The sequence below is a fragment of the Xenopus laevis genome, chromosome 7S (genome assembly GCF_017654675.1).
Source record: "Xenopus laevis strain J_2021 chromosome 7S, Xenopus_laevis_v10.1, whole genome shotgun sequence".
Taxonomy (NCBI): Eukaryota; Metazoa; Chordata; class Amphibia; order Anura; family Pipidae; genus Xenopus; species Xenopus laevis.
Window position 1 is genome coordinate 24,176,890 of NC_054384.1, and position 63,711 is coordinate 24,240,600.

The 63,711-nt window shown below is 38.4% G+C and overlaps 1 protein-coding gene across 1 annotated transcript; it reads left to right on the forward strand.

Moving 5' to 3' along the window:
- Window positions 1-15,118: 15,118 nt before the first annotated feature.
- drd1c.S (D(1C) dopamine receptor S homeolog) lies at window positions 15,119-17,446 on the forward strand. The gene has a single exon (XM_018228402.2). The coding sequence runs from the start codon at window positions 15,654-15,656 to the stop codon at window positions 17,049-17,051; it is 1,398 nt and encodes a 465-aa protein (XP_018083891.1). The 5' UTR covers window positions 15,119-15,653; the 3' UTR covers window positions 17,052-17,446.
- Window positions 17,447-63,711: the final 46,265 nt, after the last annotated feature.

The following is a 63,711-nucleotide window of genomic DNA, read 5'->3' on the forward strand; positions in this document are numbered from 1 at the left end:
TGCCCTTGATTTCTACACAACTATGAGAACTATAGAACTATATACAAAACTAACAGGGTATTGGGGTCCATAGACATGATGTGCAGGAAGACAAACAGGCTGTGATCTTAGACTCTGTTTGCCTTCTGTTACACCCTTATCCTTTCATATCTCACGTTCACTCACACATTCACACACATATAGATACCCACCTAATACTTACCAGATGAGCCACTGCCACTCAGGATTCCAAAACCTGATTTTACCAAGGAATCTCATGCTCTGAAGGATCTTATCTCAGGGTGAAGGTGGAGTTGTTGTTGCCCAGGAAATGCAGATGATGATGGTACAGCCTTTGTGCAGCAGGTGGAGCTGATATTGAAGCCTACAGATATACCCACTGTCCTCTGATCTTATGTACTTATGCTTGATGAAACAGCATGTTATTATGACTGGCTGGATTACTCACTTTCATACATACTTACTCCAGCCAGGAGGAATTTAGGAATGAAAGGCCAGAGACGATATTATTTTCCCTTGTGGCTTCATTCTCCTGGGACCCGAGGAATGACAGATTCCCATCATATGGCCTGAAGAGCTTTGCTGATGGCTGTGTAAAAGGTAAAAATTATTTTTGTTAAGATGATAAAAATATCTATTAGGAGCAAGAGAATAGTCACTGTATTTATGTTGTGTTTAGTGTGGTTAGATTGGTTGTAAAAAGAACAGGCTGTGTTTCAGTTTGCCATGTATTTCATATCATTATACAATAAAGATTACAATAAAAATATCCAGCCTTTAGACATGGACGTGCAATAATGATGCTTTCTGAGAGACATCTCCATATGTGTATAGATATTCATGTGTGTGTAAATATGGTGACTTATGTGTTAAATGTTTAAATAAATAATTTCCTCAAATGAACCCGCTGCTTTCACATTCATCTGTCACAAATCTTGTACTTACTTTGCGTGGCTGGAAAGGGGGATCTGCTCCTTCTTCTTCCAGCACCACCCAGTCGATGGGCTCAAAGAACGGGTGGCACCTGATGTCTCCTCTGGCCCCGAGCCGTCGCCTTGGCTTCTTTTTGAGGAGCTAAAGGTTCAAAGGGCAATTATTTTAATACCACAGATTTTATACTCACTAAAATACCCATCAATATAATCACTGCAAATGATTCATAGGTTTGCAAGTTAAAGAGATACAGATACCAGAAATTAAGCTCTTTCTTACATCTGTCATAATATTGCCTTTGCAAGCTACTTATAACTTTGCCATTAAATATTTGCACAATGCTTTTCCATTACCTGTCTGGCAAAACTTCAACTAACAATTACTTACACAAACAAACCTCTCAGCAAAAAAATGATCAACATGACCTATAGGTAATTTTAATGTACATTCATATTTTTAAAAGTATTTTTTTAGTCAGTATCACTTTAATTATTCAGATTGCTAATAGGTTAGTTGGAATTAAAATGACAACAGTCATTCAGTCCAGGTCAGGTTTTTATAAAACATTATAGAACATGTGGTTTCAGAATGTAACATAAAACTCTTGCAGCTCATTCATGTTATTGTATAAACCTATAAGAATGCAAAGGTGATAAAAGGTTTTTACTAAGACAATGCAGTAAAATAAAAAATATTACGATACCGTATCTTTATCCTTCTGTTGCTACCCACCTTTTTCAGCAGATGTATTAAATCATCATCCAGCCAGTTTGGTATTTCAGGCTCATCGTTGATGATCGAATCAATGAGCTCCTGTTTGGTAAACCTGTAAAAAGGGTTCTCTCCGGAGGCTATTTTGCAGATGGTGATGCCACAGGACCACCAGTCGACTGCTGCATTGTAAGGTTTTTCTTGCAGAATCTTGAAAAGAAAGGAAAGTTATAGTTTAGGAGCAGCATGGCATCCTCTGTGTATCTTTACTGGGATTATGTTAACAACAGAATTCAATAGATTTAGCTGGCCATTGTGTGCAATGAGAAATGCATGTGACCCAATCAGAGGGGTATGAGTAGAAACACCTGTATTGTCACATGCAGTATGGGAGATGCCTGGCACAACATGGGTTGTGTTAAACTAAATTAGTAATATCATTTATCATGTAAAGTTAAATGACGTAAAAAAAGTGTGTTGCTAGTCTAGTTACCAGTAGCAACCAATCAGCAGAAAAGCACTAAAAACAAACATCTTTTACTACATATGAGGGTTGATATTTTGATATTGATAAAACCAAATGTGCCCGTTTGTTTAACATGTTGGTATATATGTCATCATCAGCTAAATACAGCTCTGTTGTCTTTGTCATATTCTCCTTTACTTGGTTTCTTCTGTAAATGTATTGTAATTGCATGTCTTACCTCTGGGGCCATGTATGATGTAGTTCCGGCTCGGCCTGTGATGGTATCACCTTTGTAGATGTTTTGTACAGCCAGGCCGAAGTCTGAGATTCTGATGTGGCCTTGGTGATCCAATAAGATGTTACGGGGTTTGATGTCTCTGCAATATAGAGAATAAAGGAGTTACACAGAAGAAGACAAGGGCTGATGATCTGCAGAGAAACCTGTGTGTGGCTTCTGCTGTAGAAAGTTACAGAGATGAAGAAATCGATACTGACCGATGGATGATCCCCTTGCTGTGCAGGAATTGCAGGCCACATACCATCTCTGCAGAATGGAACCTTTTAAACAAAGAAATAATGGTTAACTCCATAAAGATGAGTCTATAATATGTGCCTATTCATTTCAGATAATGTAAAATAATTGACTATTAAATTTGAATATGATGCTTCCTAAATGTACATATGTTATTATTCCATCCTTCTTACAACGTGAGTTTTCTGATCACTCTATAAGGAGAGCGTTAGTAATGATATGGTTAAAAAAAACACAACTACTGTATATGTGCCTTCTTTACAAGATAGCGCACACAAACACAGGAGGGCCCATTTACTTAGCTCGAGTGAAGGAATAGAGGATAAAAACGTCAAATATCGAATGTTTTTTTGGCTACTTCGACCATCGAATGGGCTACTTCGACCTTCAACTTCGATTCGAACGTTTCGAACTAAAAATCGTTCGACTATTCAACCATTCAATAGTCGAAATACTGTTACTTTAAAAAAATACTTCGACCCCCTAGTTCGCCACCTAAAACCTACCGAGGACAATGTTAGCCTATGGGGAAGGTCCCCATATGCTTCCTAACAATTTTCTGATCGAAGCATAATCCTTCGATCGATGGATTAAATTCCTTCGATCGTAGGAATAGCGCTAAATCCTTCGAAGACGAAGGATTTAAATTCGGCAGTTGAATATCGAGGGTTAATTAACCCTCGATATTCGACCATAAGTAAATTTGCCCCAGGGTGTATTTATCTACAAATTTGCACCTGCAAGTAACCCATGGAAACCAATCAAATTTTTGCTTTTATTGTTCAACCCTCACTGTTTGGTTGCAATAGGCAACTGTCCAGGTGCACATTTGCCCAGTGTTGCTAAATGTGCTGTAATAAAAATGTGCTAACTTTAGGCCATTTATTACTTTACTCCCGTAGATCTAATTGGTATAAAAGTATTTCTTAGTGATATTATACTAGTACCATTTACAACATGTGCTACTTACAGGACTCTGTCCATGTCTAGGCTGCCGTGTTTTTTCAGCTCGTCTGCCAGGCTTCCCCCGCTCAGGAACTCCATTACGAAAAAGGCATGCCGCTGGTGACACAGACAAATAACACATATAAGTTGGTACATAGATATATAAAACCAAATAGGATTGGACAAGGGGTCTGCTGGGTTTTATCAGTAAAAAAACATTGCTGTACATGTTACACAAAGTGAATTAAATATCCAATATAAATATCCAGCATCAGTTTATTAATATTGTCGGTAGTTGATGGGTAACTTGGCTGGGACCGACCGGGAGATCCTCTGCTAGTCTGGTAGACCAATCCAACCCTGCATCTATGGGACTAAATGGCTATACTGAGTCAATGTTGTACCTGAGTTTGAAAAGCGGCATAGCCTCGGCAAAGAAATTCACAGTCCCTTGAGATGTTTAGGACTTGTGCCTCGGTGACAATGCTCTCGTAGTCTGTCTCTGATTTTCTGACGGACTTGAGAGCCACATATGGCCGCCTGTCTTTCAACTTGGCCAGCATTACCTGAGAAAGGCAAGAAAAGAGTCAATACATACTGAATTTAGAGCACTAACATGGGGAACACATTGTTATATAGTTGGAAATATTATTTCGTTTTGCATTTTGTTTCTTGTGTACATTGGGCCAGATTTAATTCAGCAAGAAAAAGGTTCATCGTGTGAAAAACTTATGGGCAAAAATTTAATTTGAGATGACTGTAATTCAATTCAGATAAACTTATCTCACTATTTATAACATGAATGCTATGGTACAAAACTGTAGCTGAACTCTAATTCTCCTCTAATTGAATCTCATCTATAAGTTTTGACGTGATAAACCACAAAATAACTTTTTCTTCACTGAACTGAATTTGTCCCATTATTGGAAATAGTCCACAGCATACTCATTCCTATTCCTTCCTACCACATTTAAGTGCAAATTCACTAAAGGACGAAGCGCCTAACGCTAGCGTTAATTCGCTAGCGTAGCGCATTTTTGTTAATTCGCCGATTCACTAACGAACGCTGGTGTAAATTCGCTAGTGTTACTTCGCCTGGCGAATTTGCGCAACGGATGTAACTACGCAAATTCACTGACGTGCAAATTTTTCTGAACGCTACCTTTTACGCCAGAATTCCTTCGCCACCTCAGACCAGGCGAAGTGCAATAGAGTAGTTAGAGATTGCTTCAAAAAAAGTTAAAAAAATGTCTAAGTCCCAAAAAACGCTGGCGTTTCTTCTTTTTTATGGGTGATAGGCTGAAAAAGATCGAAATTTTTTTTGGGGCTCCCCTCCTTCCCCCCTACATTTCCTAACTCATGGCAACTTAACTATACAGTGGGCACACGTGTAGGGCAAAATAAAAATTTTATTTGTTGTTTTGAATGTTTCCCAGGCATTTGTAGTGATGCTACATATACCTCAATTGTAACTTCAATTTGGCACCGTATGCAAATTAAGCATCGCTAGCGTAACTTCGATTTGTTTGGCGAGCGCAACTTCACAACCTTACGCTTCCCCTGATCGCAACTTCAGATTTTAGTGAATTTGCGTAGCGCTGGCGAAAATACGCCTGGCGAAGTGCAGCGAAGAGGACGCTGGCGCAAATACGAGTCTTAGTGAATTTGCCCCTTAGGATTTAGAACCTACAAAAAAAAGCTGTGCCTAATGGAAACCAGTCACTCACTTTGCCAAATCCTCCTGTTCCCAGCACAGAGAAGAAGTCGTAGCTGGAGGCACTGAGCGGGTCAAGCCTTGAAGACTGAGCTGGTCTCACGGTGTTGGCTCCTCCTGGTGAAGAAAAGAGATATTATTTACAGCACATTTAACAATACAGGTAACGGACCTATTATCCAGAATGCTTGGGAACTGGGGTTTTCTGGATAAAGGATAATTCGGTTATTTGGATCTTGATACCTTAAGTCTACTAGAAAATCATTTAAACATTAAATAAACCCAATAGGCTCTTTTTGCCTCCAATAATGATCAATTATATCTTAGTTGTGATTAGGTACAAGGTACTATTTTACTATTACAGAGAAAAAGGAAATAACTTTTAAAAAGTTGGATTATTTGGATAAAATAGAGTCTATGGGAGACGGCCTTTCCATAATTTGGAGCATTTTGGATAATGGGTTTCCGGATAACAGATCCCATACCTGTATATAGTCCTACTATGATTCTTTAGAAGCAGTTGGTTGCATTATGTATATATTTTATATTTGCTTCTATTGTACACTTAAAACATCTAAAAAAATGTGTTCCTTTCACTAAAAAACTAGAAAAACCTTAGCTTTATGGAAGGCATTTCAGTGGCAGTGCAGAACAGTCTGTTTTACTTAACCCTTTGAGTGCCAGCTGATTTCCCAAAAGCATGCACATTTTAATTTTTGAGCATTTTCAATATAGGCCCATTTGCTTGGAAGAAACATTTACTTTACCTAGGAAAACCTATATATTATATTTAAATATGCCTGACAGCATTATATAATGTGACTGCATCTAGTGTTCCTAGTGCCTAATGATACAATGTGTATAGATTTCTGAATTATAAAAACCAAACCCCAAAGGAGCCCAAATAGATGATTTTCAAAGCACCACAAGGTCAAAATACATGGTAAACAATGGCCCGTGGCTCATATATGGTAACAGCACCCCACTGATATATAACTATACATAAACAATAATGTAACTGAGGAAAGAGAGTAGAAAAAATACTATAATGGTAAAATGATAATGATGTAGGGGTGCTATTCATTAGTGGCCATTATACTATTACATGTCATGGGCCAAACTTGCATTACCTTAATCTGAGGGTCTCAAATTAGGGTGTATTTGTACAAGCTGATACAGTTACTATAACATATACGGTTACAAATAACAGATAATATATGATGGGGTTCTGCAATAAAAGGGGCAGGTTTAGCCACCAATAACAACAATTAACTTGTCACCTTGTCAGCAAAAAACTTTATGAGTTGTTTTCACCTGGGCAAACATTACAATTCGGGGGGATAAGTTAAAGTACACTGTTCCCAGATGCTTTCTGATTGATTACTATAGGCAACTGGCCTTGTGCAATGTTGCATCTATATTAGTAAAAAAGCCCTACACAGCAATTGTACTGGTAAATTATTGACCGTTGGAAATCGTTGGAAATTATGTGGGCTGCACCTTTTTGCAATTTAGTGAATTATGTATTCAATTTAAATAATGCACAGGCAGATTCTCTAAATATAACAGGAAGGAGACCCCTTATGGTTTGGGGGTTGATATATAAACATATGGGATTATAAATTTAAATGGGCACAGGTCTAATAACCTATAGCAAGTAATCAGCAGGTAGCATTTACTGGTCAACTGCTTGGCTCATATGGGTTAGTGCCCTTGGGCAAATTTGGTGTCTTTAATTACATATGGGGATAAGTGTTAATAGCATCAGTGCAATTACCCCTAAAAGCCAATCAGGTTACTCTAGTCATTTCAAGCTGAAATACACTGTTTCAAGCTGCTTGATGAATGGTTGCCATTGCCATCTGCACTTGAGCATTTTAGCACCTATGTTAGTAGCTAAGCTCTAAACAGTGATTGCCCCCAATAAATCATGGGCAGCTCACAATCACATGGGCCATTCCTTCATCCAAAAGCAATTTTTTCCTTTACCTTCAACAATCTCCTCCCTTCTCCTTTTCTCCTCCCTGCAGCTCTCATCTGGTAACCTCTGCTCCTCCAAACTCCTCGCTCTCTTCTTCTTTACATCTTCATTCTCCTCGCTTCCTGTTCTTCTTCTTTTCTTCTGTGAAGGTCCGGGGTCCGAAATGCCAAAATTTGGATAAATCCGCCTCATTTTCTCTCTAAAATCACACAAATCTCTCTCCTCTCCTCTCTCTCTCTCAAAGTCACCTCAGCAACAGTCACTTTCCAACGGTTGAGGTCTCATGCCCTGTGCCACTGCATGACATCATCACCTGGGCACAGGCTGGAAGAAACCATTGCAGCACAGGGCCAGGTACATAGTTCTATATTCACGTACAGATTTCAATGGTCTGTATTCTATACATTCCCTAGGCCAGGTATGTCCAAAGTCAGGCCCGGGGGCCAATTGTGGCCCATTTTCAAATTTACACCGGCCCGTAGCCTCCATCATGAAATTAATAATAATGTGGCCTGCCTGCACAGTGCGATCAGGAATCGCTTTGTCGTAGCAGTAATATTGGGCACATTAGTGAAATAGTCTGCCACTCTCACACTCTGACGTGCCACTCTCACATACTTCATTAGGGCTGAAGGTTTCAATAGACATACTGATGTGCCAGTACTGAAAACTAAAGAAGTATGCGAGAGTGTCGCGTCACTATGCGCCAGTAAGTGTCTTTTGCTAACACCTTCACAGGCAGCAGTATAGACCAAGTGGTAGATCATTTCACTAATGTGCCCAAATATTACTGCTATGGCTACGTGATTCCTTATTTAAATGAGTTAAATGATGTTAATGGGTCAAAGAATGTCAGGCTGAATGGTCGGTCCCCACACATTTTCACATCGCCAAATCTGGCCCTCATTGTAAAAAGTTTGGACACCCCTGCCCTATGCTGTTAGTTAGTATCAGCTTTGTTATACTTAGGGGCACATTTACTTAGGGTCGAATATAGAGGGTTAATTAACCCTCGATATTCGACTGTCGAAGTTAAATCCTTCGACTTCGAATATCGATTGAAGGAAGGAAGGAACGATTTTCCTTCGATCAGAAATTTGTTAGAAAGCCAATGGGGACCTTCCCCATAGGCTAATATTGATGTTCGGTAGGTTTTAGTTGGCGAAGTAGGGGGTCAAAGTTTTTTTTTAAAGAGACAGTACTTCGACTATCGACTGGTCAAATAGTCAAACGATTTTTACTTCGAATCGTTTGATTCAAAGTCGAAGGTCGAAGTAGCCAATTCGATGGTCGAAGTAGCCAAAAAAATACTTCGAAATTCGAAGTATTTTTTATTCTATTCCTTCACTCGAGCTAAGTAAATGTGCCCCTTAATGTATTTATGTTTGATTCCTTTAAAATTCCATATAGAATGAATAATGGATACCCACATTTAAACTCTAGTTCCACATTTTCCAAATGCATCTTCCCCAGATAGTTTGCTTTGTTTATATGTATTTTTACATATATATATCTCTCACACACAACCTTAGGGGCAGTAAGGAGATTAATAGCATTCATTACAGAACTTATTTTAGAATGAAAGCTCTATTGGGTTCCACTTTCTGGGGTACACTGTAGAGCAATTGTTTTGGGGTTTTACACAAATGGGTTGGACTTGCCATTTGGCTCTGTTCTTTCACAGTTTGCGCCTTGTCCCTTTCATCATTATTTCATCTGTTTGTATATAAAGCAATGCTGTGCCAAGTTACTTATGTCTATTTATGCTTCTCTCTATACATATATATATATATGACCCATGGCTGGGCCATCCAGCCTATGTCAATCACCCTTCTCTGCATGAATGAACGCTGCCAAGGGGACTGAGTTAAATGAAGGAGGAACAAGGTCCCAGGCTATGGGCTAGGCGATATATAGAAGAGGTATGTGTTTTTGCTCCATCCACCATTGAACTGGCCTCTTCTGCCAACCCTTCCCAGCTCCTGTGTCTAGAAATTTCCCCATGCCCTGCTGCCCACAGTAAAACTTATCACGGCTCCAGCCACCCCAGTAGTTATGCAACTGAGTGATCATGGGGTTAATGTAAATGGCATTCAAACCTTTATACCCTCTCTTTAATTTAAAGGTGAAGGAAAGCTTGAAAAAACTCCACACACGTTTGCCATTACCCCACCTCCAGAAACACCACAATGTAAACTGTAATATTGGTCCAGTTTTCGAGAATTATTATTTTAAAAATCATTGGTATTCCACAGTTTGCATCACCATATTCGTCCCACTGCGTCACTTGCCCTTCACCGACTCAACACTACGCATGCGCCTCTATTTGACCCTGGCACGTCATTAATTACTAGTGATTTCAACCAGCATAGTAAACAAAGTTTCTGTCTTGTCTCAACACTGCTAGTATAGCTGCCAGGCCATCGATGACTTTGGGTTGGCCACGTGACCCAGTCGTCATCGCTTGACGGAGAAGGAAGAAGATCGTTGTACTCTTGCTCAGGGCTCCTGCGCATGCTTGTGCCCTGAATGGACAGATTTTTCAACTGCAGCAGGCATATGTTTTTCAGCTTGGCTCTTATTTTAAAATCTATTACAGCTCCTGAATTACTGAAAAAATGCATGAATAAATGACTGCTGGTAAGTATATATGCATGTAATGGGCAATACTTATACATTTGTTTAATTTTAGCCTTTCCTTCTCCTTTAAACATTTTATAGGTTTGGTCCGTCATTGGTTTGTGTCGGAGATACCTTCAGAAAGGATACACAGCTTTTTGTGAGGCGGGGACTATTATTGTTGCTACCTCCTCTGGTTTGAGAACGAAGCAGCGAGTGTTCCTTTAATTCTACTGCAGATAAGGTTTGAACAGATCCAGTCAAGCTTCATAATTTGGGGGTATATATTGGCGTTGGAAAGGTTTATATATACACAATTTAGGGGTAATGCTATTTTTGGGCCTTTCCCCTTAATGTTATGGCACATAGAGCATATATCTGAGTATTGTCCACAGCATAGCACAAAACCACAGCTGACACATCCATATTACATATGACTTCACTGATACTTGTGCTTTTCAAACTGAAAACTCTCACTAGAGCTTTATTAGCCTTAAATGTGCCATTACATATAGGTCGTACAGATGTCTTTATTAGAGATGTCGGTGTGCTTAAAGTGACCACTTATTATTACACATGTCCAAGGAAACAAAATAAAGACTAAAGAGATCCTCTAATGTCTAGACATGAGCCCACCCTAAAACAAATGTGGCATGCTCCTCAAATTGGTTAAAAAAAATTAACAAAATCTTTTATAGTTAGGGATTTTGATGGCAATCCCGCTTTAAAAAATTAAAAAATATCATTGTTTTTTACAACTTTTATTAGTATCCGGCATACAGGATATGATGTCACTGACGTAAGATAGAGGAAGATGTAGCTTCATCTTATCATTTCGTCTGATCTAAGGTGGCGAAGGAAACTCTGATAAAAGAGGTAACGTTCTGTAAAATTTGCACTTTAGTGAATTTGCAGACTCAAGACCGTTCTGAGCAAATATTTGCTTGGCGATAGGGCACAAAACTGCACTAGCGATGGTCTCTTTCACTACTGAATTGTCATCTATGCCTGTTAGTAAATTGGCAATGTCCCTGTGAAGGAGATTTCTGCAGATTTTCGCTACTTCTCCCTTTAGTAAATCTGCCCCAGTGACTGTGTAATGGTGTATACATTAAAGGGATTAAAGGTTGCTTAGAATTGGCAATTCTATAAAATACTCATTCAACATAGTCAACACAAAGATGAACCACCCCTTTAATGTGTGCATAAAGGTCCACCAGTCAGGTCCCTGTATTACATTTCCCTGGAAAGCTCATATTGGGTGCAAAAAGGGTGCCTTCTGAGCTCCTACTCAGACTACACAGCTGAGATGGGAAACTGTAGCCCTTGTTATGGAACAGCAGGGAGTGAATATGAATAAATCTTTAATACTAAAAACAGCAAAAAGACAGACACAATCAAATATTTTATTGTAACTCAGCATTTATATGTATAAAGGCTATTGATTTGTGAAATGCATTGAGGTCAAAATAAAAACCTATAATACTGATCTTTCTTTGGATTCTATTTGCAGTGGCTATGGACCAACTGCCAAACTTTTTAGCTTCGCCAAACAAGACCAATGACAAACCAATGCCACATCATCAGTGTTCCATTCATCTGAACAGTGAGGACATGCAGCTGCTCAATGAGGCTTTAAGCTGAGGTACATCAAATTTAAAGGAGAAAAAAATAACAAACACTGAGGGTTGCTAATTTATTATGAACCCCAAGTGAATAGAGTGTTCAGATTTTACCCCAGGCCAGAGCACCTGTGACTGTGTAGTGGTGTAGAAATGGATTTTATATTACAAAAGTTAAAGTCTATCCATTTTACTGTATATGTGTTAATGATGCAACTGCTAAAATCAGACAAAATAAAATCTCAATATCAACTCCAAAAAATTTTTCGAGTCATAAATTTAAAGATTGATTGAAAAGTCAATATTGTGCCACAAAATCAATGCTTTTTAATTGGTTTGATGTATTCCCTTACAAAATGTGATATTTACAGCCAACCATACATCTGTTCTCACCTCTTTTACACACTGTCGGACTGGGGGGATCCAGGCCCACTTGGGCTGAAGCATCAGTGCCCCCCTCTACCCCCTGGGCCCCACTAGTATGGGCCCCGACCCAGCCACAACACTGTTCCTACCCCCTTCCCCCACCAGCATGTATATTCTGTTCTCAGCGATTGGGGCAGGCTCATGGGGTCTGGGCTGTTGACCCTGCTTCTACACCTTATTTTATGTTTTTGACCTTTAAGAGTCACTCTGCTGACTGCAAGCTGTATGGCTCCATTTCTGTTTGCAAGGTCTACTTGTTAGGGGTAACACAGTTGCTATTTTGCTGTGAAGTTTTGGCTTGCTGATTTTACATTTAATCAGACTTCAGGAGGACAGCTATAGTAATGTTTAGCTTAAAGGAGAAGGAAACTGTAAATTATTAAGGGTTGCCAAATGTTAGAAAAGAAGTTGCAGAAAGACAGTCATTCCATGATGGGGACTGAAAAAAACCCCAGGCTGGTGCAGTTTTCTGCTAAAAGAAACAGGACCCAGGTTATTAGGTAAGTGATTACAATCACAAGGAGGTGCCTAACATTTGACACCCTCAGTGATTTACACTTTTCTTCTCTTTTAATATGGCAAAAGAATGGGGAGCTACGGATACACAGAAAAGGCATGCTTCTTAATGAAATGGGCCATTGACCCTGGAGAGCTGGGGATAAGTTTCATAAGCCTGATGTGGCAGTACCAAAGTTCAGAACATCCCTTTACAATTGATAGTATATTGGGATTTCTACTCAACATTTAGGTTGATCAACATGCAGGATCACTTTTAGGTACCACTGTGCCCAGGGCAAAGATCTCATTGTTGGGCCTCCAGACCTACCTATAATATAATAAGGAAGGCAACAAAGAAAGCAAATGAAAAACTATTTTGCTTATTGCTTAAAATTAAAAGCAGAACTGTCACAACCCATATTACAAGGGACTCCACAAATGAAAAAAGCCTTACTCTAGAAACATCTATCCCAATAAAAAGTTAAAGAAATAGAAATTACTTTTGTGGTAAAGTTATTCTAGTTAATTAAAAGGATGCTCTTGAATAATCATGGGTCCTGCTTGTCCTGGTGGAACTTGGGTAACTTTTCATATACAAATGGACCTAATGCCATGGTTCAGGAACACTGTTGATGGTTTCTTTAAAACATGGGTAGTGTAGTGCTGCTCTATTATAAGTAATGGTTGTTTGTAGCACAGGGTGCAATAGTCATAGTTTAATATGATGCAATATATTTCATGTCATGTAACTTTTTCATATGCTTCACACAGAGTTCAGGGCTGTTTATGGAGTAGGCCCACACTGTATCTATACTCAGGACCGCCATCAGAAATCGCATGGCCTCATACGACAAAATTTCCTGGGTCCCCTTGTCTGCGCCCACCGCAAGCCCCACCTACAGGTCCGCCCTCCCCACCACACAGTAAAAAAACAAAAAAAAAAATATTGGTGGCTAGGGTTCCCACATGTTAATAAAAAATAAAAAGATATTGGTGGTCAGGGCCCCCCATAAAAAAACATTTGTTGCCAGGGCCCTCCCATTAAAAAATATTGGTGGCTAGGAGCCCACATGAGAAAAAAAAATTGGTGCCCAAAATTGGTGGCCAGGCCCCCCCCCACATTATAAGAAAATTGGTGGCCAGGGCCCCATAAACGTCCATGCCTTCCCGAAGTCAGCAGCTCTCACAAAGATGGGGGGCCCAGATAATCAAGTAAGTGTGGCGTGGCCGAGCCCCCTACAACTCTCCACCCTGTTCCCCCCGATGGCTGCCCTGTCTATACTATAAGGATTATATTTGCTGTTAATAAACACATTACAACCCTTCTACTTATAGAACTTTTATTGGGTTTTTTTGGGTATGAAATGTGCTGTGTGGGTGTCTGCCATTTTGGGGAGAAAACATTCCATTTAAATGTATGTATATAAATGTAAATGTATCCATTCATGAGCATGTTTCTTACTTTGCTCAGGACTGTTTATGTGCTTTGATTTTTATTTCAGAATGTCTGTATGCCTGGCAAAAAGATTCTGTTTAATAATAGCATCGCACCTGATATTGTATATATTAATTGTACACACTCCTGGGTTTGTGGAATATTAGATTATTTTTTTTTGGCAGGTCTCCTCTCATTTCCCCTGAGGACTGAGGCACATCCCCAAGAATCGCCAGTGTTCTGGAATGTGGACAAGAGTGATCAGCTTTCATCACAAGTTGTTATATTTTTGCCACACATGGCCAAACATTTCTAGCCATATTCTTTTTTTAGGCATTAGTTTCCCTTTAATGCAATAGATTCTGTCAGCAAAATATGTTATAATTAAGATAATGGGCTATTGAAGGAGACAGATAATCAGGGAGCTGTGATGAAATATGACCAGTAAAGCATGCAGAATATATACTAACTAATATCTGATCTGATTACATGTATAATTATCTTTAAAGTAGCTATTATATATTGTTTGGCAAACATATTGGCTTCTGCAAACCATAACATCATATTTGTGTTTCTGGTCCCTACTGCTTCATTGTCAGAACAGCCAGTAAACCATGATCAAACTGAGCAAAATACAGATAATAGAATAGAATAATAATGTGTTGTAGGTGTGGCACAAGTAAAATGTAGATAACTATATAGAGAATGTGACCAACTTTTATATTTATGTATTTTTACTATGGGAAGAAGGTTTGGAAAATAGTATCATGAAAGTTAGTTTGTGTTCAATTTAGTAGAAAAGAATTAAGTGGGTGAGAATGGTTACAGAAGAAAAGCACAATGATGTGTGCTATATTTATCCAGACAGAAGTTCTTCTGCATTTTTGTATGTAAATGATTCATTCAAGCAAAAGAAAAAGTATGTATTTCAGGACCCCGGACAGCAGCTATCGTTCCTTCTATGAATTAGGACCCTGCAGTTTTGCCTTCCCACACACAGCACAAAGCCATGCCCATAAGGCTGTCCTGATATATCAGCATATACACACCTTGCTCTGACATGTGTTTTCTTTCAGATGCTCGTAGCTCTATTATAATTCCAAACTACTGGTGAGGAGTGAGGCAGAGGTGTTGTCCAGTGCTTTTGGAACCTTAAGGAGTACAGTTTAAAGGACATGCATGGAGCTTTGTAGACACATCATTTCTTCTGCTTATTCTAACAAATGGAATATATCTGCAGAGCAGTCAGCTGTTTGGAAGAATGGCACACACAAAACATCAGAGAATATGTCTTTTCACACTTTCGGGCAGTGAAACGGCAAGTAAAAAGAATTAAATATTTTCTTTCTTTCCTGATGAAATTATGAAGTCATTAAATGGCAGTGAACTTGTGCCGGAAAGTGGAAAATGTGATAAAATGTGCATGTATCATAATGAAATGGAGTGAACGTCTGACTGTAATTTGAAATCATGCTGGGGCAGAGCAAATCAAAAACTGCAAATGAATTTTCTTCTTCACCTATATGAGTATTTTTTTCTCATATACAAATAATAATATTGAGCACTAGGAGCTTGATTTGAATTAACTCCATTCTCCAATCAAATTTGTTGCTGCTTAAAGCCGGCTGAAGATTGCCACTGCTCCTGTGATTTTCTTTTCGTTGTTGCTGAGCTTGTAAGGATGGCTTGATCTTCAATGGACTTGTGAGTGTACTTGTTTTCCTTCTGCAAACAAAAGGAGATATAAAAAATAAATTTTCCATTCCCCCTCATGGAAAATTTCTCTATATTCAATGTAACAGTCAACGTGTGGCATGCAGATCTAGATGTGGGAAACTCAGATTTAAGCCTCCGTGCCCTGACTGGATTGCTTCTATCTCTGCTCATCCTGTCTACCCTTCTGGGCAACACTCTTGTGTGCCTAGCAGTCATCAAGTTTAGGCATCTACGATCAAAGGTAACCAACTTCTTTGTGATTTCTTTGGCAGTTTCAGACCTCTTTGTGGCGTTGTTGGTGATGCCCTGGAAAGCAGTCACCGAGGTTGCTGGGTTTTGGGTTTTTGGTGACTTTTGTGACACTTGGGTTGCCTTTGACATCATGTGCTCTACTGCATCCATCCTCAATCTCTGTATTATCAGTCTCGACAGATACTGGGCCATTGCAAGCCCATTCAGGTATGAAAGAAAAATGACACAAAGGGTGGCTTTTATTATGATTGGTGTAGCCTGGACTTTATCTATCCTGATATCATTCATACCCGTTCAGCTTAGCTGGCATAAATCCCATGAGGCTGATGAGGAACTTAATGGCGTAAATCACACAGAGAATTGTGATTCCAGCCTGAATAGGACATATGCCATATCCTCTTCACTTATTAGCTTCTATATACCCGTTGTTATCATGATTGGTACATACACCAGGATCTACAGAATTGCTCAAACCCAAATAAGGAGAATTTCTTCTTTAGAAAGAGCTGTGGAGCATGCACAGAGTGCTCATCCCGACTGTTCTAATGAAAACTCATTAAAAACTTCCTTTAGGAAGGAGACCAAAGTACTAAAGACCTTATCCATCATCATGGGGGTCTTTGTTTTCTGCTGGCTTCCATTTTTTGTCCTCAACTGTATGATTCCTTTTTGCCATATGAATCTTCCAGGTCAAAATGAACCAGAGCCCCCATGTGTTAGTGAGACTACATTTAATATATTTGTGTGGTTTGGATGGGCCAACTCATCACTGAACCCTGTTATTTATGCTTTCAATGCTGACTTCAGAAAAGCCTTTACTACAATCCTAGGATGCAATAGATTCTGCTCAAGCAACAACGTAGAGGCTGTAAATTTCAGCAATGAACTAGTGTCCTACCACCATGACACAACTTTTCAGAAGGATATCCCTGTCACTTTCAATAACTCTCACCTCCCCAATGTCGTGGACCAAGACCAGGAAGTCTTAGAAGGGACATGTTTCGACAAAGTATCAGTTCTATCTACTTCACATGGGACCAGAAGTCAAAAGAATTTGCATTTGCCTGCTGGTGTTCAGTTTGAATGCGAGGCAGAAATTACTTTGGAGACTATTACCCCATTTACATCTACTGGACCCCTCGAATGCCTCCCACAGTTAGTTGCTGATGAGGATAGACACTATACTACAAAACTCTACTAGACCAAGCAATTGAAGCTGCCTATAACGCATTTGTTACAAATACTGTCATAGTGTCTGTTAGCAACATAGAATCTATAATAAAATATGTTTATATGGATACAAGCTCACTGGTAAGATAAGAAAATAGAATTGAATGAATGCATTATTTCTCATAACAATTACTTTACAAATGGTTGGATAGATTGGACATCATTGGACTCATAAGCAGTATCTAGTTGTGCCTATTTAAATCTAATGTGTGCATGACTGCAATAATAACACTCAACAGTATATAGGTTGACTGATGAATGATTACACTCAGGGATCCAACTCAATCTGTTGTGCTGGTGTATTTTGTGAGTGTATATAGCTAAGGTACATCTGTACATCTTACATTAGGGGGCACATTTACTAAGCTCGAGTGAAGAATTCGAATGATAAAAAATTCGAATTTCGAAGTATTTTTTTGGGTACATCGACCATCGAATGGGTCAAATTCGATCGAATTTGATAGAATCGAATGATTCGAACGTTTCGAAGTAAAAATCATTCGACCATTCGATAGTCGAAGTACAGTCTCTTTAAAAAATACTTCGACTTCATACTTCGCCACTTTAAACCTACCGAGGTTCAATGTTAGGCTATAGGGACCTTCCCCAGCACTTTTCTAACATTTTTTGATCAAAGAAAAATCCTTCGATCGATCACTTAAAATCATTCGAATCGTTCAATTCGAAGGATTTTATCGTTCGATCGAACGATTTTTACTTTGATCGAGCAAAGCATTTGCGCTAAATCCTTCGAATTCGATATTCGAATTCTAAGGATTTAAATTAAATTCGAGGGTTTATTTACCCTCGAAATTCGACCCTTGATACATGTGCCCCTAAGCTTTATATTCACCAATAATGCTAAACCTTCCAGTGGCAAGATATTATTCAGCACATTACATTTTTAAATTGAAGCCATATAGTCTATGAAATAATTCAGAATCCATATGAAATGTGATGGGCTTTCTATTATATCATTATTCAAGCATTCTTGTCACAGCTTCTGATCTTTATTCATAAGTGAGCTTTAGTAGTGCCTGTACTGATCAATCATTCATAAAAACTCTTTTGCTTGGAAATAAAAAAAAGCTACCCTATTCTAACCTCCAATGTAAAAATTGTACAGTAGATGCAGTTGTATAATATAACCGATGATACTGCCATTACACAACTTTCATCATACAAAAGTTTCCTCTTCATTTTCATTTTAACAATGTGTTTATTATTTTCATAAACAAGTCAATAATAGAGCAGTGCATATACAAAATTCCAAAATACTGAATGTAGAAGTATACAAATATAATAACAAGTAATGATCTTCATGAACAAACTAAGAGCAATAAAAATTGCCAAATTTACATAAGAGCAAAGAAAAATACATGAAATAAAAGCATCAAAGCACTTAGAACATAAAATGGGAAATAATTAGACAATTTCCAGGAAATTATTTGACCCTCAATCTCCTTGCTCAGATGATCTTAGAAATCCCAATTTAGTCAACAATTCCTTTTGGCTTTATCAAATAAATCTAGATATCTGGAGAATAAAAAGAATAGGAGGATTTTTCTTTCTCAAAACTAAATCTAAAAGCTTCTTGGAAGCATAACTGACCTAGAGAAACAAGAACTTCCTTTAAGGTAGGGACTTCCTTCTGAATCCAATAAAGAGATATAAGTTTCCACGTAGCAATTATGAAAAGGTGTAATAAATTCAAAATCTCTTTCTCTAATTTCAAGGGTGAGCTGTCAAAAAAAGCTATCTCCTTCAATTAAATCTAACAAAGCAAACATTGGATATACAGGTCTGGGACCTGTTATCCAGAATGTTTGGGAACTGGGGTTTTCTGGATAATGGATCTTTCCATAATTTGGGTCTTCATGCCTTAAGTCTACTAGAAATTCATTTAAGCATTAAATAAACCCAATAGGCTGGTTTTGCTTCCAATAAGGATTAATTATATCTTAGTTGGGATCAAGTACAAGCTACTGTTTTATTATTACAGAGAAAAAGGAAATTATTTTTAAAAATTTGGATAAAATGGAGTCTATGGGAGACAGCCATTCCGTAATTCGGAGCTTTCTGGATATCGTGTTTCCGGATAAGGGATCCTATACCTGTAGTTTGATTTTCCTCTCTAAGCTAAGGGAGAGAAACCTTTTCAATTTCTCCCATAACTGAGAGATTAAAGGGCATGACCAGAAGTAATGAAACATATCAACATTCTCAGCCTCACATTTAAGGCAATAAGAGCTGTTATTAAGATGATCAACTTTTTTTGTAACAGGAACCATAACCCTTATGTTTTAACTTAAAATGTTGCAGTCTCCAATTCTCAGCTCCCAATCTAATATTGTAACTGTTGAGAGACTTAAGACATAAATTGAACTGATGTAATAGTATAATCCAGTAACTTTGACCAGCAACTAAAAGTTTCCTCTTTATGCATGTGCATACACATCTGCTGTGTAAGTTTTACTTTCCTCTCTGGTTTTTATAGACAATAATGCTCACGATATCAGAGACAATGAGTCACCCCCTCGCTTTGCTTTATCTGTTTAGCCAATCTGTATGTCATTTAGAAAACACTTAAAATGTCTTTTGCATTTCCAGGCCTGTAGCGGTAGCCTAATGATATAAACTTATGACTTGCAGAAAAAATCTTGTTTTACATTTTATTAAATCGTAAAATGACAACTTCATATGATAATATATATCATCTCTTAAACTCTGCTTAAGATAAGCAGCTGCGTGATTAGGTAGTTATTCAGTCTAAGATCTTATTAACAATGTTGACATGTTCTTAGAAATAGTCTGGAAGCATTTTTATTAAAGGGGAAATTATTCTTGACTTGATGCTTATCAAGTCAAATACTGGTGTAGGATACGAGGCAAAATGATATCCTGATGGTGATGGGCAATAGAAGCTGTACAAACCCACCTGATGCAGAACCTCTAGGGTATCTAAGTTCCTTTTGCACAGTTGCACCCTATGTATCAATATGAATGCAATTGTGTGTTTTTTCAACCCAGGTGCAAGTTGCAGCTGACATTTTCAGAGTGGAAATTAGATCAAATTCACTTGGTGGGATTTTTTGCCATGTTGCTCCTATTGACACAACCCGCTGTGGGAACCTGGCATTACTGAAAGGATGGCAGTAACTCTAGGGTTCCTGAGCGTCAGTAGGTGCATTCATCCATGGGAGCAGACTGGGCACATTTAATGCAACTACAAGTGCAAAGAGGGTGTTTAAAAGCAAGTACCGTTTATAAAAGGCATCAGTACATATGGAATTTGTGTCCATTTTAGCGCTACCACACTTGAGGCTGCATCTTCCAATATGTTCTATGGCAATTAGGGAATTGCTTGTTCTAACCCTGGTGTGAACATGACCATTACCCTGTTATTAATAAATATAAAGCAGTAATATAACAATCTATATCCCAATGTATACAGATATCAGGGAAATGATGGTGAAAATTATGGGAAATTATGAGGTGTATTGTAAAAAGATACACGTTGGCAGAAAATGGACACGCCTATGACTAAGCGCCGGAGGTTGCGAAACGAGTAAGGTGGGATATGTGGGGTAGTATGTACTGAATACTTTTTTTAAATGTGAATATCAATAAATTGTCTTTGTTTTTACTCTGAGAGGCCTTGGGACATATATCTTTTTTGATATAAACCTTTTTGCAGTTTGATCGCCTTTGGAACTGGGGCGGGTCCCTTCGGCCAGGTTGAATAGTTACATGGACTCCCGATTCCTCAATTGATATAGAAAATGGATATGCACTAACCCTTTTAATTTGATGTGTTGGGTGAAGAGTTATATCTGGTTAATTGGCTTACAAATGTTTTTTTGTTCAATTTGCCTACCTCTAATAATATAAAATAAACACATTTCCAATATCTTTCTTTTTTTCGTAAACAGGTTGCCTTCTTGATCTGTAATATTGCTCTCTACCTCCACGTCATAGCTACCTGTTCAAAATGAAATGTGGTACCAGTCAAAACAAATGAATTAATGGTATTCTATGTTCCTCAGATGCAATTAAACCAACCAGTGTTTCAATGAAAGTGCGAAAATAGATTTGGGTCAATGCCAGAGATTCTATTTATTTAGCAGTCTCTTGCACCGAGATACTAAAGAGAATGTCGACTTTGTAATATTAGCACAATTACACTGTAGCTTGGCTTTAAACTGACACTTGAAGACAATGCAAATTGTATATGAATATTAGTCATAGGCCACAGACTGTGGTGAGGGAAGGTGTGGTATATCATATACATCATGTTGATAACCCTCTGTTACCTGTGCCTTAAAATGGCTTCATAGGATCCCTAAAACATTTGGTTTCAGATACCAATGACAAAGAAATGAAGGGCGCAACTTGCTATGCACTTAACAGGCACTTAACAGGTATATGTGACTTCAGTTTTTCCTTGTGTGTTTATCATCATTGGGTGCCTGTCAGGGAGCCGGGAGCTCCCTCCAGGGAGGTATTCAGCAAAGTCCAAAGTCCAGGCAAAGGGTCAGGAAATCAATCAGGAACAAGATTTTAGCAAATAAAGCTTCACAGGAAACCCAGGATACTATAAGGAAAGTAGTCCTATACTTGGGCGACATTCTGGCGTCTAGTTGGCGTTTTTATTTTGAATTTGGCGCCATTGTGACGTCATTGACGCCCTTGCGCCGACGTCGGCGCGCTGACGTCATCGCGCCGGCGCCGCTACCCACGTGGCGGCCATGGGCGCCGCCATTTTGGGAGCGACGCCGGCAAGGAGGGACGCGCAGCCCAGAGCTCTTGGACCTGCTCCGGGCGGCGATCGTGACAGTGCCATACCTCCATACCTGCCAACTACTCTAACCATACAATACTGTGGATAGTGCAGATCTGATTTTTAGCTTGAAAATGCGTGTAGGTGCAGTATAATGGAGAAGCATAAATGTAACCTGGGTTTCGAGCGATAATTTGAACTTTTCGGCCGTTTCTGACAATTCCTGCGGTTTTTTAATGCTAAATAAGGGTAAATCGTGGATTGTAGTTTGGTCGGAATTTTTTTATTTAAAACATCAGAAGAATTCAGATTTTTGATAAATAACCCAAATTCTACATAAAATGAATTTAGTAAGGATTAATTAAGCATGTTGCAGCTGTATCCTGATTTACAAGAATACGAGATATATTTGGCAGCATGTGGAGCAATAGGGGAGAATTAAATGTTATGATATGTTATATTTATCTCCTTTACACAAGTTTCTAGGAGCCTCTCTAGACTCTACAGAGCTGGGGAAGAAGAAATGATACAGTATTTTGACTTTTTCACAGAGAAAGGTGTAATTCAACCAAGCTACATGATAAAAAAAACTTTGCTATGTTTTTATACATACCATAGATTATGACTGTTGATTGGGAAGATTTTACTTATTTATTTGTGGTTATTACCATCCATGTCAATAGAAACCACGAGCATCTGATACCTATAGTGCTGCAAGAGAACAACTCTCTGCCAGGGAAGATCCCAAGGAAATCTGCAGTAACATTACAGAGGCTGCATTGTCAGGGAAGATTGAAATGGAGATGGAAAGTAACAGTATGGTCTCAGGTCCTCGCAGAGGATATCATTTGCATAGATTTATGCACATGCAGCATGGCACACGCGGCGCTTCGTATTCCGAAGTTGCCTCACAAGGAAAATTCGGGCAACTTCGGAATACGAAGCGCCGCATGTGCCATGCCACAGCCATTTTTTCATTATAGCCGGCGGAAGACACGGGGAAGCTGTTAGGGGAGATTAATCGCCACAAAGAAGAGGCGATTAGTCACCAAGCGACTAAATCTCCCCGATTCGCCAGGTGTGCCCTTCCCTTAAAGGGGACCTGTCACCCAAAAATAATTAAAAAATATTAATTATAAAAAAAAATAAAAATATTAAAAATCCTATTTTATCAGATTAGTCAAGGAAAATTAACTTTAATTACACTATATAAATTATTTGAATCTGGTTTCCTTCAATCTGGGATTTCAAAATTATAGCAAGCAGGCAGCAGCCATTTTGTGGACACTGTTATTAGGACAAGACTTGCATCATCTCAGAATCTTGTTTGTGTACCAGAATGGGGGACCCGATGTCCATCCCCATGCCCTGGTTACACAATTAAATGGTTAAGAGAACTGGGGGAATGTGGGGAGAGCAGTGACATCTAGGAAGTGCTGAATTGAAAGTGAAAGTAATTGTCTGCCCCACCTCTATGCCACGGGCATAGAGGAGGGGCAGAGAATATTTGATTGACAGCTGAGATTTTTAAATGAGCTTACAACAGCTACGAATGCTTAAATAAAAAATAGAAATTGGATTTCATGCTTAATTTGAAAAGGATTTTTATTATGCAGATTTTGTGTCTGGGTGACGGGTCCACTTTAAAAATTAGACATTACAGCAACAGAAACTTGCTCATCTTTACAAGGCTATAATGTGCTATCTGCAACTAAAGAAACAAAAATGACACCCTAATGCTAGACAGATAAGTCACTATTATCTCTTGTGGGTCTTTGACTATGGATTTTAATAAATAATACTAAACTTCTTTTGTGAACAACTCATTTTAAATGTACATTGTGACTACAGAGATTACTCTAAGATGTGACTGCTGCATATTTACTGTCATCAAAGTCTTCTAGTAACAACAGCGCCCATGTCTACTTTTCCTTATGTTCCCAATTATATCAAATGATGCATGGCTCATGCAAGGGGAAATTCAAAAGAGATTAGAACATGTAAAGTTAAACAAATGTCAGGGACCAGATGGTATTCATCCCATGGTACTTAGAGAGCTTAGCTCTGCCATTTCAGGCTTCATTGAGGTGCTGAGAGATTGGCGTATTGCTTATGTGGTGCTGCCATTCAAAAAGGGATCTTGTTCTCAGCCTCATAACTATAGGCTGGTCAGTCTGACATCAGTGGTAGGAAAGCTTTTCGAAGGGGTACTAAGAAATAAAATACTCAACTTCATTGCAAATCATAACACTATGAATTTGTGCCAGCGTGGTTTTATCTTGCCAACCAAATTTAATTACGTTTTATGAGGAGGTGTACAGGAACCTTGACTCAATCAATGGTAGTTGATGTGATATACTTAAGACATTTCCAAAGCTTTTGATACAGTACCACACAGAAGGTTAATGGTTACATTAGTGAATATTGACCTGGAAAATAGTATTTGTACTTGGACGGAGAACTGACTGAAGAATAGTTTACAAACAGTGGCGGTAAATGGAACATTTTCTAATTGGACCAGTGTTGTTAGTGAAGTACCGCAGGGCTCTGTACTAGGTCCCTTGCTTTCCAACTTGTTTATTAATGACCTGGAGGTGGGCATTGAAAGTACTTTTTCTATTTTGCAGATGATACTAAATTGTGCAGAACTTTAGGTTCCATGCAGGATGCTGCCACTTTGCAGAGTGATTTGTCCCTGGTCCCTGGTAAGGCCTCATCTGGAGTATCCAGTGCAGTTTTCGGCTCCAGTCCTTAAGTGGGATATAAATGAGCTGGAGAGAGTGCAGACAGTGCAATGAAACTTGTTGGAGGGATGGAATATTTAAATTATGAGGGTAGATTGTCAAGGTTGGGTTGTTTTCTTTAGAGAAAAGACAAAATTACTATTCATAAGTACATTAGAGGGCATTATAGACCAGTAGTGGAAGTTTTATTTTTCTATAAAATGGATCATCGGACCAGAGGCCATCCCTTTAGACTAAAAGGAAAATCATTTTTATTTGCAACAACATAGCTGCTTCTTTCCAGCGAGGACAGTGAGCTTGTGGAATGCACTGCTGGATGATGTGGCGAGGGCTGATTCAATGCATTTGTGGCTTGGATGATTTCTTGGACAAACATAATATCCAAGGCTATAGTGATATTAAAATCTACAATTAATATAGATATTGGTATATATAGTTTCAGTGTGTGTATGTACAATATGTGTGCTGGGTTTTATTTGGAGGGATTGAACTTGATGGACTTTGGTCTTTTTTCAACCCAACTGAACTATGTAACTATGTAATGTTACTGGGTAGTATTATTTTGCTATAATATATACTGTCAATGTAGTCTGCAGTGCTTTACAGAGATTGCTCAACGTTTAAATGAGTCCCTGTCCCAGTGGAGCTTAAGCTGGCCATAGATGTTGAGATTTTTAAAAGATCAGATCCTGATTGTGAGAACACGATCTTCTCAGAACGATCGTACGATCGTACGAATTTACCATCAACTAAAAAGACCAATTTGCCAGGAAAACAAAGGGGAGCTGCCTGCTTGTTCCTGCAAACATTGATAGATTGCACTGGGACCGACAAAGATTTTTTGACCTGGCCGATCAATTTCCTGACAGATGTCGGGCGAAAAATCGTAAGATGCACGATCGTTCGAATCCCACTAACCGCACGATAATTTAGAAGGATTGGTCGGTCTTCCCTAAAATCGGTCGTTCGGCAACAAGAATCGTCGCGTCTATGGGGAGCTTTACAGTCTAACACAGACATGCACAACCTCTGGGGTCAATTTCATCAGAAACCAATTAACCGGTCTGTTTGTTTTTGGCATGTGGGAGGAGACTGGAGTACCAGGAACAAACCCCCACATTACAGCCAGCATTGTAAAGGTTTATTTTAGGACTGGAAAGGTTTATTTCAGGTTTATTTTTAGAACTGGAAATGTGAAGTGAGATAACTATCTAATAAGTTCCACAGGGAAACAGACAGTTATAATGAAATGATGAAACAAATTAATTAGCACGCTATTTCAGTTTTAAAATTCATCCACCTATTTAATCAACTGGTTTAAATGAAGTGCTTTAAAAAAAGATACCTATATGTACTGAACAAATACTGCCTACTCTTTTGATAAGAAATCTATATATTCTTTTTTCTTATTTCACCGCCTCCCTATTTGACATGTGGCAGCCACACTGCATTATTACATCAGGTTCTCCAATTTAACCAGATTATTACACATTAGGGGGTAATATAATAAATAATCTCAAGTTTGCTACTTGTCTAGCAATTCATGGAAACCAATTGGCATGTAAAATTTACCACTCAGCTGTTACTAGATGTGGGCAAATTGAAGACTTTTATCACATTGCCCATGGGGTCTATAAACCCAATAAACTCCTCTTTGGGGGTCTCAGCTGACTCGCTAGCCTGAATGAACATCACTTTCCACTAAACTGTCACCTTGGAGTGGTACTTAGGCCAAATAAACTCTACCTCTGTGCCATGCCCCTTTTATTGACTCTATGGGGTATATTTATGAAAAAGGTAAGTTAGAGATCACCACAGTCCGCTAGAGTTAAATGCCGCCTCTCTCCATTCATTTCTTTGGGATTTTTAAAGGCGTATTTATCAAAGGATGAACTTTCACTTTCACCCATGATAAATACACCTTTAAAAATCCCATAGAACTGAATGAGGAGTGGCAGAATTTTACTGTTGCATACTGTGGTGATCTTTAACTTCACTCTTTGATAAATATACCCCTAAGTCGTAACAAGCAAAATGTTTTGCAAAGTTTCATCGCAAAAATTACGCCCATAGACTCCAATGGGTGAAACAAATTGTTCCCTACAAAAAAAATTTGACGCACCGCATAACGCATTAAATGTTATGCCCATAGACTTCAATGCATTTTGGCAAATTTTTGCCGTTTCACAAATTTTTTCAGAAGCAAAACTGGTCAGATTCACACATCACTAACTCATACCTTTGGCCCTTCTCCATTTAGATGTTTCATCAAAACATAACGAGGACAAAATTTAGGAGTAACTGCTGCCTACTGTCCTAAAGTCCAACTACCAATAACTATACCAAAGAAATTGTATTTACCACCTTACATACTTACACTTACCCTTTTTTAGGGTTGAGATACACGGGAAGATTTGTTGCCCGCATTTTTAAAAAGCTCGTCTAGGCGACCAGTCGCTCGGTAAAATACAGGCGAAGATTCCCATCGATTTTTCTTCTGAGCGGTTTCTATCCCAATATGCATTGTAAGACTATCTACGCCTATGGGGCGTACCACACTTCTATGGGTAGAAGGGGCGTACCGCAATGCATTATAGGTAGAAACGCTGCTTTATCAAAGGCTTTTTTTTTTTTTTTAAGTGTTGTCGCCGGAGTCTTTTTGTGTGGCGTTCTCTCCGAAACTTAGCTGGCGAATGATGACACATCGCGTAGTTGCTCGACCAAACAATTGAAATTCGCGCCCTTGAAATTATGTACATCCGACTTGACGCCGTAGAATCTACGTCTTGGCGTTCTTCCGTACGCGTTTCCACTGACGTCATGCCGTGTGCATACTATTGTGGCTTCTTATCTCCTCGTCTGTTTGCTACTGTCGATATTCTATACTTTTCAATTACTATGCTATTTCTCATCTATCGCTCCAAAAAGGGTCTCTGTGCGTTTTCAGGATACTGGCGCTTTCAAATAGCATTGTGTGCATAGTACCTAGCATTTTGCCCTTTTTCTTATGCTACAACAAAAAAAAACGACTTGTAACTCGATTTTTAAAAAACGCAGGCGCGTGTGTCTCAACCCTTACTGTCGTCTCTATTGTTGCCACCCAGTTACATGTCTAAAGACACATGACATGCAGATATGCCACAGTTTTCAGAGAGATCTAACCTCTGTCCATTCCTACTGCCCATTATTTAACTTGCAGGTGCCTAACAGCTTCTAGAGGTTGCTTTCCTGTCTGCACATCTGTAAGGGCTCTTACTGACGAGCGGTTGTAGCTGCGCTCCCCTGCATTCCGTTTTTCTGTGTTCAGCCGTAGGGGAGCTCAGGAATAGACGCATTAAGTTTTTTCCAATGGGGCTGTACTCACACAGGCGCGTGTAGGAGCTGAACGCAGGTTGAGACGCAACATGCTGCATTTTTCCTGCATTCGCCGCCTACACACGCCTGTGTGAGTAAAGCCCCATTGGAAAAAACGTAATGCATCTATTCCTGCGCTCCCCTGCGGCTGAACGCAGAAAAACGGAACGCAGGGGAGCGCAGCTACAACCGCTCGTCAGTAAGAGCCCTAAGGCGCACTGCACAAGTGTTCATGGTCCTCTGAAGGACTTTGGCAATTGCAAACCCCATTATGCCATTATTCATATATTTTTGCTTAAAATATTGGTCCTTCGCTTTTATAGACACAAAAATACTCTATGTAAACTGCTATGAACTCATCCTAAGAATCCTGAAAAAAATACTCTTAGCAGAAAGTCAGGCAGAGCTGTGAGTACTGGGTAATCAACAAGGGAATATGTGGATACATCCTATTATCATTACATTTTGTGAAGTAATAAATGCTTGCAACTGTTGCTCCAGGCTAACAACCTGCTCTGGCTGATACTGCCAAACCTTTCAATCCAAGGTGAATAAGACTGCTGTGTGCTTAAGAAGACAAATAATCCATTTTGTAAGAACAAACGCTAGTTCACAAAGGTACTAGAAAGGACAACAACGGCACATATCTTGTGTACATGTATTAGTGTACTATAGTCTCATTGTGCAAATTGTACTTTAAAAAGCAATAAAGCATGTTAAGTAGATGGCAGCATATTATCCTATTCACCACAATGCTCCCTGTAATTACCAGTGTATACAAGTGGGCAGCACATAAACGATGAATGATCTGCAACAACTGGATTAGATTGTTGGATGCATTGTACTTACTGTCCAGCGGTCTCTCGGCTATTATGGATATAAATTATGTTTAATCATGTACAATGCCAATGAAATTAAATTGTAAATAATTCTTTAAACTGTACAACAATTTATATAAATGTTTTTTTTACTTCTTTAGATGCTCTTAGCACTGAAAGCTCACATACTGCTTTACTAGGAAATTATAAGCACAGGAAGATAAATACAGTGCGGCAGATATTGTATTAAACTTATTCAGGTATAGGATTTCTTATCCAGACTGCTTATAGCCTGGGCATCTCCACATAAGGGATCCTTCTGTTATTTGGTTCACCATACCAAATGTCTGCTAAACAAAACTTTTAAACATTGAATAAACCCAACAGGATAGTTTTGCCTCCAATATAGATTCATGCAGCTTAAGGGCAGGACTACACGGCCGATTTCGCAGAGATCCGGACTGTTCCACTGAAAAACAGACAGTTTGTTATGTATAGGTATGTGTTGCTTAGTGTACTTGCATACCTTACAACATTTTGGAATGTTTTGACCATACCCAATTTTGTGGCCAAACACCCCTAAGTACCTTTTTCATTCAGTTTGAACATATTTCTGTGTTTTTTTCAGTTATTACAGTTGTGCTAATGAAGGTAAATTGCCCTTTAAGCTGTGAGTCTAACTTTTCCCAAGGGACCTGTTATCTTATATTGTTACAATTGCTTATTTGCTTATCTCGAAATTGTCACAAAAGTATCTCATCTGCTGCTGTGGCTGTTCTGGGCTCTCTGCCAAAAGCCAATTGAGTTAGAAACTTTCTTTCTTTTTCTGGCTGTTCAGTGCAGAGAAAAACTGGACTTTCCAGTACAAACGAGGGACTGCGGGTTGAGCTGTCAAAAGAGGGACTGTCCCTCCGAAAAAGGGACAGTTGGGAGGTATGTTAACTTGGCACTGCACAAGTACTTTTTGCACCCAGAAACCCAAGCTCTTCCACTTAAAAGAGGACTCCAATGTTAGGTAATAGTAATAGGATAACTAATGATATGGATGGTATCTGTAATGAAGTTTGTGCAGCCACCTTGTAGAGCTAGGGGTGTAATGGCAGAGTTTAATAGGATTTATCTCTCCGCATGATGTTGTTATGCTCAGGTTTGTGGCTCAACACAATTTCCCAGGCTGATATAACATATCTGTGTGGCTTAGTAACACATCTACAGCCATATTATTCTGTTAAAGAGCTTTGTGGAAGATTTGTAGCTTTGCACAGATGGTCGAAGTGACTCTTGTTTGACCTCTTGATCAGTTTAAAGGAATCATTTAGGATTATTTTCAGGTTTGTGCAGTCGGTGGCTGCCATTTACCAATACAGTTCAAGGTTGATTAAAATAAAAATCTGATGCTCTCTGATCTTTTCCTATGTCTTTGGAGTTAAAGGAATAAAAGCCTTTTAATTAAAAGAAAGTAAAGTTTTCTGTATTCTCTAGCATAAAATTCTTTCACAAATTCTTGGGAAAATGATAGGAATCATACAGTAGCACAATATCACTTCCCAATATATAACTTTTCCTTGTCCTGTAATAGTGATGGGCAGGAACAAATTTGCGGTGAATTTTCGCTGACACCAAAGTTTTTTCGACACCGACGACAACTTCGACACCGGCAACAATTAAACTAACGCCCATTGACTTTAATAAGCATCAAATTGGTGCTGGGGTTTTCGCTGTTTTGCGTTTTTTGCAGGAAATTCGCAAATTTTTCAGCAAAGCGAAACTGGACAAATTCGCCCATCACTATCCTTTAATAATCAGCCCCATTACAGTTGCTATAAGATTTTCTGCTTGATGATTCCAACAATCCCGATGCTTAGCAGAGCACTCAAAAGATGGCAACAAAGCCTCTTTGATGGTACTGTAAATTTAGTGTATAAAATACAACATTTCTAGACAGGTTTATTTTAAGGCTGCATTTCTTCTTTAAAATTAACTCTTTAATCCCCCCATAGTTCTCAGTTCTAAGGCATAACAAGTAGGGATTATTGAACTTTCCTTCTCGGTACAGTTTCACAGAGAAATCCATGGTTTCATCAGCAACAAAGATTTTGAGAATTATAATTATTTGCTGTCATCTTCTGACTCTTTCCAGCTTACAAATGGGGGTCACGGACCCCATCTAAAAAACAAATGCTCTGTAAGGCTTCTCATTTATTGTTTTTACAACTTTTTATTACTCATCTTTCTTCTCAGGCACTCTCCTATTGATTTCCCAGTCTCGTATCTAAATCGGTGCATGGTTGCTAAGGAAACTTGGACCATAGCACCCACATTTCAGAAAGTGCAAACTGGAGAGCTGCTGAATAAATAACTCAAAAACCACAAATGATAAAAAATGAAAACCAATTGCAAATTGTCTCAGAATACCCCTCTCTGCATCATGTTAAAAGTTAATTTGAAGGTGAACAAACCCTTTAGGGGCACAGGTTTGAAAGAAATTGGCAATATGAGATATTTTTTATATGAAGAGCAGGTGTGGAGTAGAGGAAGGTAAAGCAATATATATGCTTTGCAGAGCATATACATTGACATATACTGTACTCATATTAAAATATATATATAAATATTATAGGTATGGGATCCGTTATCCGGAAAACCCGTCATCCAGAAAGTTCCAAGTTACGTAAAGGCCGTCTCCCATAGGCTCATTATAATAAATGAATCCAATTTTTTAAAATTATCACCTTTTTCTCTGTAATAATAAAACAGTACCTTGTACTTGATCTAAACTAAGATATAATTAATCCTTATTGGGTGTATTTAATGTTTACATGAATTTCTAGTAGATATGAAGATCCGAATTACAGAAAGATCCATTATCCAGAAAGCCCCAGGTCCCGAGCATTCTGGATAACCGGTCACATACATCAAGGGGCAGATTTATCAAGGGTCGAAGTGAATTAGAGGGAAAAAAATCGAAATTCAAAGTAATTTTTTGGATACTTCGACCATCGAATAGGATACTACGACTTCGAATTTACTTTGACTTGGATTCGAAGTAAAAATCGTTCGACTATTCGACCATTCGATAATCGAAGTTCTGTCTCTTTAAAAAAACTTTGACTTCAATACTTCGCCAACTTAAGCCTGCCAAATTGCTGTTTAGCCTATGGGGGACCTCCTGTGTGTTTTGGTAAGTTTTTTAAAGTTGAAGGATTTTTTGGGAAAATTCTACGATCGTACGTTAAAATCGTTCGAACTGATCGATTGGAAGTACGATCGGAGTATCGTACTCCGATCAGAATACGATCGTACGATGTATAACATCCTCCGACTTCAAATTCAAATATTGGAGGATTCTATTCGATGGTCGAATTTCAAAGTTTATTCTTCTTCGAAATACGACCCTTGATAAATCTGCCCCCAAGGTTAGCTTTCAGGAGATTTAATCTAGCAACATCAAGGTTGTATTCTTAAAGTAATAGTTCTTTCCCCAAGTTCTCCAGAACAAAATAATCCTCCAGTCAGGCTCCCATCTGATCTAAAATGAAAGTTTCATAATCATCTCTGTAAGATAAGGCAAAGATGGCTGACATAGTGCTAGTAATCAGCATTCTCATACGTGAATTCTCTTGCATCTACAACTATATTTCTGGTCAGATAAATTTTCACTTGCATCTATTATTAAATTTTCTTGTCACCTTATACAGACAACTAGGGGGTGCAGTTGGACAGCTTAAAAGCTGGGTTCAAATCCCTCTTAATTTTATTTTAAACTTTATTAGTTCCTGAACTACATATGGACCAGGGCCGCCATTAGAAATCACGGGGCCCCATACAACAAAATTTTCCCACACTAGCGCCAAGCCCCACCCCAGATCCCGCCCACTCCACCCAAGCCCCACTTCATCCCACCCCAAATACCACACAGACATCAGTGCTAAAAAAGTAACCCCCCACACAAGTTATAAAAAGCTATTAATGGTCAGGGCCCCCTTACAAGTTAAAAAAAAATTGGGGCCGCAAAAAATATATTTTTTAAAAAAAAACATTGGTGGCAGAGCCCCCTACAAGTTAAAAAAATTGGTGCCCCAAACATTTTTTTTAAAAAAAACATTGGTGCCACAGACCCCCTTACAAGTTAAAAAAAATTGGGGTCCCAAAAAATTTTTTTTTAAAAAAAAAATTGGCTCCAAGGGCCCCCTTACAAATTAAAAAAAAATTGGGGCCCCAAAAATTAAAAAAAAACAAAACAAAAAAAACATTGGAGGCAGGGGCCTATAGAATATTAAAATAATACATTGGTGGCCAGGGGATTAAAAAAAAAACCCACATTGGTGTTCAGTAGAATTGAACTCGTGGCTTCAGCACTTCAACTTTGCCTCCTTTCATGACTTTGGGTCTTTTCGCAGCTTCAGGACTTTAATTTCGGCTGTTTTCGTGAATTCGTTTTTTTTTGCCGCTTGGGGACTTCGGCATTGGCTATTTTCGTGACTTCGGATCTTTTCGGCGCTTCGGGAGATGGCTGTTTTCATGGCTTCGGGTCCTTCAGCTGTTCTTGGCACTTACGCTGGTCGCACGCACGGCTTCGGCGCTCGCAAGGAGGGCCCGGCTCTTTCAAAACTGCAGCACTGCCGGGCCCCCCTTCATGCCCGCTGATGTCCCCCCCTGATGGCAGCCCTGATATGGACTCAATGTACAAAGAAAACTGAACTGTTCAAAGTCTTTAGGTAAATTTCTCTCAATGTTAATGTTGGTACCAGCTGCAGAAGACAAGATGCAATTACAGTTATCGACTCCTATTATCTGGCATAAACAGAAATATAGGATCCTTTTACATGAAGAGCTATTGATGACTCATAAAGCAATTTGCATTTCTCAGTATGTTGTGCTGATTCAAAAAGCTGTCATGGTATCCAGGTTCTCAGTGGGAATTAAGAAAATAAAATAGGAAATGCAGTTCTTAGGAGCAGTAGAACAGTTCATATTCACCATCTGCTTCATCTACCTGGAAGTCTTTATTTATCAAAGGGATGGTACACCTTTAAGTTAACTTTTAGTATGTTATAGAATGGCCAAGTCTAAGCAACTTTTCAATTGGTCTTCATTTTTTTTCTTTTTTATAGATTTTGAATTATATGCCCTCTTCTTTTGACTCTCAACAGCTTTCAAATGGGGATCACTAACCCCATCTAAAAAGCAAATGCTCTGTAATGTTACACATTTATTGCTATTGCTACTTTCTATTGCTGATCTTTCTCTTCAGGCCTCTCATATTCATATTGTAGTCTTTTATTCAAATCATTGCAAGGTTGCTAGGGTAATTTGGACCCTAGCAACCAGATGTCTGAAATTGCAAACTGGAGAGCTGTTGATTAAAAAGTTTAATAGCTCAAAAACCACAAATATTTAAAAGTTAAAACAAAATGCATATTGTCTTAAAATAGCACTCTCTAAATCATACTAAAAGTTAATTTAAAGATGAAAACCGCCTTTAAAGGAAAACTATACCCCCCAAACAATGTAGGTTTCTATAAAAAGATATTGCATAAAACAGCTCATATGTAAAATCCTGCTTCATGTAACTAAACCATTTTCTTAATAATATACTTTTCTAGTAGTATGTGCCATTGGGTAATCATAAATAGAAAGTTGCCATTTTAAAAAACAAGGGCCGCCCCCTGGGATCGTACGATTCACTGTGCACACAAACACACCAAATAAACCATACTTGTTAGGTCACATGAGCCAATTAACAGACAGAGTTGTGTCTTTTGCTTCAACACTTCTTCCTGTTACAGTTAGAGTTGTAGTATTTCTGGTCAGGTGATTTCTGAGACAGCACAGAGACCATCACGAAATGGTGGCTCAAGGCAAGAGATGTAAATGGGCAAGTTTTACTTAAATATATATACCAGTTTGGTAAGATTCTTCAATATGCCACTTAATATGATATAAACTATCTGTTGCTTAGTGTTCATTTTAAGGGTTTAGTTTTCCTTTAATAAACCAATAATAGTTTTTCACTTGCTTTCTGAGGCAAAATCATTTTACTTTAAACTGTACTTCAACAGTTTTGAATCTTGAATATTAAAAATGAATCTCTGCCATTAGTGTATAAACTATTTATAGTCCTAGTACCTTAGTAAAGTATTTCACTGTTGCTCATTCTTAGAGAAGGGTCCTTTTGATTAGGGGGGTATAATTAATGTAGGGTTGCCACCTTTATGTCTGGCTGAGACTGGACGGGGGGGCGGGTCTGTGACGTCAGTGGGCGGACCAGTGACGTCAGTGGGTGGAACCTGTGACGTCAGTGGGCGGATCAGTTACATCAGTGGGTGGGGCTATGACGTCAGTGGGCAGACCCGTGATGCCAGTGGGCGGGGCTATGATGTAGCAATAGGCCGGTCTCCGTGTCAATCAAGGGAATCCCGCCCGGTTTTCCTTATTTGGAAAACCGGGCAGGAAGTATAGACCCGGGCAGCCCCTCAAAATACCGGGCTGTCTGGGTCAAAACCAGACAGGTGGCAACCCTAAATTAATGCCTATACATGCACACAGAATACATTTTAAGGGCAGAGACACACGGTCAGATTCGGAGAGATTAGTCGCCTGGTGACAATAAAATAACGATATTGACAATAGAATAATGAGAACACCCTATTCCTTGACTGATAATGGCTGGTATTCAGGACTATTAATATAAATGAAAGATCAAGAGCCCTCGTCCTGGTACTTACAGAGCCCAGACCTAAGACAGATAGGGGGAAGGGAATGCTGATGACAGTGGTCTCAGGTAATCATACAATGGCAAAGGAGGCAACTTTGGGCGACTTCAGAAAACAAAGCGATCCGAGTGCAGGGGATCGTTTCTTTCCTCGTCTCAGATCATTTGCTCCTCCTTTGTGCCAGTGGCAAATTTGTCTTTGTTTAACTGCTTCATGATTAATCCCGCTCTTTTCAAATGTAGCATATTATTTAGGTTAAAAGATTTTGAATAATCGTATTATCATGCAGGATATAATCAGAATATTTTCATAATTGATGCATATTTTGTGCCACACACACTGACTCATTCCAGCTTGCTGTGTGTGGAATGATTTGAAGTGCCCTTCTACTGCCTATAGAGATTCAGCTCTTTTCCAAGATAAAATGGTTTCAGATCATTTTCAGAAGTGCCCATTATACCTTCTACAACAATCTTATTCTGATTTGATGCTATTATTTCAATCATACCCTGTAATTACAATCACTTTCTTTTCTCTGTATTAACTATTGTGTTTGCTAATACATTTTAAATTATGTGTGTATTGGCATGTAGGTAATTACAGTTGAAACACAACAGTGTCAAGAAACCAGGCAATTTCTGACCCCTTATAAATAATTTATATCCCTTTTTTGACCCCTTAGATGCAAATATCTTCAATGCTAGGGGCATTTGAACACAAGTATACAGTGTATACAGGTATGGGACCTGTTATCCAGAATGTTAGAGACCTAGGCTTTTATGGATACAGGATATTTCTGTTATTTGGATCACCATACTTAAGTCTACAAAATAACATTTAGGGAGGTCTTTTATCAAAATCCGAATTTTTATAAATTTTTAAGTGAAAAAAGTCTGACCAAACTAGAATCCACGATTTGACCTTATTTATTATTTAAAAATAAAACTTGATAAAACCAAACAAAAACCTGAATCGTATGTTTTTTTGAGAGTTTTTTCCCGAATCGCTTGATTTTTTTGGGGAGAAAAAAAATTCGAGTTTTGCCCTGAAAAGCCTGACCAGAGTTTAGTAATTAACCCTCTCAAACATGAAATAAACCCCACAGGATTCCTTTGCTATCAATGTGGGTTCATGCAGCTTAGTTGGATCAAGTATAAGGCACTGTTGTATTATGACTAGGGATGCACCGAATCCAGGATTCAGTTCGGTATTCGGCCAGGATTCGGCCATTTTCAGCAGAATTCGGATTAGGCTGAATCCTTGATCCTGGCCGAACTGAATCCGAATCCTTAAAATCATGTGACTTTTCGTCACAAAACATGTGAGTAAAAACACTATTTTTCCCTACCCCTCGCTGATGAAGGATTCGGGGGTTCGGCCGAATCCAAAAAAGTGGATTCGGTGCATCCCTAATTATGACAGGAAATAATTTTTAAAAATGGGAATGATTTGTTTAAAATAGGTTCTATGAGAGATGGTCTTCCTGTAATACCAGAGCTTTCTGGACAACGGTTTCTGGATAAAGGATCCCATATCTGTATGAATAAGAGATTGTCCAGCATTAAGATATATATACACAAGTGTTAGCTGCATTTCATATGTAGTAGCAAGGGATTAAGAGTGTGTTTGTGTATGCTATCTGCCATGCCAGCCTCCCTTGGAATTTTCTTTGTGGCCAAGCTAGTGCAAGTAACCATATGAAACAGATCGCTTGGGACCCGCATCTTAGGAGACAACAAGTTTTGTTGTAATAAATTCAAAGGTTTGATTAATAAAAAATTTCAGAAGGTAATAAATCAATACAATGCACCAAGGTTTTTTACTCTCATGGCAATTTTATGTCCCATCTTTCCAGCATAATTAGCCCTGCTCCTACCCATCCCACGGTTTTGCACCATATACTGGAGGCACAGTACATCGAGAGTAAATTGCACCCAAATGGGTGCAAGATGCAAGGGCAGAAACCGGTGTCGGACTGGGCCGGTGGCATACCGGGAAAAAACCCGGTGGGCCCCGGTCCAGACCTGCTCCCCCTGGCTGCCGCATAAAGAAATAAGACTGCGGGCACTGTTGGGGCATGCGTGCGTAGTGCGGCATGTATGTGGATGCGCTCGACGTGGACTAGGCAATCAAAGGTCGTGAGGGGGCCCCCAGGGACTGTGGGGAGGGCCCTTCGTTTGCAGGCACGGTGGGCCCCAAAGGCTCCAGTCCGACCCTGGCAGAAAGACTTCAGTTGCATGCTATTCAGCTGCCATAACATTGAGCATCTCAGGCCCGGAACTAGGCGTAGACAGAATAGGCAACTGCCTAGGGCGCAACAATGGGGGGGGGTGTTACTGGGCAGGTACCTATTAAAGTATCTTCTGCCTACCCCTAGTCCGAGTTCACTGCCCTCTCTCGCTCTCCCCCCCTCCCCTCTGCCGCCCTCCCCTGTCACACAGCGGGGGGCTGTTGGGTTGCTTAGGGCACCCGGTTGGCTTGGAGTATCTATTAGCTTAACATGCAAGCAGCTTTTTACTTAAAGGAGAACTAAATCCTAAAAATGAGCATGGCTAGAAATGCCATGTTTTATAAACTGAACTTATTGAACCAGCCTAAAGGTTCAGCATCTCTATAGGAGTCATGATCCAGGCCTTCAAAAGTTGTCACAGATGTTTCTCATTTTGGATTTGATTAAGCATGTCTGTGACACGCACATGCTCAGTGTGATTTGAGCAGCTGTCGAGAAGCTAAGTTTAGGGGTCATCACAAATCATCAAGCAGAAAATTAGGTTTGTTTGTCATATAAGCTGATGCTACAGGGCTGATTATTACATTTTAATGCTAATTGTGCTGGTTTCTGAGCTGCCATGTACCAATAATCTGAATTATTATTTATCATCTTTATAATTTGACATATATATAATTATATATATTCAGTATCTTGTACATTGAGTTTTAGTTCTCCTTTAACACCTGTTCAAGGCATGTGTTAGGCTGGGCACCCTTGCACACTGAACCTTTAGTCTCCTCTGCACCAAAGCAGTGCAACCAGAAAAATAAAATTTCAGTTTTTGCACGAAAAAATTATATTCTGACATTGCACAGTAATAGTTAAACAGTTTATGTAAAATAAATCAGGTATTTTAAAATTCATAAAAAATAGGTAACTCCGTCTCTGATAAATGGAGTGAAGGCAGCAATTATAATGACTTTCTATTAATCACTGCACATTTCATTTATTACACATTTCAAAGATTCATTAAGATAAGAGATTTAATTCCATGTTACACGTCTCCTGATCAGCATTAAATAGGAGTTTGTTCATTACAGTGGCCCTCCGGGATTTTGATGCTGAAATATTCTAAAAGCAAGCAATTAGGAGAGAAAAGCAATTTATTCTAAGGGTTTCTGTTTGTTTTTGCAGTTTGGTAAACTTGCAGTGCATTAATCTTCTTTTTATAGCCACTTTCACATTCACAGAAATGTAAATAAGTAAATTCATTTTTTTCCATGACTCACTGTGAAGTGAATAGGAATAAGTGAAAAAACAAGAATATGAAGTAGGTGAAAAACAAATGTAGATGAAGAATTATTGGGGCAAATTTATTGAAGTGGCCAACGCTATCGAAAATTTGCCAGAAATAACATCCGCAGGGACATCTCTAATTTACCAACAGGTGTAGAGGACAATTCGCTAGTTAAAGACAGCATCGCTAATGAAGCTTCGTCCCTTTTCGCCAGGTGAATCTTCATTCAGGCAAACATTTGCAAATTTACTAAAGTGAGAATTTTCCATGACGTTACCCCTTTTTCCAGAGTTTCCTTCGTCAGCTTAAAGGGATCCTGTCATCGGAAAACATGTTTTTTTCAAAACACATCAGTTAATAGTGCTACTCCAGCAGAATTCTGCACTAAAAAACATTTCTCAAAAGAGCAAACAGATTTTTTTATATTCAATTTTGAAATCTGACATGGGGCTAGACATTTTGTCAATTCCCCAGCTGCCCCTGGTCATGTGACTTGTGCCTGCACTTTAGGAGAGAAATGCTTTTTGGCAGGCTGCTGTTTTTCCTTCTCAATGTAACTGAATGTGTCTCAGTGAGACATGGGTTTTTACTATTGAGTGTTGTTCTTAGATCTACCAGGCAGCTGTTATCTTGTGTTAGGGAGCTGTTATCTGGTTACCTTCCCATTGTTCTTTTGTTTGGCTGCTGGGGGGGGAAAGGGAGGGGGTTGATATCACTCCTACTTGCAGTACAGCAGTAAAGAGTGATTGAAGTTTATCAGAGCACAAGTCACATGACTTGGGGCAGCTGGGAAAATGACAATATGTCTAGCCCCATGTCATATTTCAAAATTGAATATAAAAAAATCTGTTTGCTCTTTTGAGAAATGGATTTCAGTGCAGAATTCTGCTGGATCAGCACTTTTAACTGATTCGTTTTGAAATTTTTTTTTTCCCATGACAGTATCCCTTTAAACCTGGCAAACTGATAAGACGATACATCCTCCTCAAACTTATGTCAGTGAAATCATATCCTGTGTGCCAAAAAGTAAAAAAAAGAGAAAAAACGCTGGCGTTTTTTTTTCATATTTTAAAGTGGGATTGTATTTAAAAGTTGTAACTGTTAAATATTTTTGTTTTAATAATTTTTTTAACATTTTTTTTAGGGTGGGCTCATGTCTAGGACAATAGAGGATCTCTTTATTTTGACATTTTTAATGATAAGTGGCCACTTCAAGCATTAGTACAAAAATCACTAATAAGGACATATATATATGACCTATATGTACCTGTCCTATTCAAATTGACCTAAGCGTAAGTGTAGTAATGAAGTTTCGCTAGGCAGAAATAAACGTTACCGAAAGTTCTCTAGGAAAGAGAATTTTCGTTAGCCAAACTTCGCCAGTGTTTGTCTGCTTAAAAGTAATTTGCATTTTGATTAATTAGCATATGCACTGCAAATTAACATCTGCCAAAGTGGCGCAAGGTGTGGCGAAGCCTTCCGAGAAAAAATTCACCCTTTAGTGAATATCCCCCAAAGTCTCTATTCAAGTAGATGCAATAACAATGTAATTCACAGTCATGTCGGGTTGTAAACTTGAAAGGCAGCCACTAGCCTATTGCCAACTGTAAAATGATTTCATTTATGATGTTAAAGCATTAGATATATTCTTTTCAAGCTACTCCCAAACTGAATATTTGAATTCAATGGCTGTTAATTTCCTAGTTGTGATCCTAAATCCCTTTTGAATGGTGGTACTTTATCTGCTGTAACCCAGGTCCTGAATTTTTAAATATTGTGTTCCTAAAAATGATAAGACTTACTAAATCTGAATTGAATTCCTCTAGGACCCATAGATAAAGGTTATCAGGTTAAAATGCCATATTTTTTTTTAACTCTGTTATATGCGTATCTGGAATATTTCTACCGGTACATTGTAAATAGCCTCTCTCTCAAAACAGCAGAATAATTTTGGTGGGTACAACATAAACCCCTGGCTCGCTCATTTATATAGCTAATAGGTGCAAGACAAACAAAACAAACAAAACTTCAGGAAAATTGTTCGATTCAAACGATTTAATCGTTCGATCGAACGGTTTTACTTTGATCGTACTATGGCCAAATTCGGTGAAAAATACTTTGACTTCTATATTCGAAGTATTTCAATTCGATGGTCGAATTTCAAAGTATTTTACACTTCGAAATTTGACCCTTGATAAATCTGCCCCTAATTATGTGTTTAGGAATCATTTAATTACAGACCCAACATCATGTTTTGTTTTTTTTACCAACAATGCTGCATTTTCCTCATAATTCCAGATTCATTGCAGTCTTGAGGGAACAATATATCCAAACGACACCTGTGCCCAATTGATTAGGCATAAATTCACTGCCGTAAAGAAAATAATTGAAAAGCTCGGACATGCCCACCGGCCTGCTTTTATGGTTGCACTCAAATATTTGAAGAAGAGCACACAAGGAGGGGGAATTTCTATGCTATAGACGTCCGCTTCCTCTATAGTTATGCCACTGTTTATTTGCTACATGTGTACATTGGATCACCTACTTTAGAATATTCTTTTATACCCTTGTAATATTAGAAAAACACATCACACCAAAGCTAAAAATGTTGAAATATGTTATCTCGCATATGTCTCAGGCTTGGAACCAAGAAGAGGTCTTTTGTTTACAGGCACTGAGCATATACAGTACATTCAAAAATCCTAAATTAACCACAACTATTTAATTAGCTTGGCCTATACAATCTAATATTAATCCATACAACTCATAATTACAAAGCAATACATCTTAATGTTTTACTATTGCAATGGGCATCCAGGATCATGGGGCTACTGCCATACAATATAGGTGCCCTTGTGCATGCTTTTCATTCACTGGAGAATCCTGTGTAATTAAGTTTAGGATGTGCATTTTTAGGGGAGTCAGTTTTAGGGAAAGTTTGCATGTATTTCCACTATGTAGTTTAGAGGGCTCCAACAATGCAGGTGTAAGTTATTCTTGTCTTCTACAAATCCGACTGAATGGAATTTCATTTAAGAAGCTTGTGATTGGTCTGTTTTATTATAGGCACAATTTGAAGCCCCCTTCTAATTATGAAAGCCTCAAAGCTTGTGTTAAAATGTAATTTTGTCTCTAGATCAGAAAAAAATGGCTTAAATATTTAATGAATATGTTTGATAAAGAAATTTGCAAAGGGAAGCAGATACAAATATAATATACCTACATCCTATATCTACATTTTGGCTCTGGAGAGACTGCTAAAAATCTAATATCTTGCTGTCTTGAAATTATTCTGCAAACCTTTAAAAGCATGTGGAGGAAAGGAAAATAAACTCATATTCACTGGTTGTATGGTTCCCCTAATACCACTTATTTTTTACTCTGGAATAAAACTCTCAAAATTCTATAAAGAACTCACCAGCTCTGTGTACTTACCATCAGAACCATTGGCCACAATTTTCTTTCATTCTCTCTGGGGTCCCTTGCTGGATGCATGCAACGTATAGTAAAAAAGTTCTATACTAACAATTGCCTTGTCAAGGTAAAGTGTCAAGGCATTTTTTTGCAGTAAAAGAAATCTCTACCATTGAGAAAACATGAATTTCATTGTAAAACTGTACCAGGAAAAATGTTAGTTTGTTCCTATTGCCCTGTATTGTGAATAAACAAAGTTTTAATTTCACTTTTTCATTTATTCTTCATTTATTGCATGTAGCGGTACAGAGGCCTAGTATGCCCTGATTGGGCTGAGTTTTATTTTATTTAGAACTTGCTGTTAGGAGGGTGTGTAGAATGCTACAGGTTATTTTAAAATTTAGCATACATGCAGCCAAGTTTTAGTATTTATTAGTGTTATTTCATTAATTGTTTTTATTCTATGTTTACATATTTTGATGGAGTCCCTGCTGTACAGCCCTTTAGGGTGTCAGTGGAATGGGACTTACCTGTAATCCAGGACAAACGTAAGTGTCTATATCATGCTGAGGGGAGAGACTGGGTACTTTTCATCACTGGTACCATTTATTATGAAGTCTCCACTTAGCAGGGTTAAGCATTGAAAGGTAGTGCCACTAAGAAATCAAAGGTTTTTCACAAGTAGCACTTACCCATCCATTATATTTGAATACAATAGCTTACTAGACTAACATATATATATATATATATATATATATATATATATATATATATATATATATATATATATATATAAAATATTCCTAACTAGGTAAATTGGAGCGTGTATTAGTAACTACAGAAGTAGAACTCCAATAGCAACTCATTCAATAATAGTTTATTTCCGTTACTGGTAAACGTAGTCTTTTTAAAGTAATATTTAAAGTAGTAAAGTGGGCCCTCCTGCTTCTAACCATTTGGTCTGTTTCATGGTCATTGCCTACTTCTGTATGGGAACAGAGAGGCTAAATAGATAGAATAATAAATAATAGAATAGAAAGAAAATAAACTTGAAGAGTAGAGGTTGTGTGAGGTGAGGAAGAGGAGAAATAGTTTGGACCCATGGACTAAGTTTCTCTGGTGGGCCCCTGGCATCCCAGTCCGACACTGTCTGTGTGTATGAAATCTTTAAAGCTATGATTTTGTGCTACAATTGGCTGAAATAATTTTCTTTTAAATAGCTTTTTGTGGGATCTGCTTGAGTGCCAGCTGTAATCTGTTGTCAAACAATATAGACATATTAAAAGTGCATGTATAATTAAAGGTGCGCTTTTCCTTTAGTACTTTCCTTGCTTGCGGAGGGGAAACAAACACCTATGGAAATAGTAGCTGCTGCATTGTACAATATGTTCTTGCTACTCCTCCATTCATTATTTAATGTATGTGCATTTTACTTAACTATTTATTTTTTATACAAGAGAATATGCGATATACAGGTATAGAATCCATTATCCGGAAACCCGTTATTCAGAAAGCTCCGAATTACGGAAAGGCCGTCTCCCATAGACTTCATTACAATGAAATAATTCAAATTTTTAAAAAGTACTTCCTTTTTTTCTGTAATAATAAAATAGAACCTTGTACATGATCCAGACTAAGATATAATGAATCCTTATTGGATGCAACCCCAGTTTATTGGGTTTATTTAATGTTTACATGATTTTCTAGTAGACTTTAGGGGGCTGATTCACTAAGGGTCGAATATCGAGGGTTAATTAACCCTCGATATTCGACTGGGAATTGAAATCCTTCGACTTTAAATATCAAAGTCGAAGGATTTAGCGCAGATAGTTCGATCGAACGATTGAAGGATTATTCCTTCGATCGAACGATTAAATCCTTCGATCAAAAAAAGTTAGGCAAGCCTATGGGGACCTTCCCCATAGGCTAACATTGACTGCGGTAGCTTTTAGATGGCGAACTAGGGGGTCGAAGTTTTTTTTTAAAGAGACAGTACTTAGACTATCGAATGGTCGAATAGTCGAACGATTTTTACTTCGAATCCTTCGATTCAAAGTCGCAGTCGTAGTCGAAGGTCGAAGTAGCCCATTCGATGGTCGAAGTAGCCCAAAAAAAACTTCGAAATTCGAAGTTTTTTTACTTCGAATCCTTCACTCGAAGTTAGTGAATCGGCCCCTAGGTATGAAGATCCAAACTACAGAAAGATCCATTATCTGGAAAACTCGAGTATTCTGGATAACAGATCCTATACCTGTATAGTGATCCCAGCATTTTGTATCCTCTGTTATATAGCTCTTTCAGTTGCTTCTCCATTGCCTGTTTACCCTGCATGCACAATTTGCTCTAGGACTGAGATTAACATTTGAGCGTCTGCTCTGTGTCCAGCAGTAGTGCAGATCATTCATTTATGGCTAGCAGGCATAGGAATGTTCGGCAAACAAAGACATTTTTAAATGGAGAAACAACTGCAATTGCTGAAGAACAACAGAAAATCCAGCAGAAACCAAACTGGTAGAAAGCAGAGAGGGATAGATGGCAAACAATTAAAGTAGTCGCAATAGATAAATGTTTATGCATCCCACTTAATAACTGTCCTTGCATCTCCCCCCAGATCTTGAACTGTTCCACTGCCACCCTGCTCTCATATCCAGTCCCTCATAATGGGGGTGCACCCCACAGTTTGGAAAATACTGAATTGGAGAATGCATCTGTCAGGGAGAACTAAGCACAGATGTCAACTTATCCTATAAAAGCTACAGTATCCAACTCCAATGCTTTTGTTTTTCATACCGTTCAGTGCACATGGATGTTGGGCAGAAGGAAACAAATCAGCATTCTTTCCCCATAGAGAATATCTGGTGTGACATGGCCCTTCCACCTAATCCATGACAGCACGAATGTATATTTCACAAGATCATAAGCCCAATTACAAATGAATATAATGTATATATAAATATAAAATATATATATTAAATAAATTCAGTTATTGTGACCGTTTCTCATGGCCTGAGAGTACCAGAAAGAACTTCATGCATCTAAACTATTCAACTACAGGGGAGCATAAATGCATTATTTATTGTATCTTTACACCATTTACAATCCCTTTCCATCTTCGAGATCTGCTTCACTTTTTTTTTTTTGTTGTTTTCAGTTCGTTACCTTCTGTAAATTTGTTTCATTACCAAAGTTATTTGTTATTGAAATAATTTAATGAGGCTCTAGTGGGTTTATTATCTTCTCCCTGTCAATTCTTTTATTTTTATTCCATTGCAGACACTGGGAAGGTTAAAAAAAAAGAACAATAACAATTCGTTCTTTTTTTCACGATTCATCACTCGATAATTGCTGCGAGCTCGTGTTGTACAAACCTGTTTAATCAAAAACATCCTGTACCTTGTGAGGAAGGAGGTATCAGACACTGTACTTTTTTTCTGGGTGGAAAGCTTCTAGGAGAGCAAATAATTACTTACATAAATAGACTTTTAACAATATCGACTTAGTTTATTAAGGGGCAGATTTATCAAGGGTCGAATTTCGAAGTGGAAAAAACTTCGAAATTCGACTTGCATACTTCGATATTCAAAGTAGAATTCGAAGGTTTTTTAACATCCTACGATCGTACTTCGAATCGAACGATTTAATCGTACAATTGTACGATTATACTTCGACTTCTAAACACTTCTAGGAGGTCCCCATAGGCTAACATAGCAATTCGGCAGGTTTAAGGTGGCGAAGTGTCGAAGTTTTTTAAAGAGACAGTACTTCGATTATCAAATGGTCGAATAGTTGAAGTATTTTCACTTCGAATCGAAGTCGAATTTAGGTCCATTCGATGGTCGAAGTACCCAAAAAATAGGTCGAAATTCAACGTTTTTAACTTCGAATATTCACTTCGAATTCACTTCGACCCTTGATAAATCTGCCCCTAAATGTAATATTAGTGCAATCAATGGCATTACTCCTCATGGACTCATTACAGAATCAATATTCCTGCTAGATGTTTAGTGGTAAAACAAGTTGCACCAAATCATTCTCATCTTGCTGGTAAGCCACTGCATACCATATACAGTATATAATCATCATTTACATAGGTGAGATACAATACCATATCCAAAATCAGTTGGATTCTATGGAATGTATTTGGATGTCTATATTTACCTACACAGTGATGCACATTTTTATAATACATTAATAGTACAGAAAAGCAATGCAAACATTGCAATAAATACATATAAATATCGTTTCAAAGTATCATGTGTTTCAGTGGAACAAAAAAAAACAAGTAAAGTCAACCTTCTACTTGAAGCAGGTGCACTGTGCAAATGAGACAAGTTAAAGAAGAATTCAACCCATAACATAAAAAAACCCTACCCCCCTTCCCTATGTAGACCCCCTCCCTACTCCCCCCCAGCCTACCTGTACCCGGGGCAAATGGTCCTAACATTTACCTTACCCCTCAGTGCAGATTCTGTCCTCGGGAGTTCATGCCGCCATCTTCTTTTCTTCGTTAAACTTCGTGAGCAGACCGTCGTTGGTGTAATATTCCGGTCCCGAACAACTGCGCATGCGCAGAAAGTCAGAACATTTTTGAAAGTCACGAAAAATGTCACGAAAATTTTCAAAACACTTTCGGAAATGTTAGGGGTTGAATTCTCCTTTAAAGGGGTGGTTCACCTTTAAAGTAACTTTTAGTATGTCATTGAATGGCCGGTTCTTAACAACTTTCCAATTGGTCTACATGATCTATTTTTTATAGTTATATAGTTATTCGCCTTTTTCTTCTGACGCTTTGCAGCTTTCAAATGGTGTCGCTGACCCCGTCTAAAAAACAAATGATCTGTAACCATACAAATGTATTGTTATTGCTGCTTTTTATTCCTCATCTTTCTATTCAGGTCTCTCGTATCCATATTCCAGTCTCTTATTCAAATCAATGCATGGTTGTTAGGGTAATTTGGTCCCTAGTTACCAGAATGCTTTAAATGCAAATTGAAGAGCTGCTGAATAAAAAGCTAAATAACTCAAAAACCTTAAAAAATAAAAAATGAAAACCAATTACAAATTGTCTCAGAATATCACTCTCTACATCAAACTAAAAGTTATCTCAAAGGTAAACAATCCTTTAATAAATTTGCTTCAGGTGGCAGAGCCCGACTGGTTACCAGGGGTGGCAAAAATGCAGCTCTTGGTAACTTTAAGACCCTAATTTTCAGTTTGAAAACCGAAAACTTGTCTCTTCTAACAATTGTGTTTCTCTGCGCTAGCACCGTGGATCCCCTGACCCTCCTCAGGTGAGCAGGGGCGACAAAGGGTCCAAGATCATCCCTACCTTGAATTAAGGGGATGTCTCCTTCTGTTCATGATCAGTTTCTCCCAGCATTCATGATTCTGCATAGATCCACTTCTCTACTTTCCATTGAGTTTCTTCTGTTCTTGAATATGGGAATGGCATGAATTAGTGCTAGCAGATTCTACAGGAAACCCCAATTCCTAAGCCAACGAAATGCGTCAGGATTTCGGATGTTTTAAAACTGTTATATATACTGTTTAAATAAAGCTCATCTTTTATGTATCGAGTGGCTTCTGGAAGTGCTTGCCAAACTTTTGGATTCTGATTACACCCTCAGCTACGGGTTTGGGGCGATGCACCCGGGCTACTCGTAAAACTTGATGAGTGCGCTTTTACTCATCCACCATACATGCTTGGCTGAAGTGTCTGGGAATCCTTAAATGTGGGGCCTGGGGTATATACACCCAGGCCAATAGGGGAAAAAGGGTGAGCCGTTTTGCACTATTTTGGAAATCAAGGAGCCGTTATACTGTTATAATTCGGACACAGACTAAGACAGACAGCTCTCTAGAAAACTTGATTTAATTAACACGAACAGTGCTGTACACATATATATATATATATAGGCATTTTTAGTAGCAGTATGCACAAAATGTCTCTGTCTTAAATATATTGATAATGGGTTGAGTGCAGAGGACTCTTGTATTTGTTTATATACTGTATATTTTTGCACCCTTCCCCACTGCTTTTAAATGAGCCATAAAGTATAACAATGCATGCATTGAACATATGTTATCTCTTTGAAATCGTTCTGCAATGATTGTCATTAAAAATATTTTTATAATAAATATTGCAATAAATCCGCAAATATCCATATTTTGACTATTCCCGTGTATTCAAAAATTCCATACACATCAAAATATTACAGTGGAATGCCATTCTACATAATACTAGAGACAAAAAAGAATGTCCAACTAACCTTCAGCTACGAACAATTATCTACTTTGACTCTCATATATAACAACCTTGGAATAACCTTTATATAATTACAGTATATGTATCACTTCTGGGCATGTGGCCATAAACTTACAGGTAGATTTAATACATCAGTTTTTTTTAAGCTGGGATGATTCACATTTGCACCATCTACATTTACATTTCCACTGCCTCTTTACGTTTTATCAGTTAGAGATCACAGCGGAACAGCTACAGCATATAAACAGCAAGTCTATTTTACAGAGGCTACAGTCTCGAAAAAGAAAATTGCTTTAGGTTGGTTTGCTCTCAGTTCTGTTGCCTTTTTTAGATTTTATATTGTTTGTAGTTTGTTTTAATAGGAATTGCTGCAAGCAGCAACACAAATTACATTAAAAAAACAAGCTGGATGATCGTTTATTCAGATACTTTCAAATGTAATACATTTAATAAGAGGATTAAAGGCTTAACAGAAGGATATTACTAGAATTTATTAACATGCATTTCCCCTGTACGTCTTGTTTTATTCTTTTACCTCTATTTTACCGACATCATTACAATGGACTTCATGCCAGCAACACAGTCACATCCAAAGTAATAACCCTAAGCTATATTCTGAAAGTGTCTTGGTGACAATGAAAGTTAACAATAACAACAAATCAGATGTTAAAGTTATGGTTTTCAGAATTTACTGGAATTAAAAGAATGGATTATGGACAGTTAATTCAATGAACATTTGGGGGTTCAGATAGTACCTCTACGTGTTACATTCTGGATTAAAAACAAAAATATTTTTTAATTACATTTTTAAATTAATATATTTTTCTATTTTTATTTTACACCAAAGTAAATATCTTAATGCTTCATAATTTTCAGATGATCCTGTTTTCCCAGGGACAGGACCCAAAAGAGACAGAGATTACCGCAAATTGGGTGAGGTTTCTGAAAGGTGGGGGGCTGTGAGGGAATAACAGGGCAAACCAGGAATATTGCCTAAATCGTCTTGTTTGTGGGAACCCAGCAATTATTTATTCTTAGGAGGATTTACTAGGATATACTTGGGGGCAGATTCACTAAGGGTCGAATTTCGAAGTAAAAAATACTTCGAAATTCGACCCTCGAATTGAAATCCTTCGACTTCGAATATCGAGTCGAAGGATTTAGCGCAAATCCTGCGATCGAACGATCGAAGGATTTTTCGTTCGATCGAACGATTAAATCCTTCGAATCGAACGATTCGAAGGATTTTAATCCAACGATCGAAGGAAAATCCTTCGATCAAAAAAAGTTTAGCAAGCCTATGGGGACCTTCCCCATAGGCTAACATTGACTTCGGTAGGTTTTATTTGCCGAAGTAGGGGGTCGAAGTTTTTTTTAAAGGGAAAGTACTTCGACTATCGAATGGTCGAATAGTCGAACGATTTTTTGTTCGAATCGTTCGAATCGAAGTCGAAGGTCGTAGTCGAAGGTCGAAGTAGCCCATTCGATGGTCGAAGTACCCAAAAAATACTTCGAAATTCGAAGTATTTTTCATTCGAATCCTTCACTCGAGCTTAGTGAATCGGCCCCTTAGTATTTCTCTAATACCCATTATTTTCTCTTCTCTTTGTTTTTTTCTTATACCATATTTTTACTCAAGTTTGATAAGTTTGGAGATATAAGTAGGAGAAAGAGATTATGGGGGAACTGGAAAAAGAGAAAAGAGAGAAGAAAAACTGGGCTAAGGATAAGAAGTAGAGTAGCTAGCCAACATTATAACTTGGGACCCCAACTATGCTTACAAAAATATTTGGGTGTCTTTGCCATTCAATACCCTTATATATACTGTATAGCACATAACAGATAAGCCCCTTACAATACAATTGTGTTTATCTGTTTTCTGCTATGTAACCTGTGCCTTTTCTTCTGTTTTTCCAGCTTGAATGGCTGCCCCCATAGTTACACAGCAGCTTATTTATATAAACTATAGTAGTTTTTCAGGAGCAAGCAAACCAGTTTTACCAGTACAGGACAACAGGACATTATATTTGAATTAGTTTAATACACTTTTAGTTTTTGGTGTTACTGTTCCTTTAAATACAGAGGAGTCAGAGTCTGAGTTGGAGGTACCAGAAACTGAGGATTCGGAGTTGTACCAAATCCACAGCCCTGGCAATAGCACAAAGGAGGAGGATTTCCATGAGCCTAAAAAATTGACTGAGATGGAAATGCAAATTGTTGTTATCCTTAGCAAAAATGAACATCTGTTGGTACTTACAAGAAGCTGCTCCCTTTGGCATTACAGTGAATTTCTGGTGCAGCCAGAACTAATATAAATGACTATAAAAAGCTTCCCATATTTTTTCAGTATTTTCTCTGCTAATTGTGCAGAATTAATGAGCATGAAATTCAAAAACATGGCATATCCATTTTCAAAAAAATTGAGAATAATAAACGTATTTTCAACATTAAAATTTCACCAATATGCTCTAAATCTGAATCCACCTGACCAAAACGAAAACTGTGCTTACTGTAGTACAGTTTGCAGATGAAACAGTTGAAACATCAAATACTCCTGGTAGATTTTATTAAGTAGTCGGTGGTGCAGAAATAATACAACTATGTATTCTCTTAAGTACAATGCACCGTCTGCAGGAAAGGCTGCTCAGTTAAACCATATGGGGAAGAAGAATTTATAGGTCACAAAAATGCTAACTAAATCTATTAACTACTTGAAAGACATCCATATGGAAGGGAATATATACAATAAGTATAATATACATTTATTTATACAATTTATTGGTTATTAAAAATGATGTAATAATATATTAAAGGCATATAAACACTGGCCTCTTTGGATGTACTGCAGCGGTAGCAGTAGCAGTGGTTAGTTTAGGGATATGTTTGGGAAGATTCTCATACATTCGGGTCATGGTTTATCTGCAGAAATAAGTCAAATCGACTGGACTTGCCATGTTTTTTTTAATGAAGACGTTTCACCAGTCATCCAACTGGCTGTCTCAATTCAGAATAACCAACTTTTTCGGGAATATTTACTCTGCAATCATGTTACTCCAATCAACATAGTCTGTTTATCATAATCCGCAAGGATGTCATGAAGTTAATGGTTGATTGTATTGCAAAACATGATTGGAGCTTTGAGGTGTTATTAAACCTTCCAGGGAAAGGTGCCAAAACAGCATTGTATGTTGCAGACAAATAGATGTCGCACCCCGCGCCTCTATCCAAACTTGGTCTTTCAGTCTTTACATGTATGGCTTTTTTAACACCTCTTTTGAACCAGTCGCTCTCCCAGTATAGAACCTGGACTTGGCAGTCTTCAAACGTGTGTCCTTTTTGTTTTAGATGTAGGTACAGAGGACCAGAGGAGCTGGCTCTTCTGTGCTGCACCAACTGCTGGTGTAACTGTTGTTTAGTTTCCCCCACATACAAATCAGAGCACTCCTCTCTGCAATACAATCAACACCTAACTTCATGACATCACTCAAAATAGATTAGGATGGAGCACACAGTAGGCAGGCTCTGCTGCAATACATTTTATTCGGATCACAACATGTTTCGGATCTACATGGATCCTTTTTCACCCTTTTTTCAGTCTTTTTCGGAAGTTTCGGCGCATGCGCAGTTGGAGTAAATTTCCGGTCCCGAACCACTGCGCCGAAAGTCACGAAAATTTCAGAAAGATTTTCAAAACCCAGAACCAGAAAAAATCATACTTTATATCGCACAGTCAAAACTATGTCAGGGATCTGCCAAGGGAGGACATAGGGATTACAGTGGAATTTTTTATACTAGAGTTGGGGGAGTATGGTGTCACAGTGGCTTCAAAATCAATCGTTCGGCAATTGATGCAGGCCACTGTGGGAATCCTAGAGCAACCACAACCTTCATGAGTTTCCCTACATCACTCTATGCACTTGAGCACAATTCATAAAAGGAAGGGGTATGAAGAAAATGCCTTTGGATGCAATTCCAATGAATGGAATTTTTTGTGCAAGAACTAAATGCTAAAAAAAAGTAAATGCCCCCTTATGAATTCTGCAGGCAATAGACAGTGGGACTGGGAAGCCCAAAGTGGTACTAGGAACAGGTTAGAAAGAAAGAACACTCACAATCTGGACCAGTTGTGTAAATTAATACATCAGAGCCACCTGCAAAAAAGTCTTTAGTTGGCTCAAAACCTAGGATGGAGTCTCTCTTATTCCCCTTCCTCCCACACTCCAATAGTCAGACTGTCTATTCGTTTGATTGGCAGGAGTGGAATTGAAAGAGGTGGAAGAGGCTTGTGAGGGGGAACCATAAAGAAGACCCAGCAACAGTCCAGCCCCCCCTCAATTCTAGACAGAATCAGGAGAAACTTAGTCTAAAACAGAACAGACTGAGCTGGATGGAACCATCATAGAACAGGAGAGACTTGTACTGAGTAGAGTGGACAGAGAACAAAACTGCAACATGAGCAAACTGATAAAATATAAGCAATGGTTTAATTCAATATGTCTGTAGTTAATTCCTCTGCTGGTATTCAGTGTAACAATCTGAAGCAATTAAGAGATTCCAGATGCGTCCTCTATCAGATTAACATGAGTTTCTCAGACATAAAATACCGGATCAGGTTAGTTGTTTAGTGCAGTTTGATCTCCTGCTGTTGCTTTAAACAAGAATAATGAAGGCAAGCTGCAGTTTGTCCAATATCAGATTAGAGATAAAAACATCCACTTCTTCATATGGAGCTTATCTCTTAACATAAGTAAATCTCATCAGAAATATATTTTAAAAGTACATCAGTGAAAGCCAATGTGAAATATGTAAAGAAAAAGATGTAAGCTGATCTGAACATACACAAATACTTTGTATTTTGCACTTAGGGTCATAAAGGAGCCCTAATGATTTTACTTCTATAATAAAGTCGCCACTGATCAAAGTATGTTGACATCTTGTTTCAAAGGATATAATCAACATTGGTATGGCTTAGCATACATGTATTATAGTGCAGTCATTAGCTGCGGTAGAGTTTATGTTTCAAATAGGAAAGTTATTTAGTAGTCCGAAAAGGGAAGAGAGTGAGGTAGGACTCAAGAAAAAGTGGTGTTAAACATTAAAATAAGAGGTTCAGCCAAAACCAGTTTGATGCGCAGCTTTAGGCTAGTGACACACGCTAAGATTCGGGGAAATTTAGTCGCCCAACGACAAATCGGCTATTCTTTGGGTGAATAATATTCCCGAAAAAGCTGTCCCGTTGGCTAGAATCTAAATCGCCAGCAGGATGGCAATCAGAGCAATTCTTTTTTATGAAATCGTCTGAAGTTTCCTCATGAGGCAACTTTGGGCGATGTCGGAAAATGAAGCAACCCGAGCACCATCCTGCCAGCGATTTACAGTTCGCCCCAAAGAAGAGGAGATTTGTTGCCGGGCAACTAATCTCCCTGAATCTGAGCGTGTGCCCTGCCCCTTAAAGAAAAAGAGCTGATATGAGAAATAGTCATATAGTGTGGCTTCTGCCTAATTAGCAGAGAAATGAGAGGTCAGGATGAATGGCTTTTATATAGTCTAGATGCTTATCTGGAAAAGAACAAATAAATTAAATTTATGGCTGACAAATGAATCTCCTTATCTTTACGAATACATCTACAGTCTTATATTGTATAGGAAATCAGGAGAAATACAGCAAAAATCTGTTATTAGGAAGTGGTTCATTCAGCAGTAAAATAAGCAATGTTTTAAATAAAGTACAAAAAAAAACCCATTATATTCATAGTTGACTATTACTAGAACTTAAAAAAGAATATCCATTAACATTATAACAAAATGCAAGGCTGTTCCAAATGAAGCTAAATGGGACTCACTGCTAAGGGTTCACCTTTAAGTTAACTTTTAGTGTGTTATAGAATGTCCAATTCTAAGCAACTTTTCACTTGGTCTTCATTTTTTATTTTGTATAGTTTTGGAATTATTTGTCTTTTTCTTCTGAATCTTTCCAGATTTCAAATGGGCGTCGCTGAGCCCATCTTAAAAACAAATGCTCTGTAAGGCTACAAATGTATTATTATTGCTTATTTTTATTACTCATCTTTCTATCCATTCCCTCTCCTATTCATATTCCTATCTCTTATTCAAATCAATCCATGGTTGCTAGGGTAATTTAAACCCTAGCAACCAGACAGCTGAAACTGCAACCTGGAGAGCTGCCAAATAAAAAGCTAAATAACCCTAAACCTACAAATAATAATCAATCAATCATTCTTTAATTTACTAAAAGTGAACTTGTAGGTGAACCACCCCATTTAAGAAACCCTTCACAATAGTTGCTGCTTCCCACATTACGGTCCTTTCCCCAGTTCAAACCATTAATGCAATAACCACTTACATCATATTGAACAAATGGGAACATACTCACATGAATCCAGAGATCTAGGGGCACATTTACTAAGCTCGAGTGAAGGAATAGAATAAAAAATACTTTGAATTTCGAAGTATTTTTGTGGCTACTTCGACCACCGAATTGGCTACTTCGACCTTCGAATCGAACGATTCAAACTAAAAATCGTTCGACTATTCGACCATTCGATAGTCGAAGTACTGTCTCTTTAAAAAAAACTTTGACCACCTACTTCGCCACCCAAAACCTACCGAGCATCAATGTTAGCCTATGGGGAAGGTCCCCATAGGCTTTCCTACCTTTTTTTGATCGTAGGAAAATCGTTCGATCGATGGATTAAAATTCTTCGATTGTTCGATTGCAGGAAATGTGGTAAATCCTTCCAATTCGATAGATTCATTCATTCCGAAGATTTCCGAAGATAAGAAGATGGCATCCATGAACTCCGATTCCTGAATCTGCACCGAGGGGTAAGTAAAATGTTAGGGGCATTTGCCCAGGGGTAACACGTAGGCTAGGGGGAGGAGGGAGGGTTTATGCAGGGTAGGGTTTTTTAACGTTAGGGTTGAATTCTCCTTTAATACCCTAGGACTGATGAGTAAACAGCAGCCCTAGGACAAGGCATTAACATGCTGGCAGTTTTGGGTTCAGTTTAGGCTTTAGATATACAGGTTTGGGATCCCTTATCCGGAAACCTGTTATCCAGAAAGCTCCAAATTACGGAAAGGTCATCTCCCATAGACTCCATTTTATCCAAATAATCCAAATTTTTAAAATTTTTCTCTGTAATAATAAAACAGTAACTTGTACTTGATCCCAACTAAGATATAATTAATCCTTATTGGAAGCAGAACCAGCCTATTGGGTTTATTTAATGTTTACATGATTTTCTAGTAGACTTAAGGCATGAATTACGGAAAGATCTGTTATCTGGAAAGCCCCAGATCCACGAGCGTTCTGGATAACAGCTGACATATCTGTACTATATTATGTTTAATGAAGAATGGAGGTTTTATCATTTATCTTGGTGTTAGGCAATTTGTACCACTGTTCTTTGACCCATATTCTTATGCATTGCTTGAGCAAAGTTTTAAAAAACCCAATAGAGAGGTTTGTAAAATGGATATTAGGGCTACAAATTGTAGTGTGTCTAGGAAAGAATACCAACAGAATTGTTAAACATTGTGCTTAATGTAGCTCGGAATATATAAGCTAGAACCATTGGCAAACAACAAAGGGACTGAAAAAGGAAGAATTACAATTACAATTAAAATTACAATACAAACAATAAGATGTATTAGATACAGAATGGAAAATTCCTTTCAAGCAAAACACACAATGAACTAATGTAAAAGGGAAGAATAAGGCAAAATTTACATACATATTGCCGTTAAAAACAGCAATTAGCATAAGTTAATTTGCTATGTATTTATGAATTATGAAACTTTTGCTGGAGCAGGGGGCTTCTGCAGATAGGGACATACCTTATCATGCAAAGTGCAAGGTCTGGGTTGTTTAAATGATCATTCTGCCCCAGAGCTTTGTTAAAGGCAGTTTTTCCAATAAATTGTAATGAAGCAATGAGACACTCTGCTGTATAGGGTAATGGTGAGGGAACTAGATGTACATCTGAAACCAAGGTCAGTCTGATATTTCTGCAGACATAAAACTGACATATTAATGGAATGGCGTCTCTTGCACTCTTTTGAGTGCCTTTTATTTACTTACAATATACCTAAGCCCTACACTAGGGGATTGTTCGGCTCAAAAGCTAACAACAATTGTTTTACTAGTGCCTCTGGTCTACCTGACCTCTAGAATTTTGATATTTGTTTGGAAGGGCTTCTGCATGCAGTCTGCAGTGTAGCTCCTCTCCGCACCCAGATGGAAAATAACATAAAGGTGGTACCACTGTTAAATGGTAAGACAGCTGTAGTCCAAATAAACAGGAAAGGACCTTCTCCATGATACCCCTGATTCCCAGATCTTTGCTCATGTGATTGTAGTTGAAGTATTTCGTTTAGTGCTTGATTGATCAACCCAATGTCAGCCAGCACAAAATACATAGTAAACTTACTTTATTACATTAACAAAATAAGTGATGCATTGCTAATAGGGATGATTCTGACTGGAGTGTTTGGTAATTCATTTAAGATATATACTTTGGTACCACTGGTAGGCACCATGCCCATCAGTATTGATACTTCTGTTTGGATCAGTCACTTTGGATTGTTTGAGGGCACAATGCTCATGTTGCCTTAGATTGTCCTGGTTACAGGTCTGTTCCCTGGGAACCTTATAACACCCCTCCTCCTATCAATATTTTTTACCACTCACAGTCCCAACAGCTTATCAGAAGACTTATTATAAGCAGACAATTTTGTGGAATATTTGTACAGCTCTAAATTTGGAAAGCTCTAGATGCAAATAGGTAGAGGAAAAGTGCAGCTACTAAACCAGCACAAATATAGGCAGTTTATCAGCTCTGGTTGTGAAACAACACAGGGCTCATTTACCAAGTAAGGAGCATTGTGCAAAACATTCCACATTGCTTTTTCAGTTGCACCCCTAGTATGGATCACTAATAGTTGTACCTTGCTCTGAATGTACTGCATTTAGAGAGGGCAGGGGGTGAGCAACACGTGTATGTATGTTGGCATATCCTCTAGCATGCTCATGATTCAGATATTAATGCAAGGGATCACCAGGAGAAAGGCCCCTTGAGTTTGACAATGTTGCACTCAGCACTTTGGGGCAAATTCACTAAGCGCCGAAGCACCTAATGCTTGCGTCAATTCGCTGGCGTAAATTCGCTAGTGTTACTTCGCACCCTTACACCTGGCGAATTTTCGCTACGGACGTAACTATGCAAATTCACTAACGCGCGCAGTGTACTGAACGCTACCTTTTACGCTAGACTTCCTTCGCCACCTCAGACCAGGCGAAGCGCAATAGAGTAGATAGGGATTGCTTCAAAAAAAGTTAAAAATTTTTCTAAGTCCCAAAAAACGCTGGCGTTTTTTCTATATTATGGGTGATAGGCTGAAAAAGATCGAAAAAATTTTTGGGGCTCCCCTCCTTCCCCCCTACATTTTCTTACTCATGGCAACTTAACTATACAGTGGGCACATGTGTAGGGCAAAATAAACATTTTATTTGATGTTTTGAAGGTTTCCCAGGCATTTGTAGTGATTCTACGTATTCCTCCATTGAAATTTGAATTTGGCGCCGTATGCAAATTAACCATCGCTAGCGTAACTTCACTTCGCTTAGCGAATCAACGCTAGCGCAACTTCGCAACCTTACGCTACCCCTGAGCGCAACTTCGGATTTTAGTGAATTTGGGGAGCGCTAGCGAAACTACGCCTGTCGAAGTGTGGCGAAGTGCAATGAAGTGCGTCGAAGTTACGCCTGGCGCAACTACGAATCTTAGTGAATTTGCCCCTCAGATTTCAGATTACTTATGCACACACTATTGTTTCAGCCACAACTGCTAATACATGGGTCCCTGGAGTACAATATTAAACCCCGTAGTGCTCTTGCACTTGCACCTGGGTTAAAGGTAAATCAACCCTCATCATGAGTTTGGTACTAAATTTCAGCAGCAATACACCATTCCCTCATACTCTGCACTTTAATTGAACTAACTGTATATATATTTAAATAGATGTCAACTCTGTCATCTACTGTGCCCAGGATATGTGGGAAGTCCACAAAGGCTTGTGTCTAGGCAGCGTTTGTGTGCATATGTCTCTGTGTGTGCATTTGTTTGTGTAACAGTGTTGGGGATATTTAAAACACAATGATAGAATTCCAGCTGCTATATATAGAGTGCTAGTTACATGGGAAAGTCCAATCTTCCCAATTCTTCAGATTCTGGTAGATCAATGCAATGATACAATTAAATATCAGAAATATAATGAACTTGCAACAAATGGGTTCAGAGATGAAGTGTTGACTTTACACCTGCTGCACTCTGATTGATTGCCTTTTTGATTTATTGATAAGGTCTATTAGATTGCTTGACACCATAAATGATCAAGATAGAATTACAGAAACCAAAGTGATTTAATCATAAGAAACAACCATGTTGTATCCTATTGTAGAAATTCTAAAGAAAACACACCAGTTGTACTGGTTGCAGCACAATCAGTACATTATGTTTTCATTAGTTTAATACACTGGCATAAGGGTGCGAAGTAGCGATAAAGTAGGTCGACTTCGCTAGCCAATTTACACCAGCGCCCGTTAGTAAATCAGCGAAGTAACGAAATGACGTCACGCTGGCGAATTTTTGCTAGCATTAGTCACTTTGCTGCCCCATTGAATCAATCTTGGAATGCAGGCAATACACATATTAAATGAAGCCAGTGGTACTGAAGAATAGGGGTCTTTTGTTTATAATTTGCAGAGAGTCATCAGACATTTTAAATAAAAATTGCTACAATGAGTGAAAAAGTTGTCCTTCTCACATTGTGTAGCAGCCTTGTCGGCACAAATAGCACAAGGATCGTTTTCTTTTTATAGTCGACTTTTTAAAACTTTGGGAAAAGTATGGATTCCCCAATGTCTTTGCGTTTGATGTGGAGCCTCTGTGATGTGTGCCATTTCTACACTCAGAATATAGCAATGTATCAAGGAAAATCACTAATGGATGGGATCAAAAATGGGACTCCCTGATGACTAGAATGGTAGTCGTTTTTATATCTAAAGAGCAAATATACTGTATCTCATTGTCCTTCTGCACTGCTATCCACACTGGAAATATTCTTTTATGGTGTTTATGTGACCTGTTTTCCTACTTCACTGAATCAAGCAAAAGATTAAATTTTCCAATCTGCACACAGGGAGATGCCGAACTATAATACAAACCAGGTGTTAGTCATGCACACAAAGCTACACTGCACTGGCAGCTATTTGTATTTATTTCTGATAACAATGTTGTTCTGCTCTGGTACATTTTCGACTTCGAAGATGTTTTTCAGAATCCTGTAAATCTATTCAATGGAAATCTAAAGCCTTAGCTTAAAGGGGAACTATCGCGAAAATGAAAATTTAATATAAGCTTCATCATACTGAAATAAGAAACTTTCTAAAGACAATCAATTACATATTCTGCATTGTTTCTGAAATAACCACTATCCCACTCTCATCATCTGTTTCTCTTCATTCTGTCTTCTTGCAGCAGTTGGGTGTCAGATAGTTATTGACGGTTAGATCCATTATATCTTATAGGGTGCTCCCTTTCCTAGCAGATGTATTAGAGCTCACTCAAATAACTGATTCCAGTACAAACAAAATATAACAAAAATAACTGCCTTTTGAACAAATTCTGCATGTAGAGACAGGATTTTTTGGTGATTTTAATAGAGTGAGCTCTAATACATCTTGTAGGCAAAAGGAGCCCCCCTATAAGATATATTGGATCTAAGGGGCAGATTTACAAAATTCGAGTGAAGAATTCGAATGTAAAAAACTTCGAATTTCGAAGTATTTTTTGGGTACTTCGACCATCGAATTGGTTAAATTCGTTCGAATTCTAACGATTCGAACGATTCAAAGTAAAAATCGTTTGACTATTCGACCATTCGATAATCGAAGTACTGTCTCTTTAAAAAATACTTCGACCACCTACTTCGGTAGATAAAACCTACCGAAGTCAATGTTAGCCTATGGGGAAGGTCCCCATAGGCTTGCCTGTGATTTTTTGATTGAAGGATTTTCCTTCGATCGTTGGATTAAAATCCTTCGAATCGTTCGATTCGAAGGATTTAATCGTTCGATCGAACGAAAAATCCTTCGATCGATCAATCGCAGGATTTGCGCAAAATCGTTCGACTTCAATATTCGAAGTCGAACGATTTTAGTTCCCAGTCGAATATCGAGGGTTAATTAACCCTCGATATTCGACTATTGATGAATCGGCCCCTAACTGTCAATGTTTATCTGACACCCAACTCCTGCATGAAGAGAGAATGAAGAGAAGCAGATGCTGAGAGAGGCATAGTGAATATAAACTTAATTACTCCAGAAACAATCAGAATATTTAATGGATTGTATTTAGAAAGTTTTTTTATTTCAGTATGCTGAAGCTAATATTAAATTTTCATTTTTGCAATAGTTCCCCTATAATGTTGCCTATATAAATGGCTTTTAAAAACCTAGGCCTCCTGTTCCATTCCAGCAATAAGAAGCACTGTTCCAAATCAAACGCAGCTTCACATAAAGGCTGATTTAATTTATATTGAAATGGAGGTTCATGAAGGTCTATTTTTTGATTTAACAAAACTTTTCAGACTTACCTTAACTAGGAAAGCCAATAGAGTATGGGGGAATCTGCGCTCAGCCCAGCAATGGTTATACAGTTAATGCCTCAATCCTCTTGTATGGATGTACCGTACATCCAAAGGTATCAATCTTAGTAGAAAGTAAAAGGAGAGCACTCAAATTGCAATTTGCTCTCCTTTTACTTTCTACTAAGATTAACTAGGAAAGCATTGTTGTATTTTTTTCAGAACACACAAGTAATAAAAATTATGACAAACAAACTTCCTCTTATCTTTCTTGGATCCCATCCAGGCCCGGACTGGCAATCTGTGGGTTCTGGCAAATGCCAGAGGGGCTGCTGTATGGTTCCATAGAAAGTTACCATATAGCAGGTCCGGACTGAGAATTAAAATAGGCCCGGGCATTTCAGGTACACAGAAGCCCAATCAGCCCACATTGAGGCCCAAACAGCCCCCACCAGCCCACTAAATACTGACTTTCTATGGGACCTTATAGCAGCCCCTCTGGCATTTGCCAGAACCCACAGATTGCCAGTCCGGGCCTGCCATATAGTGGGCTGGTAGGTAGCTGTTTGGGCTGGTAGGGGGCTGTTTGGGCCTCTGTGTACCTGGAATGGCAGGGCCTATTTTGATTTCCAGTCCCATCTCAAAATTGGGGACTACTAGTATATGTTAAAAGCCTGGGGTAGGCAGAAGGTGACTCTTGGTTTTACTAACGGTTAGATAAGTTTAGGTTCAAATTTGGGCAGTCCCGGATCTACAAACCGGGCACCCCCAGGGTTGCTTTGCTCGTCAACCCCCTTCACCCTCCCCATCTGCATCCCCCTTCCTCAACCGTGTCCCTCTACCTGTCCCCTTCCTGTGCTTGTGAGTATGTGCACATGCACCGACTGGGTGGCATGCCATCCCTGAAATTCTGCCACCCCCAGCCCTGAATTTGGGCAACCATTGCAGGTTAGGGTTTGGGTGCAGGTGAAAGTGGGGAAGTACACTCCTTGTCTTGTTGATTCCCTGTCTTGGAACCAAAGGCATGTACAGAAGTCCAGTAACGTACAAACCCGTACTTGCAAGAAGACGTGGGTGGGGGTTGGGCACAGGTTCTACAATGGCAGCATTTTGTGGGTTAGAGTTGGGTGTGGGTTATGTTTTTTTGTGGGTTAGGTCAGGTACCGGTTGAGTTTTTCCATGACCTAAACATCACTAGTAGGTAGGCTCCATTTAAGTCTAAAAGTCTAAGACTTTGTGAGTATTACTAAGCAAAGGGTTGCATATAGACATGCTAGGAACATGAAAATTTTGTTGTATGGGGCCCCATGATTTCTAATGGCGGCCCTGTCACTAATAAGGACATTTTTACCATGGTTTGACCAAAAGTAAAGACGTGGTCAGTCAGGCAGCTTTTTACATAATTAAACAACCCCAGCCTTTCGCAAGTGAATGTGATATATAGCTGATTGTTCATGTACTATATGCAATGACAGAAATGGAATCTACTTGTCTCTGCTCATAAGGGACTGATTTTGTCCAGAAAAGACTTCACAAAATCTGCTCTGTGACAGTGACAGATGGATAACATTGCTGCTACACACTGACATGGAGCATTGGGAGTGAATTTTTATGACTTTCAATTGATTCCTACAATTTCTTAACACACCTTATGACCTATTAAAGGCCCATGAGCTTCGATCATAGAAAAAGAAGCCACATCCACTGGCAAGTAAAGGATTGGGTTCTAAGTTGTGGTTGAACTTGTCTGAAAATGATATTCCCTCCAACCTATGCTCTTTAAATTGAAAGGGGCAACTTATTATTCCTTTCTACAGGAACCCTGCTCACACTGGATAGGATTGGAGTGATAATCTATTCCTTGCAAAATGTACCAACATTAACATTAATTTCATTGAAGTGTGCTGCCCTACTTTTATCTATTAGTTATACTCTATTTTACAATTTATGCAATGTTTTCCAGAATTCAGGACACCGACGACTAGACCTCATTGGCCCAGAAAAAGTCAAAGAGAAAAATAGTAAATCTTGGGAAAATTAGCTAATTGGTTGCATTAAGCATAATTTAATTCAATGTCCTTATGTAAATTGCCGTGTTTTCCAATATCAGACTCCCAAAAGACAGAAACGTCTATTTCATGAGCCGTTGATATTAAAATGTATTTGTACTATGTTAATGAACAATTTAGGCTTTGGTTTCTAAAATCAAAAACAGACTTTGTGAATACATTTAAATTCATTATTTTTTGTAGTACATTAGCACAGTCCTAGAACTGGCGCTGGGTTACTTAGCCAACATAACATTATAATAAGTTGAAGTAAGAGCAAAAAATGTGATTCTGATGTATTCTTCACAAGTATA

Excerpts from the sequence above, each read along its gene's own strand:
- drd1c.S (XM_018228402.2), top strand. The coding sequence starts at position 15,654 with ATGGAAAATTTCTCTATATTCAATGTAACAGTCAACGTGTGGCATGCA.